At 36.4% G+C, this 72,089-nt stretch overlaps 5 protein-coding genes and 1 non-coding gene across 8 annotated transcripts in view; 2 read left to right on the top strand and 4 right to left on the bottom strand.

Moving 5' to 3' along the window:
- The window catches only part of LOC107818914 (uncharacterized), a 7,307-nt gene extending 6,019 nt beyond the window's left edge, over positions 1-1,288 (bottom strand). Inside the window, exons 1-2 of the mRNA XM_016644993.2 lie at positions 1,046-1,288; positions 65-166 (exon numbers count right to left, since the gene is read on the bottom strand). Coding sequence (XP_016500479.1) covers positions 65-166; positions 1,046-1,117 — 174 coding nt within the window. The 5' untranslated portion in view covers positions 1,118-1,288. The remainder of the gene's footprint in view (positions 1-64; positions 167-1,045) is intronic.
- A 25,640-nt stretch (positions 1,289-26,928) lies between these two features.
- Positions 26,929-31,217, top strand: LOC107760281 (exonuclease DPD1, chloroplastic/mitochondrial). The gene is made up of 4 exons (XM_016578311.2): positions 26,929-27,225; positions 28,547-29,186; positions 30,462-30,667; positions 30,765-31,217. The coding sequence occupies exons 2-4, from the start codon at positions 28,609-28,611 to the stop codon at positions 30,986-30,988; spliced, it is 1,008 nt and encodes a 335-aa protein (XP_016433797.1). The 5' UTR covers positions 26,929-27,225; positions 28,547-28,608; the 3' UTR covers positions 30,989-31,217.
- A 515-nt stretch (positions 31,218-31,732) lies between these two features.
- On the bottom strand, positions 31,733-31,806 carry TRNAT-AGU (transfer RNA threonine (anticodon AGU)). Its single transcript has one exon. It is a non-coding gene; the product is annotated as a tRNA-Thr (tRNA).
- Positions 31,807-33,497: 1,691 nt separating this feature from the next.
- LOC107760280 (syntaxin-43-like) lies at positions 33,498-37,494 on the bottom strand. The gene is given in 8 exon segments (NM_001324673.1): positions 33,498-33,605; positions 33,747-33,827; positions 33,914-33,979; positions 34,066-34,143; positions 34,706-34,783; positions 35,074-35,163; positions 35,860-36,136; positions 37,298-37,494. Coding segments are annotated over 8 exon segments (975 nt in total).
- Positions 37,495-38,474: 980 nt separating this feature from the next.
- LOC107760279 (protein DEHYDRATION-INDUCED 19 homolog 3-like) lies at positions 38,475-47,098 on the top strand. The gene is made up of 5 exons (XM_075238531.1): positions 38,475-38,902; positions 38,988-39,157; positions 39,825-39,904; positions 41,555-41,809; positions 46,703-47,098. The coding sequence occupies exons 1-5, from the start codon at positions 38,827-38,829 to the stop codon at positions 46,806-46,808; spliced, it is 687 nt and encodes a 228-aa protein (XP_075094632.1). The 5' UTR covers positions 38,475-38,826; the 3' UTR covers positions 46,809-47,098.
- An 11,152-nt stretch (positions 47,099-58,250) lies between these two features.
- On the bottom strand, positions 58,251-63,387 carry LOC107760278 (uncharacterized). 3 transcript variants are annotated; one of them, XM_016578306.2, is made up of 4 exons: positions 62,967-63,387; positions 60,401-61,640; positions 59,384-60,253; positions 58,251-58,740 (listed from the first exon to the last, which is right to left on the bottom strand). In XM_016578306.2, exons 2-4 carry the CDS (start codon positions 61,550-61,552, stop codon positions 58,690-58,692), a joined length of 2,073 nt encoding a protein of 690 aa, XP_016433792.1. In that variant the 5' UTR covers positions 61,553-61,640; positions 62,967-63,387; the 3' UTR covers positions 58,251-58,689. The 3 variants fall into 3 exon arrangements, with proteins under 3 accessions (XP_016433792.1, XP_016433791.1, XP_075094631.1); XM_016578305.2 differs by having other exon boundaries at positions 63,010-63,387; XM_075238530.1 differs by lacking the exon at positions 62,967-63,387 and adding an exon at positions 62,161-62,245.
- Between the last annotated feature and the right edge of the window lie 8,702 nt (positions 63,388-72,089).

Raw genomic sequence — 72,089 nt, 5'->3', positions numbered from 1 at the left:
AAGTATGTGATAGCTATATAACAAAGACATAATCCACTATAAAGTTTATGATCAGATAACTCACCTGCTGAGTTTCACCAGTACGATACAACACGTCCATATCAAGACCATGATTTATGAATACTTGATCACTCTCAGGGCTTTCAGCCAATCCAAGTAATTCATCCTTCAATGTTCAATATTGAGTAAGAAAATATTAGCCAATAAAATCAGTAGTACTTAACCTACTTGCAGCCTATTACCCTGAATTTACAACCAATAATTGGGAACATAGTTACCTACTCCAGTAGGAACTTATACTAGAAATGGAAATGAGAGAGCAAAAAGGAGGAAGAAAAATAAAAGATATCAACAACCTGAATATGAGAGCCTCCACTTTAAATCAAATCAGCGGATGGAGCTATGATCAAAATCCTTATCCTTGGTTAAACGATTAACTGTGGTGCTTCACAAACTACTGAAACTAGGTTTCCGACTTAATGATTTTTAAATTTAACTAACCGATTGGCAATATAATGAACATAGGATGATCACAAAGAAAGAAAGAAAAAACTAGCATAGAATCGCTTGAAAATATTTGTTCATTTTCATCTTTTTTCTTTCTTTCTTTGTTGGGTCTAATTCGATTGTAAACTAGTAATTTCAATTAGGACCACCCACATTTTTCTTTCCCCCCATAGCTCTAGCTAGACCAAGATAAATGGTTACTGCCAAAAAACCCTCAACCACAGTGCCAAGTTTAGGGGTGGGAAAGATTGTAGCAGCCCACACAAGATTCTAATTTTTGAAATAACTAATCTTAAAATTGTAAAGCTCCTATCAGCCATTTGATTACTAATGGTAAGGAAAAATAAGTTGTATATAAAATTACTCATTTTAAAACTGCAAAAAACATAACCTCGCAGGAATTTACTACCTTAGCGTCTGTTTAAAACAAGCAAATGGGCATTCGACAAACCTACATATTTAACTAACCGTAACAGCTAGAGGGAACTGAGCTGCTTCTTGATTAGACACAGACAAATAGCAGTAAAAGGGGGTTTACCTGGAAGTTCCAGAAGTGAGAGCCAATAAAGTTGGCATAATTCCCCACTTGAACAGTTACGATTTCTCTCATACTGAACAAGGAACAATACGACGTCTACAACAGTGGAACTGAACTGAGTCAGTGGCAGAAATTGGCGCGCGATATAGGAAATAGAGGGAAAACGCCGCCCCGACCTTGTATTGTATTCCGTCATAAACCCTGTATACTTGACAATTATTGAGCTCGCGACCAACGTGTAATGTTTAATTAAAATCAAACTAACTTTACCTTTAAGGGTTCGTTTACTACGAAAGATAAATAAAAGTAATCATAGGATAAAAATTTACTATCAACTTATTTTTTATTTGGATATTAATTTTGGGATAAGTTATCTCAAAATTAAAATAATACAAGGATAATTTATATCTGCTAGATGGTGGAATAGTAATTCCAGAATAGGTTATCACTTGATAAAGTAATAAAATTGACAATCTCATGATTAATACAACATACCAAACATTCAATAAAAAAATAATACTAGGATAACTAATCACATCATAACTAACAAGTATAATTAATCCAGTATAACTAATCTCAGTATAACTTGTCTTTAAACCAAACGACCCCTAAAGGAAACATTATTCCAGAATTGAAATAAACATATATACTACCCCTACATTTTATCATTTATTTATTTGATATGAATATTGATATTGAACTAATATTGTTACACTTTTGAATAGCATATATTAGAAAGATATTTTTAGAGATGGACATTATAAAAAAGAGACGAGAAATATCTAAATTGAAGGTTTAATTTTGACAATTTACATATATACTGATATTGATTGTGCATAATTCGCACTTATATATGCCTTATTGTTAGATATTCTAATTAATTTCATAGATGAAAAATATTGAACAATTCCGTAGATCTTTTAAGATTTATTTTAGCTGCAATATCGATGGTACTAATAAGTTTTGATTAGTAAATAAGAAAATTAGAACGACACAAAGAAAACTTCATGTAACACTGTAACGACTCGGTCGGTCGTTTTGAATATTATAACCCAATTCTCTCATTTATTGCTCAATTTATGCCTTGCAATTGATTTATGACGTATCGGGTTAGTTGGTTCGGGTCCGGAAGAAATTCAGAATGAAATGAGACACTTAGTCTCATAATTAAAAATTTTAAGTTAGAAAAGTGGACCGGATATGGACCTATGTGTAAATGACCTCAGATTTGAATTTTGATGAGTCCAATAGCTCCGTATGGTAATTTTGGACTTAGAAGCGTGTCCGGAAAAAATTTTGGAGGCACGTAGAGGAATTGGGCTTGAAATGCCGAAAGTTGAATTTTTGGAAAGTTTGACCGGGGTGACTTTTTTATATCAGGGTCGAAATCCGATTCTGAAAATTTTAATAGGTCTGTTATATCATTTATAACTGGTGTGCAAAATTTGAGGTCAATCGGACGTGATTTGATAGGTTTCGACGTTGTTTGTAGAAATGGAAAGTTTCAAAATTCAATAGGCTTGAATTGGGGAGTAATTCATGGTTTTAGCATTGTTTGAGAGGATTTGAGGATTCGACTAAGTTCGTATAATGTTTTAGGACTTGTTGGTACATTTGGTTGAGATCCCGAGGGACTCGAGTGAGTTTCGGATGGTTAACGGATCAAAAAATTGAACTACAACAGCTGCTGCAATTTCCTTCTATTGGAAATTTCTTCTGCCATAAACGAGCCCAGAAAATCGAGCCCAAATAAATCGAGCCCAGAATATCGAGCCCAGAATCGAGCCCAAATAAATCGAGCCCAGAATCAAGGACGATCGAGCCCAAGGTCGAGGGCCACGATCGAAGGCAGGGTCGAGGATCAGGCTCGAAGCCACAATCGAGACCAGGGTCGAGGGCCACGATCGAAAGGCAGGGCCGAAGACCAGGGTCGAGAGCCATGATCGAGGGCCAGGATCGAGGGTTAGAATCGAGGCCCAGGATCGAGGACCTCGATCGAAGGCCAAGATCGAGGCAGTCTGGGCAGAATTATAGAAACAGGGACTTTGTCCCATTCGCCATTTTTGAAAAATTGGAGCTTGAGGATAGGCGATTCTTTTGATATATTTTCAAGAAAAACTTGAGGTAAGTCCCTTGTGATCATTTCTACTCCATAATATTGAATTATCATCGAATAATCCGACTAGATTACATGACTTTGAGGTGTAAATCGGAGATTGGAACTTAGAAATTTGGAAATAAGATTTGTAGATTTGAGGGTCGAGTTGAGATCGGATTTTGGTAAAATTGGTATGGGTAGACTCGTGGTTGAATGGGCTTTTCGGATTTTATAACTTTTGTCGAGTTTCGAGACGTAGGCCCCACGGGCGATGTTTTAGCTAAATTTTGGATTTTTATGAAAAAAATAGTATTTTCTTATGGAATTAATTCCAATAAATTTTATTGACTGAAATGAATTATTTGTGCCACGATTCGAGGCATTCGGAGGCCGATTTGCGAGGCAAAGGCATAGCAGAGTAAAGAGTTTCACGTTTTTAGGTAAGTAATAGTTTTAAATCTAATCATGAGGGTATTAAACCCCGGATTTTGGTATCATGTGATTATTTTGGAGGTGACGCACATGCTAGGTGACGGGCGTATGGGCGTGCACCGAGGGGATTGTGAGTTGGTCCGTCCCGGGAAACTGTAAAACTGAATAACTTGTTGATAGTTATGTGCTCTATATGTGTTGTGAAAACTTGACTATAAGTCATGGTAGAAACCATGTTTAGGCTATATGTTGGTATTGTTGGGACCCACAGAGGTCGTGTACATGTGAATTATCTGCTTAATTTGTTATTTTGTACTCAGTTAGAGCTTACTTGATTATTTTATCTCAGTCTCTATTGTTCATTATTGATGTATCATATCATTGTTGTTTGGGCTGATTTTGTGATTGTGGAGAGCCCGGGAGACTAGAGAGCTTTATGACTGAGTGAGCCGAGGGCTTGATTGTGAGATATTATACCATAGCACGTGAGTTGGCCGTGCAGCACGTGAGTTGGCCGTGCAGATCTTTATATTATACTATGGCACGTGAGTTGGTCGTGCAACACGTGAGTTGGCCGTGCAGATCTTTATATTATACTATAGCACGTGAGTTGGTCGTGCAACACGTGAGTTGTCCGTGCGGATCCTTATATTATACTATAGCACGTGAGTTAGCCATGCATCACGTGATTTGGCCGTGCGGATTCAGATATTTATAATATGGCACGTGAGTTTTCCGTGCAACACGTGAGTTATCCGTGCAGATTATAGCGCTTGGGCTGTAGGAGCCCCTCCGGAGTCTGTACACCTCCAGTGAGCGCGGGTACCCATTGAGAGTGAGTGATGAGGGCTGGGAGCCTAGAGAGTGATGAGGGCTGGGAGCCCAGTGAGTGAATGTTGTCCTAAGAGGTTGTACTTGATTTCCATTTATTGTTGCACTTAGTTGTTATCTATCATTGTTGTGAGATCTCTGAAAGATTGTTGATATACGGATTACATGAACATGAACTGTATAAAAATTGATTTGACATTAAACTACCAGATTTGATAGCATATCTATTCTTTGCGGGAATTACTGGAAATGAACCATAACTGTTTAGCTCGTTACTATCTTCAGTTCCTTATTTATTATTGTTACTTGCTGAGTTGGTTGTACTCATACTACACCCTGCAATTCGTGTACAGATCCAGGTGTTCTCGGACATAGCGGGTGTTGATCCTTTCGCGCGGTTGATTTTCAGAAGATTTTGAGATAGCTGTTGTGTTTCGTAGATCTTGTCTCTCCTTCTCTATCTCTTTGCTTACTGCATTTGGTCTCAGACTATTATAGACTATATTTTTCAGACTTGTATTCATATTAGATGCTCATATACTCAGTAACACTAGGTTTTGGGGAGTATTTGTATTGTATTTAAATATTATATTTTCAACCTTAAAGAGAGGTTTTGGTTTATTGAGATTTTCGGCTTGCCTAGTATCGAGATAGGCGCCATCACGACAAGTTGGGATTTTGGATCGTGACAAGTTGATATCAGAGCCTAGGTTACATAGGTCTCACGAGTCATGAGCAGGTTTAGTAGAGTCTTGCGGATCGGTACAGAGACGTCTGTACTTATCTTCGAGAGACTGCAGAACCCTTAGGAAAATTTCACTCTCTTGTATTCTGTCGTGCGAATTTGTTAATTCTGGAAACTAAATTTTTGCTATTCTATTCTCTTACAGATGGTGAGGACACGTATTACAGGATCGAACGGTCAGCAACCAGTTAGGGCTGCGAGAGGCCGGGGCCGTGGTAGAGGCTGGGGCCGAGGTAGAGATCGAGGTGTAGCTCGTACCACAGTTGGAATAACACATGTAGTAGCAGCAGTTGTTCCAGCTCAGGAGCAGATTCCAGATATAGTTGAGCCGACAGGATCAGCTCAGGCACCAGCTGTGCGCAATGAGATTGCGGGCATTCACGAGACTTTGGCCCAGATATTGACAGCATGCACTAGTCTTGCTCAGGTGGTTTCGGCTCAGGCCGCCCCTGCCACTTCTCAGGCTGGGGGAGGTACTCATACCCCAGTTGCACGTACTCTAGACCAGGTAGTACAGGAACTTCAGATACCGGGGGCACTACCAACCCAGCCGGTTTCAGCTACTCAGGCCCCGGTAGTTCATGTTATGGCAGACGATGAGCAGAGGAGACTTGAGAGATTTGAGAGGCTTCGACCTCCACCATTTAGCGGTACTGAGTCAGAGGATGCTCAGGATTTTCTAGATAGGTGTCAACGGATGCTTCGGACAGCGGGTATTCTGGAGACCAGTGGGGTCTCATTCACTACTTTTCAGTTTTCTAGGTCTGCACTCAGATGGTGGGAGACTTACGAGAGACGTAGGCCTGTTGGCGCAACACCCCTTACTTGGCATCAGTTCTCCGTGGTCTTTTTGGAGAAGTTCGTACCTCAGTCCCGCAGAGAAGATCTGCGCAGACAGTTTGAGCAGCTTTGCCAGGGTGATATGTCCGTGACGCGGTACGAGATGAAATTTTTTGAGTTGGCTCGTCACGCAGTCTGGTTGGTTCTCACTTATAAGGAGAGGATTATGAGGTTCATTGATGGCCTCGCATATCAGCTGCGGTTACTTATGACTAGGGAGAGAGTATCTGGTGCTACTTTTGATGAGGTAGTGGACATTGCTCGGCAGATAGAGATGGTTCGTAGCCAGGAATGTGGAGAGAGAGAGGCTAAGAGGCCTCGTGGTCCAAGTGAATACAGCGGTGTTCCTTCAGGGGGTCAGTTTCACCGTGGTAGGGGTCGTTCTTACAGACCCGCTCAGACGGGTCGTCCAGCTCACGTGGTGCATCAGCTAGCCATGGTTCTTACAGTGCTCACTTAGGCCAGTCTTCATTCAGTGCACTACCAGCGCAGAGTTCTCATCATGCCTCGTCCGCACAGGCTTCTGCAGGTCATTCCTCGGGTTATCAGGAGCAGCAGTTCCGTCAGAGGAGAGGTTGTTTCTGTAACACCCCGAATTTTTTTTTTGAAGAACTTAAGTGTAAAGTCCGGTAAAATTTGCAAAAAAAATATATTTCATGGTGCCGGACTAGGATTACGTATTTGAGGATTTTAGAAATTTTCTTCGGCAAGCTTGCAAGCCGCGACTCGAACCTTTGGGGTTGAACAATGCACGGGAAAGTAAAGAAATATTTTTGGCGGAGCTGTGCATTTCTGCGGTCCATTATACGACCGTAGAATCACTTTGCGGACCACATAATGGCCGCAGAGTGACGCAGTTATTTGGGTCAGTTGGAAGCAATTATGCGGTCGACTATGCGACCGCAGAACAGTTATGTGGACTGCATAGTGACCGCAAACTCAGGCAGATTTTTGGTCATTTTGGACACTAATTATGCGACCGATATGCGGTCCGCATAACCATTATGCGGTCGCATATGCGACCGCAGAACCTGTTCTGAAGCTTCATTTTTGGGTTTTTAAAACCCGACCCTATTTCGTTAAATAGACGCAAAGGGTCATTTTTGAGCAAATATTCTGATGTTTTAGAGAGAAGGGAGAGTGTTTTAGAGAGAAAAAAAACCCTAGGCTAATTATTCATCAAGTCTTGCTGAAATCTTGGAAGATTAACAAGGGAAACCCACAAGTTCTTCATCTAAGAGGTAAGGTTCCATACCTTAGTTTTCAATTTCAAATTTGGGTAGAAGATGGTTGATTAGGAGTATGATTCATGAGTATGAGAGTATTATTTATACATGCATGTACCAATAAGAATTGTGGGAAGATTGTTGAACTTAAATAAGTAAGAATTGGATTGTGGAGTGAAGGAAATCTTGTAGAAGAACCTTGTAGTTAAATTTGCACACCTAGTGTTTGATAAAACGCTCAAATGAGCTGAGACCATGAATATCTTCCTAATTATGATTCAATTTTGTTATGTCTCAAATAGATTGGGATTGCTAGAATTTCCGGAACGTTGTAGTAATTTAAGGAAAGCTCAATTGAGGTATGTTGGCTAAACTTTCTCTCTTGGAATTGGATTCCATAATGTTACCGTGAGTTTCAAAGGATGGGTTGCGTATTAAAATGTTGTGGCTTTGAATCGTATTTCAAATGAAAGCTAGTATGCCAAATTGTGTGAGAAAATTTCAATATTCTTAAGACTCTTAATTGCTCATATGTGTACCTAAAGTCTTGATTGGGAATGTCTTATTGTTGATAACCTATAAAGATGTTTGGAAGTGAAATCAGTGAATTAGGGATATAAAGTGTGGCTAACATACCAGTAGTGAAAGGCATACTTATGGCCAATGGTGCCGATGTAATGAAATAATATGAGAAAGATTATGAAATGAGCTTTGACTCAACTATTCCAAAGTTGACTTCGACAATATAATCGGCTAAAAGTTTATGAACTCAAGTGATGCCCATTTGTGGCTGTTTTAGCTAATGTTATGCTTTGTAAGTAATTTTCAATGTGCTTTGTATTCTTACATATTCGTGAGTGGAAATTGTGTATGATTTTAATTTGTGCTTCGATTGCCAATCATTTTACTCCATTTATTGGAAAGGAATCGATTATGTTTAAAGCCTTCATTACTAATGAACTTAAAGTTGTGATTTCTGGAATATTCTACTTGTTGATAATTATGATGATGATCTATGAAAGGGAAGAAATAAAAGTGTGGAATATAAAATACGGCCATTGCGCCATGAATAAAGAACCATATGTTTGACCAAGAGAGCCAATGAAATAATAATGTTGTAAGTGGTTGAAAGTAGGGATTAGGTGATATGTGATGTGAAAGGTTATGAGATGTACGTATTTGTACTTTTGTTTACAATGTGTTATGAAACCCTATGGACGGTCTTTGAAACGCATAGGTATATTGTGTTATGAAACCCTATGGACTGTCTTTGAAACGTATAGGTATATTGTGTTATGAAACCCTATGGATGATCTTTGAAACGCATAGGTATATTGTATTATGAAACCCTATGGACGGTCTATGAAACGCATAGGTATATTTTGTTATGAAACCCTATGGACGGTCTATAAAACGCATAGGTATATTGTGTTATGAAATCCTGTGGACGGTCTATGAACGCATAGGTACATTGTGTTATGAAATTCTGTGAACGGTCTATGAACGCATAGGTACATTGTATTATGAAATCCTGTGGACGGTCTATGAACTCATAGGTACATTGTGTTATAAAATCCTGTGGATGGTCTATGAAACGTATAGGTGCATTGTGTTATGAAATCCATTGTGGTATGAAATCCTGTGGACGGTCTATGAAATGCATAGGTGCATTGTGTATAAGAGGTATAGATGTACGATATGAATAAACACTGTGGACGGTCTATGAAACGCATAAGTGTATAATATGATATGTGAACACTAAGGACGGTCTAATGAGACACATTATTAATGCAGATAATAGGTGCCCCTTTTGTTGTCCTTGTTTGTACAGGTTGTTTCAATTACATTATATTATGTGTTCCACGTATAGATCATATGGGCATTCTATTTTGAAAGAGGATTTCTAGCTATACATACTAGTGCTATTCGACAGTACTAACGTCCCTTTTGCCGGGGGCGCTGCATCTTTAATGGATGCAGGAGGTTCTACAGTAGGTGGCATTGATCAGTGATAGCAGTACACTCCATTCAGCTGATTTGGTGAGCCCCACTTCATTTCGGGGTCATGTATCTTTTGTTTCTCATGTACTCTTCAGTTGTACTTAGAGGCTCCGCAGACAGGTTGTGGGTGGTATTTGATGTTGGGAATTGGATTAGAACTGTTGGTATTTGGCAACATGTTTTTCATTAAATCTATAAACTCGTACTATTTTGAAAATATTGAATGATGTTTGTTAATGGGAATGAAATGGAAGCTGTTAATGAAATCTCTTCAGTATTTGATTAACGGAGTACATCTCCTCTTTATTCATGAATTAATTTGGGTAGAAGGAATCTAACATGCTTGCTCGGTTGGGTTCACTCGGTTGAGCGCCGGTCGCGCTCCTCGGTTTTGGGGCGTGACAGTTTCGTGTGTGGAGAATTTGGTCATTTCAAGAGTGAGTGTCCTAGGCTGTTGAGTGGGGCTTCACAACAGAGTTCTCGACCGACGGCACCAGCACCAGCAGTTACACCACTTGCCCTGCCATCTCGGGATGGGGGTTAGGCAACTAGGGGTCGCCCAAGAGGGGAGGCCGATCAGGAGGCGGGCAGGCTCGATTCTATGTTTTTCCTGCCAGGCCATATGTTGTTGCCTCAGACGCAATGATCACAAGGATTGTTTCAGTGTGCCACAGGGAGGCTTCTATATTATTTGACCCTAGTTCCACTTATTCATATGTATCATCATATTTTGCTCATTATCTAGATATGCCCCGTGAATCCTTAGTTTCACCTGTTTATGTATCTACACCGGTGGGTGATATTATTATTGTGGATCGTGTGTATAGGTCGTGTGTGGTAACTATTTGGGGAACTGGAGACTAGAGTTGATCTCTTATTACTCGGTATGGTTGATTTCGATGTAATCCTGGGTATGGATTGGTTGTCTCCATGTCATACTATTCTGGACTGTCACACAAAAAGCGTGACATTGACGATGTCGGGGTTGCCAAAGGTTGAATGGAGGGTTTCTCTAGATCTTGTTCCTAGCAGGGTAATTTCTTATTTGAAGGCCCAACGTATGGTTGGAAAGGGATGCTTGTCATATTTGGCCTTTGTGAGAGATGTTGATGCAGATGCTCCTATTATTGATTCAGTACCGGTCGTGCGAGACTTTCCGGATGTATTTCCTGCAGACCTGCCGAGTATTCCACCTGACAGGGATATTGATTTCGGTATTGACTTGGTGCAGGGCACTCAGCCCATTTCTATTCCTCCGTATCGTATGGCACCAACTGAGTTAAAAGAATTGAAAGAGCAACTTCAGGAACTCCTTAAAAGGGGATTTATTAGGCCTAGTGTGTCACCTTGGGGTGCACTGGTTCTGTTTGTGAAAAAGAAAGATGGTACTATGCGGATGTGCATTGATTATAAGCAGTTGAACAAAGTTACAATCAAGAATAAATATCCATTGTCGCGTATTGATGATTTATTTGACTAGCTTCAGGGAGCTAGGGTGTTCTCCAAAATTGATTTGAGGTCTGGGTATCACCAATTAAAAATTAGGGATTCGGATATTCTAAAGATGGCATTCAGGACTCGTTATGGCCACTATGAATTTCTTGTGATGTCTTTTAGGCTAACCAATGCCCCAGCGACATTTATGTATTTGATGAATAGTATATTTCAGCCATATCTTGATTTATTTGTCGTGGTATTCATTGATGATATTCTGGTGTACTCACGTAGCCAAGAGGAGCATGCACAACACTTGGGTATTGTATTACAGAGGCTGAGAGAGGAGAAACTTTATGCCAAATTCCCTACGTGTGAGTTCTGACTTAGTTCGGTGGCATTCTTGGGACATATAGTGTCTAGTGAAGGTATTAAGGTGGATCCGAAGAAAATAGAGGCAGTTCAGAATTGGCCCAGACCATCCTCAGTTACTGAGATTTAGAGTTTTCTCGGCTTGGCCAGTTATTATCATCGTTTCATGAAGGGTTTCTCGTCTATTGCATCGCCTATGATTAAATTGACCCAGAAAGGTGCTCCGTTCAGGTGGTCGGATGAATGTGAAGAGAGCTTTCAGAAGCTCAAGACAGCTTTGACTACAACTCCGATATTGGTGTTGCCTACAGATTTAGAGTCTTATACTGTGTATTGTGACGCGTCACGGATTGGTCTTGGTGCAGTACTTATGCAAGACGGTAGGGTGATTGCCTATGCGTCCAGACAATTAAAGGTACATGAGAAAAATTATCCAGTCCACGACCTTGAATTAGCAGCTATTGTTCATCCTTAAAAATCTGGCGGCATTACTTGTACGGTGTCCAGTGTGAGGTATATACAGATCATCAGAGTCTACAATATTTGTTTAAACAGAAGGATCTTAATTTGCGGCAGCGAATGTGGTTAGAGTTGCTTAAGGATTATGACATTACTATTTTCTATCACCCCGGAAAGGCCAATATGGTGGCCGATGCCTTGAGTCGTAAGGCAGAGAGTTTGGGCAGCTTAGCATACTTACCAGTTGCAGAGAGGCCTTTAGCCTTGGAGGTTCAGGCCTTGGCTAATCAGTTTGTTAGATTGGATGTTTCCGAGCCGAATCGAGTTTTGGCCTGTGTGGTTTCTCGGTCTTCTTTATATGATCGCATCAGAGAGCGCCAACATAATGATCCATATCTACTTGTCCTTAAGGACATAGTTAAGCATGGTGATGCCAAGGAAGTCACTATTGGAGATGACGGTGTATTACGGATGCAGGGCACGCTATGTGTACCTAATGTAGATAGTTTGCGTGAGCTGATTCTCCAGGAAGCTCATAGTTCGCAGTACTCTATTCATCCAGGCGCCGCGAAGATGTATAAGGATTTGAGACAACACTATTGGTTGAGGCGGATGAAGAAAGATATAGTTGGGTTTGTATCTCGGTGTTTAAATTGTCAACAGGTAAAGTACGAGCACCAGAGACCGGGCGGATTGCTACAGAGACTTGAAATTCCTGAGTGGAAGTAAGAGCGTATTACCATGGACTTCGTAATTGGACTCCCACGGACTTTGAGAAAGTTTGATGATGTTTGAGTAATAGTAGATCGGTTGACCAAGTCCGCACATTTTATTCCAGTCGGTACTAATTATTCTTCGGAGCGGTTAGCTGGGATTTATATTCGCGAGTTTGTTCGCCTACACGGTGTGCCGGTGTCCATTATTTCAGATCGGGGTACGCAGTTTACCTCACAGTTTTGGAGGGTAGTGTAGCGAGAATTGGGCACACAAGTTCAGTTGAGTACAACATTTCACCCTCAGACGGACGGACAGTCCGAGCGCACTATTCAGATATTGGAGTATATGCTACGCGCTTGTGTCATTGATTTTGGGGGTTCTTGGGATCAATTTCTGCCACTCGCAGAGTTTGCTTACAATAATAGCTACCAGTCAAGCATTCAGATGGCTCCGTATGAAGCTTTATATGGGAGACGGTTTCGGTCTCCGGTGGGTTGGTTTGAGCCTGGTGAGGTTAGACAATTGGGTACTGGCTTGGTTCAGGATGCTTTAGAAAAGGTCAAAGTAATTCAGGAACGGCTTCGCACGGCACAATCTAGACAGAAGAGTTATGCCGACAGGAAGGTTCGTGATGTTGTTCACATGGTTGGGGAGAAGGTTCTGCTCAAGATTTCACCCATGAAGGGTGTGTTGAGGTTCGGGAAAAAGGGCAAGTTGAGCCCTCGGTATATTGGGCCTTTTGAGATACTTAAGAAAATTGGGGAGGTGGCTTATGAACTTGCTTTGCCACCTAGTCTATCAGGTGTTCATCCAGTGTTCCATGTATCCATGCTCCGAAAGTATGTCGGGGATCCGTCTCACATTCTGGATTTCAGTACAGTACAGCTGGACGGTAATTTGACTTATGATGTGAAGCCGGTGGCTATTTTAGACCGACAGGTTCGAAAGATGAGGTCAAAGAATATAACATCAGTGAAGGTGCAATTGAGAGGCTAGACAGTCGGAGAAGCTACTTGGGAGATGGAGCAGGAAATGCAGAACAAATATCCACACTTATTTGAGACTCCAGGTATTATTCTAAACCCTTTCGAGGACGAACGTTTGTTTAAAAAGGGGAGAATGTAACGACCCGACCGGTCGTTTTGAATATTATAATCCCGTTCCCCCATTTATTGCTCAATTTATGCCTTACAATTGATTTATGACGTATCGGGTTAGTTGGTTCGGGTCCGGAAGGAATTCGGAATGAAATGAGACACTTAGTCTCATAATTGAAAATTTTAAGTTAGAAAAGTGGATCGGATATGGACCTATATGTAAATGACCTCGGATTTAAATTTTGATAATTCCAATAGCTCCGTATGGTAATTTTAGACTTAGGAGCGTGTCCGGAAAAAATTTTGGAGGTCCGTAGAGGAATAAGCTTGAAATGCCGAAAGTTAAATTTTTGGAAAGTTTGACCGGGGGTTGACTTTTTGATATCGGGGTCGAAATCCGATTCTGAAAATTTTAATAGGTTTGTTATATCATTTATGACTGGTGTGCAAAATTTGAGGTCAATCGGACGTGATTTGATAGGTTTCGGCGTTGTTTGTAGAAATGGAAAGTTTCAAAGTTCAATAGGCTTGAATTGGGGCGTAATTCATGGTTTTAGCATTGTTTGAGGTGATTTGAGGATTCGACTAAGTTCGTATGATATTTTAGTACTTGTTGGTATATTTGATTGAGGTCCCGAGGGCATCAAGTGAGTTTCAGATGGTTAACATATCAAAAAATTGAACTACAACAGCTGCTGCAATTTTCTTATGTTGGAAATTTCTTCTGCCAGAATCGAGCCCAGAAAATCGAGCCCAGAATCGAGCCCAAATAAATCGAGCCCAGAATATAGAGACCAGAATCGAGCCCAGAATCGAGCCCAGAATCAAGGACGATAGAGCCCAGGGTCGAGGGCCACGATCGAAAGCAGGGTCGAGGATTAGGCTCGAAGCCACGATCGAGCCCAGGGTCGAGGTCCACGATCGAAGGCAGGGTCGAGGGCCACGATCGAGGGTCAGGATCGAGGCCCAGGATCGAGACCCAGGATCGACGACCTCGATCGAAGGCCAAGATCGAGGCAGTCTGGGCAGAATTATAAAAACAGCGACTTCGTCCCATTCGCCATTTTTGACAAATTGGAGCTTGAGAAGAGGCAATTTTTTTGATATATTTTCAAGAAAATCTTGAGGTAAGTCCCTTGTGATCATTTCTACTCCATAATATTGAATTATCATCGCATAATCCGACTAGATTACATGATTGTGAGGTGTAAATCGGAGATTGGAACTTAGAAATTTGGAAATAAGATTTGTAGATTTGAGGGTCGAGTTGAGATCGGATTTTGGTAAAATTGGTATTGGTAGACTCGTGGTTGAATGGGCTTTCGGATTTTATAACTTTTGTCTAGTTCCGATACGTGGTCCCCCACGGGCAATTTTTGAGCTAAATTTCGGATTTTTATGAAAAATTAGTAGTTTCTTATGGAATTAATTTCAATAAAATTTATTGACTGAAACGAATTATTTGTGCCAAGATTCGAGGCATTCGGAGGCCGATTTGCGAGGCAAAGGCATAGCAGAGTAAAGAGTTTCACGTTTTTAGGTAAGTAACAGTTTTAAATCTGATCCTGAGGGTATTAAACCCCGGATTTTGGTATCATATGATTATTTTGGAGGTGACGTACATGCTAGGTGACGGGCGTGTGGGCGTGCACCGAGGGAATTGTGAGTTGGTCCGTCCCAGGAAACAGTAAAGCTGAATAACTTGTTGATAGTTATGTACTCTATATGTGTTGTAGAAACTTGACTATAAGTCATGCTAGAAACCATGTTTAGGCTATATGTTGGTATTGTTGGGACCCACATAGGTCGTGTACATGTGAATTATCTACTTAAATTGTTGTTTTGTACTCAGTCACAACTTATTTGATTATTTTATCTCAGTCTCTATTGTTCATTATTGATGTACCATATCATTGTTGTTTGAGCTGATTTTATGATTGTGGAGAGCCCAGGAGACTAGAGAGCTTTATGACTGAGTGAGCCGAGGGCTTGATTGTGAGATATTATACCATAGCACGTGAGTTGGCCGTGCAGCACGTGAGTTGGCCGTGCGGATCTTTATAGTATACTATAGCACGTGAGTTGGCCGTGCAGCGCGTGAATTGGCCATACGGATATTTATAGTATACTATAGCACGTGAGTTGGTCGTGCAACACGTGAGTTGTCCGTGCGGATCCTTATATTATACTATAGCACGTGAGTTGGCCGTGCGGATCCATATATTTATAATATGGCATGTGAGTTATCCGTGCATATTATAGCGCTTGGGCTGTAGGAGCTCCTTCGGAGTCTGTACACCCCTAGCGAGCGCGGGTACCCACTGAGAGTGAGTTATGAGGGTTGGGAGCCCAGAGAGTGATGAGGACTGGGAGCCCAGTGAGTGATTGTTGTCCTAAGAGGTTGTACTTGATTTTTATTTCTTGTTGCACTTAGTTGCTATCTGTCATTGTTGTGAGATCTCTGAAAAATTATTGATATACGGATTACATGAACATGAACTGTATAAAAATTGATTTGACATTAAACTGCCAGATTTGATAGCATGTCTATTCTTTGCTGGAATTACTGGAAATAAACCATAACTGTGTAGCTCGTTACTATCTTCAGTTCCTTATTTATTATTGTTACTTGCTGAGTTGGTTGTACCCATACTACACCCTGCACTTCGTGTGCAGATCCATGTATTTTCGGACATAGCGGGTGTTGATCCTTTCGCGCGGTTGATTTTCAGGAGATTTTGAGGTAACTGTCGTGTTCCGTGGACCTTGTCTCTCCTTCTCTATCTCTTTGTTTACTGTATTTGGTCTCAGACTATTATAGACTATATTTTTCAGACTTGTATTCATATTAGATACTCATGTACTTAGTGACACCAGATTTTGGGGAGTGTTTGTATTGTATTTAAATATTATATTTTCTACCTTAAAGAGAAATTTTGGTTTATTGAGATTTTCGGCTTACCTAGTATCGAGATAGGCGCCATCACGATAAGTTGGAATTTTGGGTCGTGACAAACACAAAATTGACAGGGTATATAAAAATAATAATTAGACGTACCAATTGATGTACTTTTAGGGCACTTCAGCAGTGTAGACTGCTAATGTCTGAAATTTGAATTTCAAACTAATATTCGTAAGTTTTTCTTTATACTAAATAAAAAATCTAGTAATAACAAGCGTATTGTTACAAAACGATTAAAACATTTAATGGCTGAACGAACTCAATCTCAAGGGCATTAGTTGACTTTATTGAATTAGTTGAAACTTGAAGCAAAAGGTATTCATTCTTATTTAAATTCACCTAATCCTCTAAGTCCTTATTGTTGATCAAAATTCAAAGGAGACCAGCGCTCATGCTCATTCGTAACAGTGAGACTGCATAGACTAGTCACTAGTGCACAACCAAATAACTTATGGGGTTCCAGCAAAGCTTAATTAATTATATGAGCCTTCTTAAATCTAGATTTGATATTTAAATTGGGAGTCAACACCATATCCTCTAACTTCCTCCTTTTTGCTTTCTTATTCATACAATGGTTAATAAAATAATTAAGAAATTTGCATGGTGTGAAAAACATCGATTTCTTATGATCATCTTCTACTTCATGTCAGGAAAAATATCTACGGTAATAAAATACATGGGTAATAATCTATAATGATCTTAGTAAAGAAACTATAGTATATCAACCAGTATCTTTAGTATTGCATCGATTTTGCAAATAAAGTACTTTAACTTATTTATGATTACATTTCGTCTATAGACAAACCAAAATTTATTTAATAAATAAAGATGTCCTTATTTTATAAGATTGTAGAAAAATACTATTGAAGCATGGTGAAGTCATTGTCGGAAGTATAGTTGTTAAGTACTTAACTTTTTTGGCCAAGCAACAGCCACACATCTTCTATCTATATAGAATAGGAGAAGCAAATCAATATAATGATGCCAAGTGTAACAATAAAAATTTAAAAGTGTCAAATTTTAGGACAAACTTCCAACAAATTTTTTGTTGGAGATTCAAAAATTATTTAAAAAAAATAAAGAAAAACAATGATAACTATCTTCTATATGTTAGTAAACTGTATTTGTAAAATAATTCTGGAGAAGATAAAATAACATATAAATAGAAATGTAAAAGAAACGGAATTTAATCCGAGCTCATTGAATTACAGTATTTTCTTAAGGAATTTAATCCCCTCCTAGTGCCCAAGGTTGTGGATTATTTCCTCCCAGGATAGAACGAATTACACGCTGGTGTAGCGGTACTTCAAACTTCAGTGTTTCAGCGAACACAAAGATCGGTAGCAAATCACACTTATTCTTGCTTTCTTTGTAGTTAAAACAATGCAGAAGAAATGAGGAGAAGTCAGAAATTCGTATTGAAAATCTGAGAGAATGGACTGGTATTTATAGCCAATGTTGAGCTCAAACTGAAGAAGTGCAACTCTTCAAAACTGAAGAGGTGCAACTCTTCAGAAGGGTTGTTTGTGTAAAACGGCCATAACGTAAATGGCTTTTACAAAAAGCGAAGGGCATATACTGTTCTGTTGGATGTAATATTAATATTCCGTTGTATTTTTACAAAAAAATGAATATTTAATAATATTTATGTTAATATTTACTATTAACAAATAAATTTGGTCCAAAATATTAATAAATCAATCGATCATTTGACCGAATCCGAAGCCGAAGCCGAGCCGAGCGAGTGACGACGATGCGAGGCTTGCCTTCTTCTTAACTCTTTAAGAGCTAGAAGAAGAGCAATTGTATATGTATACCCATCAAAACCTTTTCCTCTTCCAATAAGGGACAATGTCCCTTTGTCAAAGAGGGGAACTCAAATATTATCAATTTCCCTCCATTTCCCATTCACCCTCTTTTAAGCTTAAAAAAACCCAACAATCCCCCCACATGAATGGGAAATGGCTATATCACGGAAATATGCATGAAAAACTGTGTGATTCACAAGCAAGGATTAATTGCATCTGGATAAGTAGGTTTCCTTTTGAACTTTCTGTAGTGAACTTATGTCGGATATATTCGGTCAATCGGTAGATTTGATATCTTTGAACCGTCGAACTTTGGTGTATACCCAGACAACCATAAGTCACACAACCAACCCTTAACCGTCTTTGGCTCTCATTGTTGTGTTCGTTTCAGCCATGAATATCGCATGGTTTTATAAGTGCATAGAGAACTGGCCTTACAAAATTCTCCTTAAAGCGGCTAACACTTCACATTTACATAGGTGATTCCTAAACGTGTCATCCCGTAGATACACTATTTGATATACCCCCGTACCAAATTTAGAAATCATTAAAAAGCTTTAATGCTTTATCCTTGGTACTGAACATTGTCTCATCATGAGAATGGACCAAAATTTTAGTTGACAATGTTGAACCGTCATTAATGACTTTGTTTGATCTCCTTGAACCTAGATCTTGGGATTTCCAGTCTTCTAGGTAGAGTTACCGCCACAGTGACTTGTTCTCGGCCATAGTCCCATTTCCCTCGATGATTACTCAACTACCTCTCTAGTTAGGCCTTTTGTAAGTGAATCCGACACATTATCACTTGACTTTACATAGTCAATCGTGATAATTCCTCTAGAGAGTAATTGCCTAACGGTTTTATGTCTTCGTCGTATATGACGAGATTTACCGTTATACATCACGCTCTCAGCCATTCCAGTTGTCGCTTGACTATCGCAATGTATGCATATTGGTGCCAACGGTTTGGGCCAAAATGAAATGTCTTCCAGGAAATTTCGGAGCCATTCAGCTTCTTTACCGGCTTTATCTAAGGCTATGAACTCAGCCTCCATTGTAGAGCGGGCAATACAAGTTTGCTTGGACGACTTCCAAGATACCGCTCATTCACCAATAGTGATTATATATCCACTTGTAGACTTAGAATCAGTTGAACCGGTGATCTAATTTGCATCACAGTATCCCTCAATCACCACATGATATTTATTGTAGTGCAAAACAAAGTCCTGGGTATGTTCTAAGTATCCCAAAACTCGTTTCATTGCCATCTAATGAGATTGACCTGGATTGCTCGGGTATCGACTCAATTTACTTATAGCACAAGCTATATCTGGTCGTGTACAATTCATGATATACATTAAGCATCCCAACATACGAGCATAATCCAATTGTGATATGCTCTGGCCTTTGTTCTTTGCTAATGCAAGATTCACGTCAATTGGAGTCTTTGCAATTTTAAACTCTAAGTGCTTAAATTTTTCAAGTACTGTCTTAATATAATGAGATTGTGACAGTGCCAGACCTTGAGGAGTCTTATGGATCTTAAAATCAGCAACTCCCAAGTCCTTCATATCAAACTTGCTAGTTAGCATACGCTTAGTCGCATTTATGTTGGCAATGTCATTACTCATTATCAGCATATCATTCACATATAAGCAAACAATGACTATGTGATTTGGAACATTTTTAATGTACACACATTTATCACATTCATTTATCTTAAAACTATTTGACAATATTGTTTGGTCAAATTTCGCATGCCATTGTTTGGGTGCTTGTTTTAGTCCGTAAAGGGACTTAACAAGTCTACATACCTTATTTTCTTTACCTGGAACCACAAACCCTTTAGGTTGTTCCATGTAGATTTCTTCCTCCAAATCTCCATTTAAAAAGGCTGTCTTAACGTCCATTTGATGAATTTCAAGACCATAAACTGCAGCTAATGCCACTAACATTCGTATGGACATAATTCTTGTAACTGTAGAGTATGTATCAAAATAATCAAGATATTCTCGTTGTCTATACCTTTTGACTACAAATCTTGCCTTATATTTATCAATAGTACCATCATCTTTCATTTTTCTCTTAAAAATCCATTTAGAACCCAAAGGTTTATTTCCACGAGGAAGATCAACCATTTCCCATGTATGATGTTCAATATGGATTCTATTTCAATATTGACTGCCTCTTTCCAAAACAATAATTTCGAAGAAGACATAACTTCTTTAAATGTTCGAGGCTCATTTTCCAATAAGAAAGTCACAAAATCTGGTCTAAATGAAGTAGACATTCTTTGACATTTACTACGTCTTGGATGATTAAATGTGCTTTCTTTTGTTTCTTCCTGAGGTCGTTTAAATCCTTCACCAATTGACTCACATTTCTTTTTATACGGATATATATATATTTTTAAAGAACTCAGCATTATCTGATTCTATAACCGTATTATTATGAATGTAGGGATTTTCTGATTTATGAATCAGAAATCGATATGCTTTACTATTGGTCGCATATCCTACGAAAACACAATCAACGGTTTTCGGTCCTATTTTTACTCTTTTGGGTTTAGGAACTTGCAATTTTTCCAAACACCCCCACACTTTAAAATAATTCAAGTTGGGCTTCCTTCATTTCCATTTTTTATATGGAATGGATTGTGTTTTGCTATGGGGTACTCGATTTAGTATCCGGTTAGCCGTAAGAACGGCTTCCCCCCACAAGATCTGTGGCAAACCAGAACTTATCAACAATGCATTCATCATCTCCTTTAATGAACGATTCTTTCTTTCCGCAATCCCATTGGATTGGGGCGTGTAAGGGGCCGTTGTTTGATGAATAATTCCATATTCTAAACATATTTCTTCAAAATGAGATTCATATTCACCACCCATATCACTTCTTATCATTTTGATTTTCTTGTTAAGTTGCGTTTTAACTTCATTTTTATATTGCCTGAATGCGTCTATTTCTTCATCTTTACTATTAAGTAAGTAAATATAGCAATATCGAGTACTGTCGTCAATAAAAGTTATGAAATACTTCTTTCCACCACGAGATGGTATTGACTTCATGTCGCAAATATCTGTGTGAATTAAGTCTAAAGGATTTAAATTCCTTTCAACTGACTTATAAGGATGTTTAACATACTTAGATTCCATACATATTTGACATTTTGATTTGTCGCATTCAAACATAGGCAATACTTCCAAATTAATCATTTTTCGCAAGGTTTTATAATTGACATGACCTAAACGTATATGCCATAATTTATTTGACTCAAGTAAGTAAGAAGAAGCTGAAATTTTATTATTATTCTCAACAATCATTACATTCAGCTTGAAAAGGTCCTTAGTGAGGTAACCTTTTCCTACAAACATCTCATTTTTACTTATTACAACCTTATCGGATACAAAAATACACTTAAACCCGTTCTTAACAAGAAGTCCAGCAGAGACTAAGTTCTTTCTAATCTCGGGAACATGAAAGACGTTGTTCAAAGTACCAGCAGTCATTTTCATAAATATCTTCCCACGTCCTTCAATTTTGGCCGCTGCAGAATTTTCTATAGAAAGCGCCTCTTCGGGTCCAACAAGACCATATATAGCAAACGCTTCTCTAATAGCACAAACATGGCGAGTGGCTATAGAATCAATCCACCACTCCTTAGGATTTCCCACCAGATTGCATTCAGAAAGCATATCATACAAGTCATCAACATCTTCGTGCTTTTCAACCATGTTTGCTTGACCCTTCTTCTTGTCTTTCTTTGGAGCACGACAATCTGCAGATCTGTGTCCAGCTTTTCCACAGTTATAGCAATTTCCGTTGAACCGCTTCTTGATTGGGTTGCTTTTCGGTCCATAAGCCTTCTTTCTCTTTATATCCTCAACAATGTTTGCTCCTATTATTGTTGAGTTTCCACGACCTTTCTTTTCAGCAGCTTTGTTGTCCTCTTCGATTCTCAATCGAACAATGAGATCTTCAAGGGACTTCTCCTTGCGTTTGTGTTTCAAGTAGTTTTTGAAGTCCTTCCACAAAGGAGGCAACTTCTCAATCATCGCTGCAACTTGGAATGCTTCATTGATGACAAGACTTTCAATGAAAATTCTGTTAGTAAAAACAATATAATTAATACTTTCAACATTAGTATTAATTTGACTTATACCTTCAGCAAGGAGATCGTGAATAATCACTTGCAATTCCTAAACTTGGGTAATAACAGACTTGCTATCTACCATTTTGTAGTCCAAAAATTTAGCGGCAACGAATTTCTTTAACCCGACATCTTCCGTTTTGTATTTCCTTTCAAGCGCTATCCACAATTGTTTTGACGTCTCCATATTACTATAGACATTATACAGATTCGTCCTCCAGTCCGCTAAGAATGAAATTCTTGCATAGAAAATCAGAATGCTTCCACGACTCAGTCACGAGAAAGCGTTCATTTTCTGGAGTTTCATCGCGCAGAACAGGAACATCTTCCTTAATGAACTTCTGCAGACTTAAAAGAAACAGAATTTAATCCGAGCCCACTGAATTCACAGTGTTTCCTTAAGGAATTTAATCCCCTCCTAGTACCCAAGATTGTGGATTATTTTCTCCTAGGATAGAACGAATTACACACTGGAGTAGCGGTACTTCAAACTCCAGTGTTTCAGCGAACACAAAGATCGGTAGCAAATCACACGTACTCTTGCTTTCTTTGTAGTTAAAACAATGCAGAAGAAATGAGGATAAGTCAGAAATTCGTATTGAAAATCTGAGAGAATGGACTGGTATTTATAGCCAATGTTGAGCTCAAACTGAAGAAGTACAACTCTTCAAAACTGAAGAGGTGCAACTCTTTAGAAGGGTTGTTTGTGTAAAACGGCCATAACGTAAATAGCTTTTACAAAAAGCGAAGGGCATATACTGTTCCGTTAGATTTAATATTAATATTCCGTTGAATTTTTACAAAAAATAGATATTTAATAATATTTCTGTTAATATTTACTATTAACAAATAAATTTGGTCTAAAAAATTAATCAATCAATCCGTATCCGAAGCCGAAGTCGAGCCTAGCCGAGCGAGCGACAGCGACGATGGCGCGAGGCTTGCCTTCTTGTTAACTCTTTAAGAGTTAGAAGAAGAGCAATTGTATATATACCTATCAAAACCTTTTCCCTCTTCCAATATGGGACAATGTCCCTTTGTCAAGGAGGAAAACTCAAATATTTTCAATTTCTCTCCATTTCTCATTCACCCTCTTTTAAGCTACATTTAAGCTTAAAAAATTCCAACACTATATAGAATAGGAGAATCAAATAAATGTGATGATGCCAAGTGTAACAACAAAATTTAACAAGTGTCAAATTTTAGGACAAACCTCCAACAAATTTGGAGATTCAAAAAAATTTTTTTAAAAAGAAAGAAAAATAATGATAAATCTATCTATATATAATACGAGAAGCAAATCAATGCGATGATGCCAAGTGTAACAACAAAAATTTAACAATTGTCAAATTTTAGAACAAACCTCCAACAAATTTGGAGATTCAAAAAATATTTTAAAATGAATTGAAAAAACAATAAAAAATGAAAAAAAGTAACAATGTTACAAACTAAAATTACCTACTCAAAACGGGTGAAGACTGGTTTGGGTTAATTAATTTCTTTGTTTCTTTTTTTAAAATTATTTTCGTTTTCTTTTTTAAAATAAAAAGTTTGTTTATTCATTAAAATTCAGATAATATTATTGAGAACAATTGAATAAAATTTAAAATAAAAATATATTTCAAGAGTAATAAAATATATATCTTCTATTATATTACAAAAAGAAAGCAGCACACAAAATATTAAACAAAGTAATATGCTAACAAAAATTTCTATTAATAATATAGTAATATTAAATATTGGATAATATAATAAAGACAAATACAGAACAAAAAAGTTATTCGATGACTATATAAGTCCCTTTAATTTAATACAGATTTTATTCATTAAAATTCAGACATTATTATTATTTAGAATAATAGAATAAAATTTAAAATAAAAAAATATTTCAAGAGTAATAAAATATATATATTCTATTATATTATAAAAATAAAGTAGTAGATAAAAATATTAAACAAAGTAAGTTGCTAATAAAAATTTCTATTAACAATGTTATACTACTAAATATTGGATAATATAATAAAGAAAAATACATAACAAAAAAGTTATTTGATGCCTATATAAGTCCCTCTAATTTAATAGAGATTTTATTAATTAAAATTCAAATAATATTATTGAGAACAATAGAATAAAATTTAAAATAATTTTTTTAAGAGTAATAAAATATATATCTTCTATTATATTACAAAAAGATAGTAGCAGATAAAAATATTAAACAAAGTAATATGCTAATAATAATAATTTCTATTAATAATGTAATAATACTAAATATCAGATAATAAAAAGGACAGCCCGGTGCATTAAGCTCTCGCTATGCATGGAGTCCGGGGGAGGTCTGGACCACAAAGGTCTATTGTACGTAGCCTCCTGGTCACATGACAACAACTTTACCAATTACGTCAAGGCTCCCCTTCAAAATATTGGATAATATAATAAAGAAAAATACAAAACAAAAAAATTATTTGATGATTATATAAGTCCCTTTACTTTAATAGAGATTTTATTATTGGGCATATCATATTGACAAATAAGATGACAATTGAAATTTATTAAAGTAATACGATCTAATATGTTCAAACAATTCTAATCATAATTTAATTTAATTCATATTTTTATAAATATTGACCGCGCATCGCGCGAATACGACTACTAGGGGTAAAAAAAATTGAACCTATTTCTTGTTCAACTTTGAGAAAGGATAAGGAACTATATGGCATTTAAGCCAAAGATTGAGGAGAGGATGAATGATTTTCCAATTTTCCCACTAATTAAATTAATATACATTAACGGAACATTATTCATTATCAATCTCAAAAAATTAAAATTTCATAAAAGGGAATAGCCTTTTCTTTTCTTTTATTTTCTTTTCTGGTGGGAACTTTTAAAATAAAAAACGTCATAACAAAAGTAACATATGTACGATTAAATCTAAAAAAATCTACCACCAAGTCCGCATAATGAAAATAATTAAGCTTCGTTGACTTATAAAAATACTAGTTTGTGTAAGAAAAGGAATACCAAGTCTTGAAAAAAAAGGATTACCAAGTTGATAAGTCTAATCTGATCATATCCAAAATTTTATCTTTTTTTTCGTCTAAACAAAAATATCTAAAATAGTTAGGAGAATTTCAAACGAGATTTTATCGAAACCATTGCACACTACCCATAATTGTAAAAACGAAATATGTCCGAATTTAATTATGCTCGTAGGCTTTAAATGCATCCAAACGATGGGGATCTGGAAAAGCATATTCTTAAACCAAATCTCTGTTATAATTAGCTATTAAAAAGATTCGTAAATGAGGAGTGGAAGTCAGCCAAAGGCCTCATCATTTTGCCATGTGATTGCTTCAGCTTTTCTCTAACTTCCTTCTAATTTCGTGCGCCATTGGCATAATCGGGACGTCAAGTTTTTGAAAATTTACATTTTGGTTCAGATTTCTTGATTATGTGTTCAAAGAATACTTTTAATAAGTGATCAGCTAATACTGTCTTTTAAATTAATTATATTCTTATTTAGTGTAGGTGTGTATATAATATCTAATTAATTTTCATGTTTGATATGTATATCACGTGACATCAAGATACTCTACAATATCTTCTCATGATTATTGTGTAGTTAATATATAAATAATCTTTCTTAACAGTCAATAAATAAAATTAAAACCCGCTTTGTTGATGGCGTGATAGTCAATTACTATCCTTGTCCATGTTATGTGACTTTCTACATTAGTTAAAAATAATAATATGTATATGATTTTCACGAAATTGACGAATTTAATACGTTTAACTACTCAATTATAAATTTTGAGATGTTATTTTCTACATCAAACTATTTTTTTCATTATTTTATTTTACATTATTATTAAAATAAAACTATAATCAAAGTAATATTGGAGTCCCTTCAGGGACATCCAATAAAAAAAAGCTAGTACTATAAACTTCGTAATTCAAATCATAATGCGATTGGATAGACTATATAGTGGCATTCGTAAGATGCATATACTCCATCAATTATTTTGCGTTATACTTTCGAAGTTCAATTTCCCTTAAATTAAAGATTGATCATTACTTTTTGACATATTTTTAAAATTTTGGAATTGAACTTCTATTATTTTCAGGCAACTAAGAAAATCTTCAAATAAGATTTTAAATTATGATCTTATATATTTCTCTAACATTGCTCTTCCTTTAAGTCGATTACTAAAAACTTAGATGCGCACTACTAATTTTTAGATAAAATTTAAAGAAAAAAATTACAACACAAACGTCATACGTCCTCATCCTCCCAAAAATATCTAATGGCCAAACTTCTCCTGTCCTAGAAGCATTCTTTTGATTTTTTTTTCAAAATTAAAGTATTTGGCCAAGCTTTTGGAAGAAAAAAAAGTTATTTTGAATAGAAGCATAAACAACTTTGGAAATATAAAAAAAATTAGTTTTTATCCAAAATACTTTTTTAAAAAATAAGTATTTTTTAAAAATTTAGTCAAACATTAATTATTATTAAAAAAAAATTTTTAAATTAATTAATCAAATATAAATTATTTCTTAACAAAAATACTTTTGAGAAAGAGCATTTCTCAAAATAAGTTAATTTTTGCGGCTGGACCAAAATAATCTATAGAAATAAATTGGTGGACCCCAAAAAAGAAAACCCAAAAAAGAAGAGTGGGTCCGGAAGCCATGGATCGGAGCTTGAGGATCCGCACTTTATGCCATCAAGGGTGGTGCCCCCTCCTTTCTTCATTTTAACTTCACTCCAAACACACGTTATTTCCTTCTTTTCTTACAGTTTCTTCACGACTTCAACCATCTCCATTTCTCATCCTCTATATCTATATGACTGACAACAATAACTACAAACCAGTATAATTCCAATAGTATGGTATAGGTAGGTTTGTGACTCGATCTCACAATCTATTGGTTGTAAGTGGACGGCTCTCGCAACCGCCGCCAGACCAACACACTCTTACAACATATGCATAGTCAAAAAAATAGCCTTGTAAGTAAATGCTTGTGTTTTGTTCTTCGAATCAGTACTAGGCAGGTCTTTTTCCTATCTTATCCACTATCATGTTTTTCTTTTTTTGGTTTTCAATTTTCTCTCATTTTTTTTTGGAAATGGGTCTATCTTGAATTGCAATTTTCTTGTGAAATGGCGAGTTTTTACCCTTTTTTTTTTTATTCTTCTTCTGTTTGTTAGGTGAATTTTACTTTTTGAGCTTAATTAGAATGTGATGTTGCTCATCGAATATTCTGATTGATGAATTCCTTAGATACATTTTCAGTTTAGCTGTAATGGTTTGTGCTAAAAGGTGTCTCTTGTAAGATTTGAATGCTTTGGGTTGACATCAAATTCACTAAAGCTAAGAACTTTTAACCATTTTCATTTCAGCAGTGATGGTTTTTGGTAAAAAGTCTCTTTTTGAAATTTGAATGCTTCGGATTGACTCAATTTAGGTAATGGTGTTGGAGAGTTAGTTAAATAATTTCTTTTTCTTTCCCTTTTGGATTAAATAAACCTAGATTGATTTTCTGGATAGTTCAATTTGCAGTGTGTTATCTTTCGTGTTGGCTATAGTGCAATAAACACTTTCCAAAATGGTAAATTTTTAGTTCATCAGGTCTTTACCAGGCAACAACTTGCTTTATTGCGTTATACAATTATGAATAGTTTTTCCTTTTCAAAATAGATTCTTTCATATGGAAACACTTAGAAGGTGTAACTCAAGTTTTGCTTTTCAATAGTCTGAAAAAGATATGTTTAAAAGACTCTGTAGTGCTGAGTTATAAGACTAATTTCCTAGTCTTGGAGAATGAAATTTTGGTTTTAATCAGAAACCGTCTATCATTCCAAAATGGTAATTTGGTTTTAGTTAGAATACAATCGTTATCAAGGTTTGCACAGTTAATAGAGCTAGAGAACGCTGTCGTGGCAGTGAATCAAGGTATTTGTCGTGGTTAACATGATGCTGTATGTTAGCATCAAGATGCTAAAACATAGTGCTGTATGCTGTGATATGGTCTCATGCTTTCTGTGGGAATCCCTAAGGTTTAATATTATTTTCTCCAGGAATTTCTTGATTTAGAGAAGACCTTTTTTCCCCCTTTTTATTTAATGGTTTCCCACCGCCTTATAATTGGGAAATTTATGAGATCTACAGTCTGGATATATAAATGGCTGTACTTTTTGCAAACTTCTATAACAGTAGCTGTAGACATTAGACAAGTCAGTGGTCATATATCTTTCAGCTGCTAGTGTTTAGAGAATACATTTCTTTGTATCTCCTCTTTGTATATAATTGATTACTTTTGATCTGCAGGTTAAATATATCTTCTTACTTCATCAGTTTGAGCTCTCCTGTAAAGCGATTATTGGATTTAGATGAGAAGAGCTGCAATGTGCTTCTCGCTGTCACAGTTTCCTCGATGTAGTGTTCATACCTTGACTAACTCATGGTGGCAAAGTTTCCACCATATAAGTAGGATCGGTAGGGGAAGCATTAGCTCCAAGGTTCTTGCCTCTGGTAAACATGGGCTGGATGGTAGATATAATAGTACTGAGAATAGACAGACGCTAACTACAAAAGCCGAAGGGAAAAACAAGGCTGCTTTTAGCAGAAAAACAACTATCAAGCATGAAATATTAGATGAAACAACAACTTCTAAAGTAGACATATATAATTCAGAAGTAACTGAAATAGGATGTACTAAATATGTTGATATTCGACAGACAATTGCTGAAAACAAAGATTTGGCCAAACTCATGACTATTATCATTTTTGATATTGAGACTACTGGGTTTAGTAGAGAACACGAAAGAATTATCGAGATTGCATTGCGGGATCTTCATGGGGGTGAAAACAGCACATTCCAGACATTAGTCAATCCTGGACGTAGTGTTCCGAATTCACATATCCATGGAATTACTACTGGTATGGTCAATCGACCTGATGTCCCCAGGTAATTTATGATAAATATTGCTGGGTTGTTTCACATGCTTCCTCTATCTCATTGTTTCTTGACTTTTCTTCACATAATCCTATATGAGATTTACAACTTGTCTAATTAAGAGTTCTCCTTTGAAAGAATATATTTGTCAATCTGATGTTGGGTATTGTACTGAGTCCTGCTTAATCACGTGTCTGATATCTGAATGCACTATGTATAAATATAACTAAATGACAATAAGATGCTTTCATGGGGTTTTCTCTTGGAAGCATACTTCTTGTCAACACCTGTTCATTACATGTATAATTCGGGTTCACTCTGCTAATGTGTTGTGCTATTGGCTTAATGGGTGGGCTTGTATGTCATAATGCATTATTTAATTTCCAATGCTAAGGAAAAGACCTTTATTTGAGAAGTGAACTATCCGACAGATTAGTGCATACCTTGGTGAATTACTCTCTAGATGAGATTATGTACTTTCATATTTGCCCTGCTCTTAATCATGGATGTATATGCCGATAATTTACTAATTATCAGACAAACTTATAAATAAACTAGACTCAGTGTCGTGAGAATTAAAACAGCCTTTGGCTGAATAAAATTAAAGTAGCATGCTGGAAAATATCAATTTACTTCTATCTAGAATAGGCTACTGTATGACTCCCTTTATGATAGTGGTATTGAAGCAAGGTAATAGCTCACACCATGTTCTGCCATACCGGTATATCACCTCATATGTATTGTTTGAATCTGTGGTGTATATCCTTTCTTCCTTGCCTTGTTATACATCATATTGTGTCTCTTTACTCTGATGAACAATCCTGGCTTAAATCATATCATCGAAATTAAACAATACCTGGTTGTGCAACTTCAATCATGAATAGCTAAGTCGTGGAATTAATTTTCTTTTTACGGAATTCTGGTCGTAAGACCTAGCAAATTCGAAGTCTCAAATAAAAGTTCTGTTCTCTCCTTGGAGATGTACATGCAGAACCATCTTTTGACTGAATTATACAAGAGCCAAGAAAGTCAAGTGGTATAACATGACTCAACTATTCACACACACATTGAATGGCCTGTCTATGGTGTGGAATAGAGACTATATGTTCCTTTTACCCTTGTTTGGGAATAAGTTTCTTCTTATAATGCGCGTATAAAATATCCACCTTTGGCTGGTTAGCAGAGAAGCTTGTGATATTCTTTTATATAAGAACAATATATATCTGTTATATCTTAATCTTGAGGTTAGAGTTATTTTGCTCTCATACTCTGCTTTGCATTTTTCAGGATGGGGGACCTCATTCCCATCTTATTGCGGTATGTAGGAAGCCGCCAGAAACCTGGTGGATATGTGGTGTTGGTGGCGCATAACGCTCGCGGTTTTGATGTTCCTTTTCTAATTAAGGAATTCAGTAGATGTTCTTTAGATATTCCCTCAAATTGGTTGTTCGTTGATACTCTTCCTTTGGCACGTGAAGTCATGAAGTCCGGAGGTCTTTCTACTTGTCTAAATTTGTGTCTTTTTATCAAAAAATCCAATTGCTTTGGAAGTTCTTATCTTGATATTTTTTACTTTCACTTTCCAATTAGGCACAAAGGTTCCTCCAAAAGTCTCTTTGCAAGCTCTTGGTCAACACTATGGGATCCCATTAGTTGGTTCAGCTCATAGAGCCATGGTGGATGTGCACATGTTATCAGCAGTTTTTCAACGGCTGACTTTCGACCTGAAGTTGACAATCCCTTCTCTTATTGAAGGGCATTCCTTTTGGCCATCCGAAGTAGGCAGCTCAAAGAAGAAGAAGAATACTGGCTAAATATTATAACCGTGCTCAGGTAGTCCAAGTAGTCAGCTGTAACAGATTCTTTTTAGGGAAGTTTTTACTGTAAACAAGTGATAGAATTAGCTCATTCTTCCATTAAAAAGGCTGGTCATAATCAACTGTTGTTTATGAGCCTTGGCATTGATCTTTGCCATTCTTGTATTTAACTTCTCTTTCCCTACTCAGGAATTTGAAAAATCATGTTTCATTTGCAGCTGTCAAATGGTTTTCTTTGTCTTTACTAGTATCTGAGATTGGCAATATGTATTTTATATACCAATTTCGGTCCTAATTATTCAGAGGATTCATCATAAGCAGACTAATTTTATGCTGTCTTTCAACTTATACAATCTTCTTTAATCCGAGCTTGGGATTGGTAAGGAACTCAAATAGAGATCGAAATGTACTAAAAACATCTAACTTTTGACTCTCTTCACTCCTTAGTCGTTTCAATTGGATTTCAAAGCCAACGTTGATGATAATTGTGAGATGGAAAGACCACATCGTTGGAGCAACTTTTTCTATGACGGAGAGAGATCTTCACAGTAAATTATGATATCCATAATCGTTGTCCCTTTGTTAGTTCCCAAAAGTGGGGAAAAAAAATACCTACGACTAACAATCTTTGAATGTATTATGTCATCACGTTTGGTCGAATAACAAATTTTATATTTGGTCTGAATAACTGGACAGTCAGTTTTCACCAGAATACAAACAGGGAATAAAACATAGAGAAATTGCTCTCGTTGAGAGTCGAACTCAAGACCTCCCGCTTACTAAACGGGTGCTCTAACCAACTGAGCTACGAGAGCTTCTGATGCTTGTGTTTGGTCTGTAATATATATATTTTGTGTCTCACCGGTACACAGCCTTTTTTTTTTTAGCGTAAATCAATCTGACATCTATGACTCGAGAAGCAAAAAGTGAATCCTTGTCAATTTTCATTTCGTGAATCTTTGGAAGAGCAAAGAATGGAAACCCTAATCACTCTCACTCCTACTAAAGTTTTTGCTTACTCATAAAGGCCTTTGTCTATAGCCTCTATATTAATCTTAGACTATCGACAATTTCTGTAGTTCTTGTAAAAAAATCGTACCATCTCTTTATGTCTTTCTACTTGTTTAAATTTGTCTTTCTTTGAAAAAATGTTACCACTTGGGAAGTTCTAATCTGGATATTTTTACAAATTGCGTTCAGGTTCAAAGAAGCAGCTCAAAGAAGAAGAAAAAGTACTGGCTTAACATAGAAACCATACTTTGATTATCCAAATAGTCAGCTGTAACAGATTCTTTTTAGGAAGTTATTTCTGTATACAAGTGATAGAGTTAGCTGAATTCTTCCATTTGAAAAGCTGGCCAAACGGACGGAAGGTTGCTTATGAGCCTTTGCATTGATCTTTGCACTCTTGTATTAATATTCTCTTTCTTTACTCAAGAATTTTAAAAATCCAGTGTTATTTGCAGCTGTAAAATGGTTTTCTTTGTCTTTCGCACAACTGAATCAACTAAACTTCAATCCAGACTAATTGATTTCGACAGCATGAATTTTATATACCAACTTTGCTCTTCATGTTCAGAGGATTCTTCATAGATAAACTATTTTGCGCTGTTTCTCAACATATGCAGCCTTCTTTAGTATGCGCTTGGAATTGGTTATGCTTTATGGAACTCACGGAGTCACTGAAATGCACTAAAATCACCTCATTTTCACTCTCTTCACTCCTTTGTTGTTTCAATTGGATCCAGAGCCAATGTTGATGATGAATGTGAGGTGAAAAAACGACATTGTCAGAGCAACTTTTTCTAGTATGAAGAGAGATCTTCACAGGAAATTACAATATCCTCTATTGATGTTCTTTATTACTTCCCAGGAGTGGAAAATAAAGGATTTAGACTAAAATCTCTGAACATATCACAGTCAATTATTCAAATGGAAAAGAATACAATCTGTATTACCATCCGTCAGGGCGAATATACAATTTTTATAGTTGGTCTAACTGTAAACGTGGTGCTCTAACCATTTGAGCTATGGGACCTTGTTTTTTTCTTTTACTTTTTTTGGGGGGGGGGGGGTGCTTTCATTAGAACAACTAAAAATGAACATAAAAGATGCTAATTTGCTTTCATTAGAACAACTAAAAATGAACATAAAAGATGCATAACCAATCTGCAGGGGTTCATCTAAAAATGTATGGCCGTAGATACAGAATACGATATATTGCCAGGCATATAATGTCAAGACATCAAAATTTTCCTAGGGTAAAGAATAGTATTATGCTCTCTAACGATAAATGCTCTATACAGGATCCCTGGAGGTCTATTGATTTCTCGAGTATACAAACCTTACCACTAACAAATACAGAAAAATTAAAGGCACTAGCACAAAAATGATATGGGCTAGCTCACCTCATTCTTCCACTTGTCACAAATGTGTCAGCGTGCCTTCATTATGTAGTATTGTGAATACAACATTATGCAAAGTTTGTAGAAAATATTTTCATGAATCAGAATAATATCTCCTTCAAAATTAGGAGGACCAGCATTATGAAGCACATGATTACTAGAGCTGTGGCACACATGACCATTCCACCTTGTTTCTGGGATCGTTCAGCCTGCAATCCAATCAAGCCCAACATAACATTAAATGAAATGACTGCCCTAATCAAGAAAACATTAAATGAAATGACATATCAGACTGTAAAGCTGGACAATCTACGAATTAGAAGGATGCAATGGAGAAACCACGGTGAGACCTTTTGCAGTTGTTTAAGACCTTCCTCAACTGTTGATGCAACATTTTGAACGTTGTAGTCTATCCTATCTACGATAGTACCCTGTATTTGGACATTAGTTAAGTACACCAATAACCCGTGCTGAAGTACAACTTGGTGATTATGAAAAAGGTGTTGTCAGTTCAAACCTGGTCTATCACCAGAACTGACAGATCTTTCATAATTTGGGCAAGTTCATTGACCGATTCAACAACCTACCATATAAGCACATGAAGGCTAAGTTAGAAAACAACGATATGCACATTTCAGGTAACCACTGAGAAGCAGCAACCAATATCACCTGCTGTATTTCTCTCTCTCTTTCGACAGTGAATGCCTCGCTTTTCTTTAGCTTGGCCATCTGATGCTCATTAAATCCCTGGAAAGACATTTAGTACAGTCAAAGTTTTCTCGTGAGAAAAACTCTCCAAGGTATCTCCTAAAACCATTCTTCAAAGGCAGCAACGACTTTTAAGGATGTAAAACCCCAACGACCCTCCAACCACAGCCATACGAAATAACGAGAGTTCCAAAATGAGAGAAGCCAATCAAACAAATATCATAAAAGATTAGGCTCTATTGCCAAAAGTAACTGATGTTAAAACAACAATTAATGTTCTTTCTTTACACCTTAAGCGTTCACCTGAGATAGTACCGGGAACATTCAGTCCCCACAATACTGCTTCAGCTGGTATCGGAATTAATCAACTCATGTCTGATCACTTCCAACATAACACAAATAGTTGCCTAATTCTCATTCATATAGAGCGCATAGTGCATTTTATTGGTGATGCTCTGTTTTACTTTGCTGATCAAGCATTGGTATTAGCACAACGAAGGTATCAGACCATTAGATCCACATCTTCCTGATTACATTTGCAGGAGATGATCCCAAAGAGAAGTAAGAAATCAAATTTATATATATAATACAAGTTGCATACCAAGTCATCCAAATCATCATCATCCCTTCGAGAATGGCTCCCATTTAAGTTCATTTCCAAGTCAACTCCATCTGGACCCTACATGAAAAGGCAACATTTAAAGAAAGTTTGCAAGGATATATTTCAGGAACGCAAAAGGAAAAACCATCCTAGAAACACAGGCAGCATGCTGATCAACCATCCATAAAATAAGAGTATAGGCAGAATCAACAGTTTAGCTAATATACTCTAGATAATGTAGTTGCAGCACATGGGATGTTATAATATAGGATTTTGATCCATAAAATCTCAACTGCAAATAAGACTTTCTCCTGCTAATACCTACTACTAACAGATTGTGGCTCAGGCCAAAAACTACGTGTACACACCTCTTTCTGCTGCTGGAGCCGCTTCAAATAAGTAGATTGTTTTTTGCGAAGCTCCATTGAAAGGCTTTGAAGATCTGTAGCAAGAGAGCGCTGTCATAGGAATATCACATTGTAAGCACAAACACAGTATGCAATTATTTCAATCAGAATATTGAAAATCAAGAAAAAAATGTAGTTTAAACAAACACTCGTTAGTCGTTACTAATGAAACTGAATATCACATTGAAAGACATGCCCTTATCAAGTTCTTAAAAGTAGAACACATCACATTTCTTTGTGAAGTTTCCATGTCACTCCCTCTTCCCGAATCAAGTAAACCAATCCGGCTGTAAGTTTAACAGTAAAATATTGGCATGAATACATAATCCCAGTTCAAAAAAATTGAATATATAATTATGTTGCGTTTGGTAGAAAAACATTTAATATAATAATTTGAACGTAAGAAGTGAGGAAGTTGCTGAAAAGATGTCACATCAAGCTTTAATAATATAAAATAATGGTTCTGCCAGAAAATTGAGGGGGGGGGGACATCCCCTCCCTCTGTCTATGCCATATACCCCATCCCCATTCTCCAATTGTGAAAGTTTGAAGAGGTTAACAAAAAAAAACCATCATCTAACAAGGTGCGAATGGAGAGATGCAACAGGATATGGTAGTCTTTCAGCAGAGCCAAAAGAAGAATTTGTTATTTTACAAACTTCTTCCACAAAGGAAACAAAAAGTTCAGGCTAAAAGTTAAAATCCAAATTAGAAGAAAACAATTGTTTAATGGTTGTGAAGGCACACCTGTACATTTTTCCTAACATTTGAATCCTCAGAAGGACCAGCTGCAGAAAGTCTTTGCAATTTTTTTTCTGATCTTTTGAGAAGACCAGTTATTTCATGGGTAAGAGCCTCAATACGACGCTGATCTTCCTTACCATCTCCAAATGATGGCATTAACGCTTTAGCATGAGCTTTGGCTAGCTCAGCCATCTTTGTTCGAACCCGTTGCACATTACCCGTGATTTCTTCTGACACATCCACCCACGCTGGCGGTAGACCTACTGTAACTGGACCATTACTGCAGCAGGGAAACAGCATGAGATCCAGAGTAGGGGGAACTATTAAGGACATCCATAAAATCTAGGAAGTAAATATTTGCTCAAAAAGATGTAGGAAGTATATAAAGAGAAAAGATATTAAAATTTAAGGAAGCTGCTATAGGAAACGGTTCAAAGGAGATTTAAATGAGAAGAATTTCTTTTCAAAATTTATAATATGACAAATGACAGGGCTTCATCAAAAGTTTATATTTTAAATAATGACTAGGTATCCCTCTTCAAATCTTTGCAGTTGTTCCAGTTGTAATAAGCTCCATACTTCCTCCATGTTTCTCTTTTCACGAAAAAATTCTGCACTATGCTGTAGACATAGATAAACTTTCTTTACTCTTGCAAATCCAACCCCAAGCAGCAAGAGATAGGAAGTTCAAAGTGCCACTTAGAACTATGGATGAGGAATTCTAACGATCCAGGTGCTCCTTCTGTTTCAATACATGATGCCGGGGGTGTTAATGGAGGTCAAAAGAGTGTGGTTAAACCTGATCTACAAAGAGAAAAAAGTTGGACTTGACTTCACAGGATTCTCAAGTATGTGCAACATGTTTTTCTTGAATGTTTCTTTATCTTTTGTTTTTTAGGGGCATGAGTATCCTCCAATCTAAAGATGAATTTTCAGGGGCGACGGTGATAATTTTCCTGTTGCAAATTGCACCACACTAAGCACAAATCGAGTTAATTATCAGAACTTCATCTGAGTAAGCTCCACCAATTATCCTCCTTCACGACTAACTGAATAAGCAAAACTTCATTTGAATGTATTATATAGCATCAGTGCACTCATCAATTCAATAAACTCTTATAGGAACAAGAAATTTGAGACATGATTAAACCATTAAAATTACACAATTTGTAACAAGAAAAGTTAGCAACTTGGACTTAGCAATGACTAGCACTTCAATCACCTATCATCAAATAGTTGAGCTTTTCCTCGGCATATATCATAATAACAGGAATTAAACAAATAAGTTCCCGATGCTATCCGTTTAAAGTTACTTCCAGATTTTGATCTAGCACAAATAGTCCCAAAACTTATAACTTTGATACACGTCACTAACCAAAATAAATTATTTGGGAACAAATTCAGAGGCAATAAGTGAAAATTCAAGGACCTATATGCAAACCTGGAGGTTCCGGGATCTTCTGTACTGAGAGGAGCATACGATCGATTGGAATTAAGCAACGACGTCGTTGCCAATTCGATCACCGGCCCACTACCATGACCCGATGACGTGGACGGCGAAGAACCCGCAGGGACCCGAACACTTCTCAACGCATCTCTATACTTCCTAAACAATATCGTTCTATTTCTCGACGCCATTGACGTTTCTGCACAGAAATCAATAAAAATGCCTACAGATCACTGATTCCTCTTCTACTTAGATCTGAAATTGAAATTTGTTTGTAGACGCGTGTATCATAATCAGTCCGGGTTTGGATCCAACTTGAATTAAATTCCGGATCTCTTGAACGGAGATCGGTGAAATGGAATTTCCGGTAATGATGGAGTCGTGTTAAATTGGGAGCGAGTTCGAAGCTTCCAACTTCCAAGCTAAGTTTTGAGGAAGATGAACCAAAAATGAAAGACGAACCGGGGTGGGGGGTTGGGTGGGGTTGGTGGTGGGGTGGGACACGCACTTTTGATCGGGAGTGTTGATCCAGCCTTTTATTTAAAAAACAAATTTATTTTAAGTTATAAGTGTAAATAAAATAGAAATAGAGAAAGAAACTAAAATATTTATAATAATTTCATTGTAAGTATATGCTTAATTTTATTTTTACAATACTAATTAACATATACATTTGATATGAATCGCTATTGATTTGCTATGAGATATTACCAATGTACGTGACATATTCATACTAATAAATTATAATACCACCCCCTAATGTAATTTTAATAACAAAATTATACTAAATATATATATATTTTTTAGAGATTTTAATCATTTCAGGTATATTTTAATAACGATAAATAAAAATTTATATATTGTTTAGTTATGAATAAAAAATAATTCTGATATATACTATTACTATATCTATAGATGGTCTTCAATTTGCAACTATCAATTGGGCAAATAGGAAAAGAAAAAAACATTAAGATAAGTATTTATTATTAAGATGCTACTTGTTTTCAATTTGTGTTGGTTTGGGCTAAAATAATAAAGAACATTAAGGGCTAAAATAAAAAAGAGCATTAAGAGAAGTATTATATTACGATATTTAGGACCTTAGCGGTATTAATAACTCAAAAGAATTACAGAAGAAAGAACTTTATATAATTGGATGCCAGAGAAATAAATAAATGAGCAACAATAGTGTTTCCAAAAAGACAATAAAAGGTGTGTGGAAGACGAGTCTCATCCTTCTTTTTTTGGTAGAATTTCACATTTTCTCCTGCTAAAAAGGCCTCAGCTACCTCCTCTCCATCATCTGCTTCTTGTTCTGCGTCATCTTCGTCGATTCGTCGTCGTTTTGTGTAACCAATATCGCACTCCGTTTCCCAAATCACACACACCGACACTCCTCACAATTCACAAATCGTCAACCCCACCCTCGCTCCTAACGATTGAATCGAATTGATACTTGAATTTCACTGTTTCAAACAGAATCCAGCTTAATCCTTTAAAATTCAAAGTGAAGTAAAGCAAATATGGATGCTGATTCATGGAGTGCTCGTCTTTCTTCTGCTTCCAGGCGCTACCAATCCGCTTTTCAGTCTCGATCTGGTAAGGGTTTTCCCCCTTAATTTTGTAGGATTATTGCAGTAAAGTTTGGATTTTTGTGCGATTTATGTGGTTAATTTTGGTGTAGGAATGAAATGGGAAAATCTTGACGCGGAAATGTTGATGGGTTTTGAGGAAATTGAGGTGGACGACGATATAAGAGAAGAGTTCCCTTGCTGTTTTTGTTCAGAGTATTTTGATATTGTTGGTTTATGTTGTCATATTGATGATGAGCATCCTGTTGAGGCCAAGAATGGGGTATACCTCTCTTTTTTGATCAGTTATTGTGGAGTTGATCACCCTTTGCTGTTTTCCCTTTGTTGAAATATTGGATATTGTGTCATTTCACGCTTAAACATGTCATGATTAATGTAGAAGTTTAAAATTCTTTCAGTTATTGGAAGATAGAGTGTCGTGTTAATATTTAGGTTTACTAGCTGACATTTTAAGCCATGATGGTATGACTTGATACAGTTGCCTTTGTTTGATGGCATTACTTTTTGATGTGTACTGGTCGCACGTTCTTGAGTGGTTCAGAAGCATGTTTTTGCCTCTGGCAATTGTTCTAGTATTTCTAAATGTCTGTGAAATCATTCTAGAGAAGTTTCTTCCATTGCTCGTGGTCGAGATTACTTTGGACGAAAACACGAATGTTTTGTTGTCCATCCAGAAGTATATTGTGGATTGCTTATATGCTAACTGTTCCTTGAGCTGGTATGTTTTTACCTCTATCATTTTTCCTCTTAGGAGTTCTGGCGCAGGGATGGGCTATAATCAGTCCATCTTAACTTGTAGATATGGTAGTTTCCTGTCTGGAATTTTTTTTTAATTCTAATTTTGCTTATTTGAGTATTATGCCAATAATATCTGTGGCATATGGAAGCTCTTTCTAAAACTAATCCTCACAGTCGGCTTCTTTGTGTAGGTGTGTCCAGTTTGCGCTATGAGGGTGGGCGTTGACATGGTTGCACACATAACCTTACAGCATGGGAATATCTTCAAAATATCCTTTATTCAGTATCTCAATATCGTTTTTGTGGTTCTTTCTTGTAGTTTCCTTTTGCTGCTTCTTTTGTTTGTAAAATCAGAGGTAGCAATGTCTTGTGGGAAAATTGTCACTTAACACAAGAATGTAGGAGATAGATTTTTCAATAACCTTGGGTATGCTAATCACAATTCCTAACTTTTAAAGTTCCACCAGATGTTTTCTTTTTATCAGGAAGTTCCACCAGATGTTTTCTTTTTATCGGGAAGTTCCTCCAGATGTTTAGAGCATTTCATTTAGTTTCGAGGTTTTCTGTCATAAATTGGAGTGAGAAGTCCTCCCCCAGTCAAATAATGTCAAACTCTTCCATTTTCTCATTTTTAGAATGTGTTCAATGGAGCTACTGAATCGAGATGGTTGACTGTTTAGGTAATACTCTGGGGGCTGTCGGCCACTCAACATAAGCTCTTAATTTATATTCTTTTTTACGGTTTCTGTATGTCAGTTTCATTTTGAGAGCCTTTAGGATGAGGTTCTATAGTTTGGTGCTAACCTCTGTTTTCCTCTCCTGGAAGAGTACAAAAGTATGTCCTCATGTTCTGATTCCTTTCTCGGCTTTTTGGTGAAGATGTAGTATGTAACATCTGTCCTTACCTTTTGGGCACTTTAAGTTCTTTTAAACCTTCAGCAAGTTGAAAGCGAGCTACTAAATCCCTCTCACTTTCCATAGGCATCTGCATCTCAACTTATTTATCAAAGCACACCTTCACATGCATCTTTGACCTCAGTTCATATGTTGAACAACGTTGTGTTTCATTCCACGTGAGTTCATTAAAACTTTTTTGAGTAGGCTTCGGAATGTGTCATTTATCATGATCCTGGGACCCAAGGATCATTTTTTTGTTATACATAGAACATCACTCCCCTGCAGATCTTGGAAAGCTGATACTCTTGTTTAGGTTGTGTAGCTTCATAGTTGGGACAAGACTGGAGTTTTTCTTCCTTTTTTGCAGGGGGTTTTGTTGGGGGTGGGGGTGGTGATGGGTAACTGGATTGGGAGACAATAATTAAATATCAAATAAAGAAAAAAGAAAATGTTTCCCCCTTTTTATCGAGATGTATATAATTGAAATCAAACTGCAAACTACATGTCTATCTCCCGCTTATAGATGAATATCGAGTTAAGAAATTTTAGGTGACCTAGGGGTTGTTGGGATCCCAAAAACATGATAAAAGGTAGATCAACATTATGTATGGAGAGTTGGTTTACTTTTAAAAATCCTGATATCATGAGAAACAGAGAAAGGAAGTAAAGTTTGCCACATGGTCTGGTTTAATATTTTCTTATTATGCCTAGTGGTAGCTTGTGGGATCATACAGAAAAGTTGGATAAAAATTGAAATACGAATTATCATGTTCATTTGGAGTTCTATCAGTTGGTTGATATGGAAATTTGGAACAGAGTTGTAGAATTCAGAGGTAAAAATTTGGGGTCAAGGAAGGGTTGAATCACATTGGTAATGATTTCACTTCCATTTTTTGCGGAGGCCATGGTCTCCATTTGCTCCTCCCGTCTTTTGCCCTTATTTGAAAAAGTCCATATCCATGGGGGAGTACGACTATGAGTGACTCCAAATAGCTACTTTGAGTTCCTTGACTTGAGCTTACATGCAGCGCAAGAGGAAATCTCGCAGAGCTGGTTCTCATTCAACACTTTCCTTGTTAAGGAAGGAACTGCGAGAAGGAAATTTGCAATCTCTTTTTGGAGGGTCTTCTTGTTTAGTTTCCTCAACTAGTGCTGCACCAGACCCCTTGCTGTCATCATTCATTTTGCCAATGGCTGATGATTTCAAGAGTGCTCAAACGCATTCTCCTGCTGAAACAATCTCAGCCAAGAAAAGCTCAATAGTAACTACGTCTGAAAGGTATGTATTTTATCCTTGTCTGTGCTCTGGTTACAGTAGCTCCTTATAAACACTTGTATAGAGCTGCTATCAACATGCATAATTAACTGCAAAATACTAAAAGTTCTCCCAAAAGAACATGTTTGCTCAATTAATTATTTGTAATGGGTATTGCTCCTCGGTAAAATAAAGCTCTAAGTGCAAGAGGACCCAAATGTTTGAGTTTCGACTTTGACACCTCACCCTTAGTGGTAGCTTTAGAATAGAAATCAGCTATGGTACTTGTGGAAAGATTGTGTGCGAACTGTGAAAGCGCTAAGGATGTGCAGTGCGAATATTCACGAGTCCCAAGCTTTTTTTCTTCAACCTTTTTTGACTTGGTTCTTTTGATGCAATTAATTCCACAATATTTCTTACGAAGTAGAAGAAAGATCAAGACTCTTAATTTGGTTATACAATTTGGTGTGGTACCGGGTACTAGCTTCTTTATCTTTCCTAAGCGGCCACAACTGGAACGTGCGTTGGTTGCTTATCTGCTTCTGGAAGCCTGAAAATAGAGGTCAACCAAGCCACTTGTAGAAAGATTGTGGGCGACACCCCTAATTGTTGGGGAAAGCACCGTGGGTGCTTGGAGTTTCCCTTTGTTCCAAGCTGTTTGTCATCAAACTTTTTTGACTAGGTACAGATATTGCAACTAGTTTCATGTTTTTGAAAAGAAGAAAGACACGCAATGTAACATTAATTTGTTTAGGCAAAATATATAAATGGCCTGTTAAGTTGTCCAACTGCCTATTAAGTGCGTCAAGAAAACACCCATCCATGATAGTGTCATCGCGTGTTGCACAAACTCCCTAACATAGTTTAAAAATCAATTATTTTATTAGACATGGTAAAATACGTGGCTGAGGGATTTAAAAAGAGACAAAAAGAAACAAAAGAAAAAGTCCTGATTGGGTCTCATTTCCCCCAAATCGTCACCCTCAACCATAAGGTTGTTTCTCCATCTCTTTGAGTTTTCACCTATTTGCTTGATTTTCATGGTAAAATTACACATTCCCGTTACATACTACATAAAAAGATTTTGTTCCCTTCCCCCACCCCGTCTTCTTCAACTGCCAAATGAAATCAAAATGAAGCTTCTCTCTCTTCTTGCTACTTCTCTCTCCTTTTTAATCTCATGTCATTTTCACCATTTTTACATCTCAACTCAAGGCAAACTCTCCATTTTTTCTTCACTGAAAAAACGCATTCATTACTTATGCAATGGCTTTCTTTTTTCGTAGCGTCAACGTTACCTTTATATCTCCCTCGTACAGCCTTAATCGAACGTATAGGATAGGTGGGAGGTGGTGACACACAACGACCAATCCTGAAAGACCACTCTTTCGTCTAAGGATGCCTAACCGCCGCATCGATCATTCGGGGGGAGGCGGGACACTGCGAGGTGGGTAGTTTATCTGGGGCGAATGCCTCCTAAAGAGTAACGGAGGTGTGCGAAGGTAGGCTCAAGCTAAGCTTACCCAATGATGTTGATGGGTTAAGTGAAGAGAAAATGGTACTCATACCAGAGTAGTGATCAATAGCATCGCTATCAATGATACACTGTCCACTACTCGAGGCTAGAAGGGCGGAATCTTTTCTACCTCTTTGCACAAAAAGAGACTGAGATGACGAAGTGGACGTGCCTTGATTTCCTCCAACTCCTTACTTAATGCCGCAATGGAGTCCTCACCCCTGCCTTTTGAAGAGAAAGCCTTCATACTATATTCGACTTGCATGTGTCATCTCCTGTCTCCCTTTTAGTATCACACCACCTCCACATTCCCTTACCATTCTCATAAACAAACACACTGAAAAATTTAAAAACAAAAAGCATGTTCTTGCAGAAAAACCTAGGTTAGAGCTCGTGAGCAGATTTTGGTAAAATAGTATGGTGGAACCTAGTCACAAGTAGGGGAGATAGAGAGAAGAAAGAGGAAGTGCTAATTAGGATTCTCAATTTGGGTATAAAATGAGACCTCAATAAGAAAAAATTAGGAATTACACCTCAATAAGGAAAAATTAGGAATTACACCCATTTATTACCGCTGGAAATGGGTTAAAATTTGAGGCAACGTGCTGTTACATGAGTGTGCAACACGCGATATGCCAAGTCATACATGGGTGTTTAGTTGATGCTCTTAATAGACACTTGAGGTGTTTAGTCGGTCATTGGCTCAGTTAGGGTGTTCATCTGATTGTTGTGGACAACTTAAATGGGCCATTTATGTATTTCGCCATTTGTTTATGTAATGCATGTGCATTAGCTTCTGCTATCTTTTCTAAGCGACCACAATTGGAACTTGTGTTATTTCTCATGAAGTATTTGCTCTACTGCTTTTCTTTAAATTGACCAGAACAGGAACTTGCACTGTTTTTTAATAAAGTAAATATGCTACCACTTTACTGTATAGTCTTCATATTCATGATCCATTTGCTGTGGACATGTTCCTTGATCCTCTTTATCTTTCTTTCCTTTTATAATGCTTCGTGAATATCTCCAGTATCCTTCTGTAATCTGTTCTTTACTTTAGCTTCACAAAATGAGTACATGTATTGGGATATTATGTGCAGAGATACGCCCAACATTTTATCTTTGATGACGTTAAATGGTGCCCATATCTTGAATATGCTGTTAGGTGGAAGTGCCTCTCTTTGTGTTTGCATTTTGTGAAACATTACAGGATTGGTGAGAATATACTGTTGTTTGAGTGTGGCTGGGGAAATGGGCCATTGCAATGAGCTATGCCTGCTAAACATAAAAGGGAGACTTTTATATCTCTGCGAATGTATGTTGGAATTGTTCATTTGTTTTGCTGAGTTTATTTTATGCTCTTCCCTTGCATGAGAAAAAGGTCTTTTGACTAGTGAGAAAAGATAAAGAGTACATTGCTATATGCTTGTACGGTAATGAGATAAAGACAAGTTACACCCCCCCCCCCCCAAAAAAAAAAAAAAAGCATCCAGCCCATTTTCTTCTTTTTTGTTTTTTTAAAGAAAGTTGCGGAGAACACTTATTCCTATACAAAATAAAAGATAGTATTTTGACAAGAGTCACCGCCTTCTTGGATATTCTGACATTTGAACACCCCCCAAAAATAGTTTAGAAAAGAGGTACAGAGAAAACTTAATCCTATACAAAATAAGAGATTCTTTGACAAGAGTCATCACCTCCTTGGGTATTCCCTAGAGTTCAGGTAACAGGAGATCAGAATTGTTTTATGCTTTTTTTCTGATGCAATTCATGAAGAAGTTGATTGGATTTAATCCACCAGAATATTCACATGTAGCTCCCCTGAGAATGAACTCCGACATGTGGAGGATAGGATAGTCAAGTGAAAATATTTTGACGGTAGTCAGCATGAAAGAACAGAGGCGGATAGAGCTTTTTAACAATGGGGTCAATTGAACGTAATATTTTCGACGTAGCATATATATATATATATGTGTGTGTGTGTGTGTGTGTGTGTGTGAAAAATCACTAAAATTTCAACAAATATAAAATTTTGAACTTATAATTTCAAAAGTACAATGAGTTCGGTACTAAGAATATTTCTCCATTCCCTTATCATCTGGATTAATCGGACTATCTCAGCATATGGGAATCCGCTAGGGAATGGATTTAACTCATAGAAGGCGAACTCTAGTTTTATATGCTGACAATAACTAACCAAAGAAATCAGGATTAATCCCACTTTTTGTCCCTTTCCTTTCTTAGGGAGTAAATGGTTGAATCCATTAAGTTTAATCCTGGATCCGCCTCTCCGTCTCTGAAAGAACATGTTCATGTTACCTGCAAAATAGTTTTTCTTAAAAAGGATTTTTCCTCCTATGAATAGAATCTATCAATAGCTTTTCTTAGTTGCTACTGGTCTGGCTTCTTTCCTTCTGCCATATTCTTCAATCAGTGAAAAATAGAGTTTTGGTCTTACCGTCCAGTCCTAGCACTATGATCATTCTGGATGTCCAATTGAAAAGAGAAAGTATGACCATTCCAATCAATCATGTCTCTTTATGTTGTCATTATTAACTCATGAATGAATTTGTTACAGCAGTTGCTCAAGTGTGTGAAATGTAGGCAGCACCAACTAGTTGGGACTAGAGCTTAGTCGTGCTGGTACATTTACATCAGGCTGATTTTTTCAAGGAGTCTTTTAGATTGTTTATTAGAAAGTTGCATGTCGGTAGAAAATAAGAAACTTTAGTCGTTAGAGAACCCAACTTTGTTTCAAAACACAACTTATTTAGGAATGGGATGAAGTCCAAATGGAGTGGCAGGGACATGGAATTCATATAGCCAACCAAATAGTTTGCAATTGAGTCGTTGTTATTGTCTAAATGCTGGAATGATGATGCATCTGGTTTACTGCTTTTGAGCTGCTTCCACTGAAGCAAGCTAAAGTTGGAAAATTTTGAGTGCATAATTTTCTCCTTTAATATGTCATGCTTGATGGATTAGTTCTCAATTGGGTTCTGCTGGACTAGCTCTTATTGGCTTCTATCAACTACTTGGGCTATGACCAGATCATTTTTACACGGAATGGAGGAATCCTTCTTCCTTTCGACATTTATGATGGCACTTCTATGGTCAAATAGACGGGAATTAGAGGTGTTATTCTAGTAGAGTTTACCTTGGCGATATCTTTGTTATCAGTTATTCAGTTCATCCTATATAAAAAATTTAAAAAGAAGCAGAAGAAAAAGTTATCATGTTTGATGCTCTTTTTTGGGCTTTATAATCCGAGAGAAAGAAACAGGAACATGAGATCTCTTTATCATGAGAATATCATCTCAGTTGTGCCTTTGGTTTAGGATCTTATATATCTAGATTTGGTAGCTCGCATCTCTTATGTTGTATTGCAACTTACTTTGCAGAAAAGTTCAACCCCCATTGTCAATCAAAGATCAAGAAGAGAAGGCGAAGAGGAGTGAGTTTGTTCAAGGATTGCTATTGTCCACCATTCTGGATGATAATTTATGAAAGGTTGACAAGGCTGCCGGCCCCCCACGTTCACCAGCTTACTGATAAAGCCGTGTGGTTAGTGGTCTGTCCTAGTGCGCATGGTGGTATTATGTAATCCAACCGTGGAATAAGATGTAGTAATCCATGTAATTTATCTTGTAGAATTTAGTTGATATGCAGCGGAGTCATGTATCTCCTTTTTATTGCAGTTCATGCTACGATAAAGAATATAATAAACGTTTGAGTTAGTGCTGTACTGCAATTTATATTTTTGGAAATCAATGTAATATATACTTGTATTCTAGAAACACTGGGAAGAAAGGTGAAGGTAAGCACGAACACGAATAAAATTGGATATTGAACATCCTAGTAACTGGACGTAGAGGCAAATGGAACTTCCTAGTTATAATTTGGTGCAGCAATAGGTTGGTCATTTTTTTATTTTATTAGCCATTTGATATCATGTAAATTGTAATGGCTCTCTCTTTTGGTTGTAACTTCCCCAGCAGCCTCTTTCGATCAAAGATACACTTTACCTATATTAAGAAAATTGTGATGTGGGATAGCAGAAGATGTTTAGTATAAAGCTTCATATGAGTCATGAAAGATCTTATCCAATATACAACGCTTAACCTTTTGCTTATCCCGGTCTATTCTAGGCAAAAGTAATTCAGAAATGTGACTTCACGGTCAAGGCCTTAATTAACCCCTCCACTGCCTATCTATGCATGTTATCTAGATCGGTGGACATTAATTTCCATCCTCAGCCATAACACATTCAAAGAAGCAAGTTTCTCAGATACAAGACATTCAAACACAACTTGCTTCTTTTTCCTCTCTTTGTTACTCATCTTCTTCTACTCCTCTTGCTGCTGGAAAGGTACTTTCTTTTTACTGTAATTATCAAATCCTAATCTTACTTTTTTCTACGAATATTATCATCAAAGTTATATTAATTAGAAAATATCGTTTTGGGCACCGGTTTTACTTATTGTCGCTTGCATGAAATGTCAAATGAAAAAGAGAACAAAAAGAAAAAGGAGAAAAAAGACACTGGACGGTAATGTTAAATTTTAAGTTTATTTTCATTCCGAGGTAATAGAATAGTAATTAACACTTGCAATCTAGCAGCGTGGAGAGTATTTTCGTTACGATTTTTCACTTTAGCGTTTGAAAAGTCAATATGAGAACCATGGGAGGGTACACCGTTTATTATTACAAAATAGTGAAATAATAAGATGACACCGTTTAGCAGTTTGAGATTATTTTCTTTGCTATATTTCACTTTAACATTTGAAAGAACCAATATGAGAACCAACGGGAGGTCTTTGATTAATGATTACAACCAGGAGTAGCAGTTTCCGTCGTACTAATTTATATGAAGTGGCATATAATTTGAGATGCAAAACACACAACAAGACCACGAAGTACGATGTGAGCCTCAAATATTTTTGTTGCCAATATGATTATAAACCTTTTATTAGACTACTTCAATAAACCAGCTTAATCCCGGCTGGTGTAACCTTTATTTTCCTTTTCTGTGCGCCGATGATGCAGTCTAGTGGTCAATAAATTGGAAGGAGAACCATGAGGTCTCAGGTTCAAATTTCAGCTGAGGCAAAAGAAACTAGGTGATTTCTTCTCATATGTCCAAGCCTTACAACAACAACCCAGTGTAATCCTACAAGTGGGGTCTGGGGAGAGTAGTGAGTACGCAGACCTTACCCCTACCCCGAGGGAGTAGAGATGTTGTTTCCGAAAGACCCTCAGCTCAAGAAGACGAACAGAGACAATAAATCAGTACCATCAACAGAAATCATAGAAATAATAACAGCAATATAAGGACCAGAAAATAGATGAAAAACAATAACAGTAACAAGCAAATAAGGCCTGGTACTATGAAAAAACGGAAGAATAGTGTGGATACAACATTAACCACTAGCAGTCTAAGACAAAACTCTATCAGACTACTCTCCCACCCGGAACGAAGTAGAAAAATGCCCAACTACCTCCTAACCTACAACCCTAATGCGCGGCCTCTGTACCTTTCTATCAAGGACCATGTCCTCGGAAATCTGAAGCCACGCCATGTCCTGTCTACCGTCCTCAACCTCTTCTCGTATCAGCCAAGGCCAACCGCTCAGACCTCCTTACCGGGGCTTCTGGGCTTCTCCTCCGCACGTGCCCGAACCATCTGAGCCTCGTTTCCCGCATCTTGTCATCCATAGGAGTCACGTCCACCTTCTGCCGAATATCTTTATTCCTAATCTTATCCATCCTAGTGTGCCCGCACATCCACCTTGATATGTCCAAGCCTTGCTGGGCAGAATTACCCGGTTGGGAGGCAGCAGTTGAATAATCAATGTGCGCGCAAGCTGGCCCAGACAGTACCGTTATTAAAAAAAAACACTTAAAAAAACCCAATAAAATGAAAACTCTCCCCGTCTTTTAAGACACTTAGTATCAGTGAAGTAGCTGGCTCCTTTTTACGATGTATAAGCTTTAGAATGCAAGGAAACTGCATGGCTGTGTTTACAATGTCTTCATTTTGCTAGTTGGCTTTGCTAATGTGTTTTGTTGAGTCTTGATGGCCTGATTGATCATGAAGAACACCTGCCTCTGACAGTATACTAACTAATTTATATTTTTCCGTTTGGATGAGATCGATGAGGTAAAACTGTGGGGTAATGGAGAATACAGCTCAATCTGCTTACGTGGTTCTTTGTGACCTTTTAATTTTATTTGTGATATTGACTTAATCCTTTACAGTTGTGTTGCTAGCCTAGAACTTTACTTGTTTAAAAGACTTGGTTTGTGGATAAATTTATTCATCCCAATATCCCATGATATCTTTTGTCTTGTCTAAGAAAAGCTAACTTTTTATGCACATTTTAAAAGGCATCTGCTTGTTTTTTTTTTGGAGAAAGAAAGGATCGGAGTACACTGGATGAACAAGGAGAAGAAAACTTGCAGAGAGCACTCGAGGTGCTAGATGCAGCTTTCCATTCGCTTATTTAACTACTACCATTAGTCGTCATTTACCATTACTTCGACTTTTATTTAAGCTCTTTAATTTCTACCACCTCTTGGCAGATTTTAAAAAAGCTTCAAATGAAGACAAGTTGAGCTTGAGAAGTAGAAGCTCTAGTTTTTAAAACCAAGGACTTTGCTTTGTCATAGTTTTTGCATCTAAAACTTTCAAGAGGAAGGTAACTGCATTTTTCATGAGCAGTTGCATCTAAGTAATGACGGTATATGAAACATAAGTGCAACAAATGCGAACTGGAGCCCCCTCGGGAAAATGCTGCCATATCTTATAGTAGTAACTTTCTTAGTCAGAAATGCTTGACAAGAATGATTTGATAAAGCTCTCGGACATCTTTGTTCACAATTGACAATGGACAAGGAGAAAACTACTTTGAACTATTCAATTGCCTTTAACTAGATATCATCACTTGGTTGCTTGTAGGGCTTGGTTGGCGAAAAACCTAACATCAACATCTGGATCCTCACTGAGTTCAACCAAACATGGTCGAATTGTTGTCTCCACAACCTGTACATAAGGATTCGCGGTTAATAGTACCAGATTTAGCACTCCTTTCTCCAAAGGAAAAAATCATGAAATGATAAAAGATATGTCCCTTATCAAGCATTTCAAGTCAATCTTTGCTTTTAACTCCCATGAATATATTAGTTATTAGTACCTTATTACTAAGGCTCAGTAGACAGTCTATCGATTAACTGTGCCTCAATACCAAAATGGTAGGATAGGCTATAAGTCCTCTATTTTCCATTCTGCTCTATTCAAGTCCATTTCTTCATTCAATGATACACCTGAATGCAGATGTAACTCATGCCTCGGAGAGTGCGACCAAATGCATTTATTAATATAAAAATCCATTATAATCTGCCTATTTTTACAGTTTAACTTCAACCTACCACAACTCTTCTCCTACTCTCTCGGGACCTGACACTAGTTATGGAAAGTTCAAATAGGTTAATTGACATGGGTGGAGTCGCGCACTGGACAGTCTAGTTTACATTAATAAAGCAAATGCATGAAATAGAGACACATGTCAGCCTTTAAACAAACTAGAAGTAAATTGATGCTTACAGATTGTTCAACTATTGGAATAAGAGATTGCAACACCTTAGCTACATTGAACTTGATATTCCGTACCCTGGAACATGCAAGTATTAGACCTGTAAGCTTAAAATTACCCAACAAAATGGTAAAGCATAAATAAACTGAAGACTAACCTGTCTTTTGAAGCAGTAATTATAACTGGCAGAAGTTTGGAACAAGTAATTTCTGAGCCCATTACAGGGGCAAGAAGAGAAATTGCATCAAGGATGGTCATCCGGTAAAGATAACAGTTTCCACTTTCCAAGCATAGACTTGCAAAAATATCCAATATTTCAAATTTTCGTACGGTTAAGAGCGGAGTTAACGTCAGTCTCTTGTCAATTTTTAGACCCCATTTTCTTATAATTACTCCCTGCATTGACTCAACACACAATTTAAGAAATGTTATAAGAAAAATCAAATTATGGTGGATGTCTACTCTTCCTCCATGATCTTCTCAAATGCTTAATGACATATTCAATGACATATTTTTATACTTAATGACATATTCAATAACATATTTTTCTTCACTTTTCATGCCTATATAAAGGCCTTGTAATAGATAAGAAAATACACACAATTGAAGAAGAAAATCTCTTCCTTCTTTCTATCTTCATTTCTTGTTCATGTTTTACTAAATTGCTTTTATTTCATAACAACATGTCTTGTTCATGTTTTACTAAGTTGCTTTTATTTTATAACACGTTATCAGCACGATACCCTAATCAATTGAGTTACTTACATCTACAAAATTGTCCTACATCATAAAAGGCATGTTCCTGTCGTGCCTAATATTCATCTTGAAGAGATAAGCTTTTCTTTCTCATTTAGCAATTTCAAAGAATGGTATCAAACATAACTGAAGTAACAATAAGGTTGAGGAGACCAGTACACTGTGATAAGGCATATAATGCTAATGCTAAAATACGTTTTCTAATCCTTTTTAATTAATTCATTTTCTTATTCATTTTTCTCATAGGTTCTTTATTTGTTATGAAAGTTTCCAATGCTAAGTATTTTCTTCTTACAAATCCATTCATATTCTTAAGTGTTTTACTTTATAAAGGAAAATACTTAAATGTAAACTAATTACTACTCCATGTTTTACTTATTTTATTTTGTTGCATTATCAATATCCATTTCAATGAACGAGTTTCTAATATTTGTTGTAAGTTTGGTCTGATCTTTTTCATCTCGTATCCTGGTTATATAGATCTTATTATAAGAATCAAAAGTATATAATGATGCAGCCAAGAGTTACGTACTAAACCAAAGACCAAAAGAAGTACAAGAAATTGGGGAGCTACTACAGCTTTTGCAAAGTCATTTGAGGAACTTTGGTTCCTTAGTTAAAAAAAAAAAAGCAAGAACCTTATGTAAAGTTTTCCTTAACTGAACGTTTTCCTATAAAATATATGCTTGACCATCATGCGTCATTCTGACTTTTGAAAAGGTAATGTGGGGTAAGTTTCTCTCGGGTAATCTTAATAGCACAACTAGCATACGTTATTGATAAATAAATATACGATCCAAATGAAAAAATATTTTGAATTAGCATTGGCCGATCAAAACTTTTAATTCTCGTATATTGAAAAATTGAGTGAGTTTGTATCTCTGCAATCCAATTTTTTATTATTTGTACACGATATTCTTAGTACACTCCATTAAATTAAAAAAAAGGGTTTAGTTTCTTGTGACTTAAAATACATAACTGCTCCTATTTTATAACTGATGTGGGAGGCAACAAGATGGTAGAGTCATTCCAGTATTGATTTTTTCAATAATGTTAAAAATATTGTCAATAATTTTTTCAATTAAAGGTTCTGCTATATCTCTTTGTTTTTCTAGAGAGCATAATACTTAGTTTCCATAAAAGTGCATGGTAACTAGTAGTACTATATTATTCTATTTGATACATTATTTTTCTTTAATGTTCTAGTCATATCACTTTCATCTTGAAGTAAGCTTATTGCAGCAAAGACCACATGTGAATTTTTAATATTATTTTGTATTTTCATATATTTGTTTGACACTAATTACTTAGCTGATTTGAGTAAACGAAAGTCTATTATTGAAAATTATATCCAAATGACATTATGAATAGTTTAACTCAAGAGGTAAACATTGCCTTCACAATAATAATAATAATAATAGTTCTTCAAAATGTGAAGGTAATGTTTACCATCAAATTGGTATGCAAAATAATAAAGCACGCCGCCGATTATGATACATTCATTGAAGAGAATGTGACTTGTGATAAGCATTGAGAATGCAGACCCATTCCTAAAGGTGAATGTTGTAATATGTGATAAAAGTAATGAATAAAGACATGCAATGCATGATTGGATGAATACCACACAACTCACCTCTGAGGGAGGTTTGAGTGAAATAAAGAGAATAAATATTATTGTGTGGTTACATGAATATGTCATCGGTCGCGTACATGTGATACGCCAAAAAATATTTTGTTGTGCCTTATAGAAGGTTATTAAAGGCAAAATTAAAGCAAAAAAAAAATGACTTTGCTTATGATGATTTTGATAATGACAATTTATTATGATATAATTTTCTCCATGAATGAGACATTTACTATATGAATGGTGTAACAAAAGATCTTGTAGTACAAAAAATGTTAAGAGCTCCGGAAAAATTAATTTGTTACTACCCAGATGAATAAAAGTATTCACGACATTGATATTGTAAAGTCTCAAAAGAAACTTTTTGAGTTTCAAATGTATGAGTCAAAGTGGTTGGCATATTGAGACTATAAATGAAAGGAATATTGAATATTTTCATATTTCTATAATCATAACGGATAAATATGAAAGATTACCCGATTTTCTTTTTATTTGTACTACACAAATATAAGCATGATGATGGAATCATATGTCATAAGTAAACTAGAGGTTTACTAAAACAAATATTAGTTGGCATGACCGGTTGACCATCTCGGTTCAATTATAATGCGAAAAATTAATTGAGAATTATATTGACATATATTGAAGAAATATAAGATTCTTCAAGAATTCTCTTGTGCTGCTTATTCTCATGATATATCAGTTAAAGTTGGGATTGAATCCTTTGATTTCTGGAACTAATAAAAAGTGATAAATATATGGGTCCAGTCACCTGCCATGTCGACCGTTTACTATTATATGATTTTAATAGATGCATCTATTCTTTGGTCATACGTGCATTTGTTATCAACTTGCAGCTTGGCTTTTGCAAGATTGATTGCTCAAATTATTAGAGCACAGTTCTAAAATATAAATTATGATTATTTATCTTGATAATACTGGTTTAAATCCAAGTTAGTTTAGCAGAAATTGTATGCCTCCAATTATAACCAAACCATTAGTTATGAGAACAAAATTACCAAAATAAAATTTGGTATGTGATGTATTATTTAATATACAACAGCACTTGTACGCATCTAGCCAAATTAAGATAAGTTCTTCCTATCACAATCGGTTCAGGGTCAGGAACCAAATAATTTCTATCTAGAAATATGAATGTGCTATATGATTTAATTGTTCCAGCACAATATACAAAGATGGATCCCCAAATAAGGCTAGGGATATGTGTCGGTGATCCCAAAAATAGGGGGAGAAAATGGACAACTGAAAAAGTAATGCATGTAATGAATTATTATGAGTACATCTAGATCCTCGTATGAGAAAATGTGAACTTGAAGTTCAAGGGATAATTCATTTGCAAAATATTTCCAGACTTATTTGCTGACCCAAAGTTAAATATCATATTCAGCTGCTAATGCTCCAAATGAAATAAAGTTCATAATGAATAGAGTCTATGGCATGCATGAAGCATAATAGACTAATCGGTTCCAAAGATAAAACTCCTTGAAAAGGGAGATGAGCAAATGTTCAAGATGGTCATAATAAGGAGGCAAGTGCTCTAGAAGAGCACCACGACATAACACTTCATAATAAGATAAAGAAATCTCAATAAGTTATGTCTTTATTGGGTAATAGTAGAACCGATATAAAATGATCGTCGACGATATTATTAGTATAATGTAGCGCTCAATATTATTAATATTGATGAGGATCTTGAGCTCAAATCTATCATGAAATTTGGACAGATAAATAATTGGTCAAATGAAAAATACGCAATAAAAATTGATTTCACCTGAAAAATATGAAGTTGGACGGATAGTCCCAACACCTGAAAGTATAAAGCCAGTGGAGGTATAAATGCGTTCTTGTGCGGAAAAAAAAAGGCAAGTCGATAAACATAAAGGCGACTTGTGTCACAAGAAAATTTATAAATATCCTGGCATTGATTATATAGAGACATGTTCTCCTGTGGTGGATGTCGTCATTTCAGGTTTTAATCTGGCAATACAAGAAAAACGTGATATGCATATAATGGAAATCATTGAAGGATTTAAATTGTTCTGAAGCATATTAAGGTTTCCAAGAAATTTATTAAATAAAGCTTCAAAAATCCTTATACGGATTGAAACAATCAGGGCGCATGTGGTATAGTCGCCTGAGTGAGTGCCTGTTAAAAGAAGGGTACAAGAAGGATTCAATTTGTCCTTGTATCTTTATAAAAAAATCTGGATCTAAATTTGTTATAATCACCGTGTATGTTGATGATTTAAATATCATTGGAACTCCTAGGGAGCTTCCTAAAGCAGTAGAGCTTCCTAAAGCAGTAGACTATTTAAAGAAGGAATTTGAAATGAAAGATCTTGAAAAGACAGAATTTTGTCTTGGTCTCCAAATTAAGTATATGAAAGATAGAATTTTTGTCCATCAATCAGCATACACTAAAATGATTTTAAAGCGATTATATATGGATAAAGCACATCCATTCCGACCTCATGAAAATAATGAAGAGCTTATTGGTCCCGAAGTACCATATCTTAGTGCAATTGGAGCACTAATATATCTTTCTAACATTACAAGGTCTGACATAACTTTTTCAGTTAATATCTTAACAAGTTATAGCTCTGCTCCTACAATGAGACATTGGAATGAAATCAAACATATATTGCGGTATCTAAAAGGAACTACTGATATGAGATTATTTTATGGCAATGATTGTAGTCCCGATCTTGTTGGTTATGCCGATGCTGGATATTTATATGACCCACACAAGGCTCGATCTCAAACAGGCTATGTGTTTACATATGGAGGCACTGTCATATCTTGGCGATCGACTAAGCAATCAATCATGGCTACTTCATCTAATCATGCTGAGATAATTGCTATTCATGAAGCAAGTCGAGAATGTGTATGGTTGAGGTCTATAATACACCTTTTTCGAGACAAATGTGGTTTGAAGTGTGACAAACTACCCACAATTTTGTATGAAGATAATGCAACATGCATAGCCCAATTGAAGGGAGGATTTATAAAGGGGATAGGACAAAGCAAATTTCACCAAAGTTATTTTTCACACATGATCTTAAAAAAAATGGTGATATCAATGTGTAACAGATCCGTTCAAGTGATAATATGGCTAATTTGTTCACCAAATCTCTACCGACGTCAACCTTCAAGAAACTAGTGTACAAGATTGGGATGCGAAGGCTCAAGGGTGTGAATTGATGCTCTCATCAGGGGGAGTTAATACGCGTTGTACTCTTTTTCCCTTACAAGGTTTTGTCCCACTGGGTTTTCCTTACAAGGTTTTTAACGAGGCAACCAAAAAACGGATTTCTAAACATGTGTACTCTTTTTCCTTCACTAGGATTTTTTTTCCCATAGGGTTTTTTCCTAATAAGATTTTAACGAGGCACATTATCTATGGACATCCAAGGGGGAGTGTTATAAGAAAAATCAAATTATGGTGGATGTCTACTCTTCCTCCATGATCTTCTCAAATGCTTAATGACATATTCAATGACATATTTTTATGCTTAATGACATATTCAATGACATATTTTTCTTCACTTTTCATGCCTATATAAAGGTCTTGTAATAGATAAGAAAATACACACAATTGAAGAAGAAAATCTCTTCCTTCTTTCTATCTCCATTTCTTATTCATGTTTTACTAAATTGCTTTTATTTCATAACAACATGTCTTGTTCATGTTTTACTAAGTTGCTTTTATTTTATAACAAGAAAGATTTTTTAAAAAAATTTATAGAGCCCGTTTAGATTAGCTTGAAAAAAATAGCTTTTAAGTGCATGAGTTTGTTTTATAAATAAGTAATTACATGTTTGGATAAAAGTGATAAAACTTTAAAAAAAAATATTAGAAGTGTTTGGTAAACAAGTACCAGTAAGCATTTTTTCTGTTAAAAAAACAAAAATATTGCCTAAAACAAATCAAGAACCTACATCTTCCTCTGCTTATTATATAACATTCTGCCAAACATCAATTTCTACATAAGCGGACCATCACCAAACATAAATCTTGCAAAATGATTGTTACCATTTTTTTTTTAAATGCAAAGCCTTAAACCAAGTTTGGGATAATCTGGATATTCCCATACCTCAAAGAAAAAGCATATAAAGAAGATCGATTTCCACTGAAAACTTGAGTGGAAATACTGAACAAGTGAAGATGAAGGAGAAGAAGAGGAAAGAAGATGAGCAGAGGCTTATAAAATGAAGAAAGTGGGAGTAGTTCGATGTTTTAGGATTTATTTGATAAGGATAGTTTTGGGATTAGTAAAAGTTATAAGGGACAAGTAAGTAATTTTATTGGTCAAAATAAGGTGACTTTTAAGCCAAAAACGGAAAAGTTAGGTCAGCCAACTTGTGGCTTTTGACTTTTTTAAAGCCCTTTTTAACCCTTTCTTAAGCAGTTTTCTTATTTTTCAAACACTTCAAAAATCTAAAAAGATCTAAAAAGGGCTTAAAAGCTGGTCCCATGATATCCATGTGCTTAAATCATTAAGGGTAAACTAACAAATTTTAAAGTTAAATTGTAGAAACTAGAAAGTTTTGAAGAGAAAAAAGCGTGACACATAAATTAGGCATAGGAAGTACAATTTTTTCGTTCCTGTTTTTCTTGTTGTCTTTCCAAGGTGCATCTGTTCAGAACTAGAGTTTTTCTTAGTCAGTTTCTCTTCATCTCCAGGGCAATTAATAATTCTACACGGTATCAAAAGAGAAGGAGAAAAAGAAGAAAAGACATGTTTGATCAAAGCATTAGATGGAAGCACTTGGTTTTAACGTTTTACGATTTCTTTTAATGTAAGTTAACGTAGCGATTGTCTGTGGACAATACTATCCAGGATAACAACCTGATCAAGAAAAGCACTAGCCAGCGTTGCCGTGCCACTATAAGCGAACAATAAACTTTTAAGGATATAAGCCACCAAGAACCAGTTATATTACAGAAAACAGCAATTAGTAAGCATCTTGATCATTGGTAAAATCCCAACATATCCCAACACAATGACAGCTCATTGTCGGATAACAAATTTGCTAATAATTAACAATGAAAAATGGTGGCATATCTTCAACAGCAATCAAGGCATCTTTTGTCAGTAAAACGGGATATACAGGTATAAAAGAGAAAATGCTATCCTAACAAAATGGATTTCTCTGGCATGGTCAATGGATAGAAAGAATGGTGAGCTAACGACGCGAATCAAATTCCAATGCTTCAACAGCATAAGTCTCCTACTCATGATTTCCCCCACCATTATAGTAGCTTAAGTACAAAAAGAAGCAAGAAGATAACTGGTCCTCCACCCCCTATGAGTGATTGCAAGCTGGTCTCCAACATAATTACAGATTAAGGTGTGAACTGCACAAGGAGAACTTCGTCCCACCGCACATGCAGCTAAAATGGTCTTCTTAAAGTGCTAGGCAATGTCCTTGAAGGTACTGTAGACTGTATCAAAGCATGCAATTCATTCAGAATCTAATACATCACAACAATAACTTCAGGGGGAAAAAGAAAAGAAATAATACTAGGAAGGTGTAATTGCTTAAAATTATCAAAGTCATAAACATTCACGGATTTTTTTGATACTCAGTTAGCTAGCTAAAAATATTGATATGATGTATTGGTCCGCGAAAATTGGATTCAAATTCATTAGCAAGTAAAGCAAATTAATGTACCAAAAAAAAACAAGTAAAGCAAATTCAGTGATTCCAAAGGGGCCCCTTGGACCTTAGCCTCTTAAGGGTTGGGTTCTAGTGGCGGGCTCTTGGGTCGTCCGGACCCAAAGCTGGTAAAAGTGGTGGCGGAAAGTGTAAGAAGTCAAGCTAAAATGCACGTTTTACAAAGCAGTGGAAACCTTTCTAGGCTCTGATCAGTTCCTGGACACAAATAAATGTTTAAAAGGCATGAGTCATGTTTCACTGGCATAGAAAGATTGGAGTGTGAACGACCACAAGACTTGATTTATGCTTAACCACATCGCTGTACAGTTTAATCTAATCATTCCACTATACCTGAAGTCTATGGACTAGCTTTTAGTAACTTCTAACCGTTGATTATACGTGTTCCTTTTTCAATTAAAGGAGCTCACCTCTCTAAATGGACAAGGAGATGGGCTAGTATCAGGCCCCACATAAGATATGCTACTGAGGGGATGGAGTTGCTGATGAACCAAAGCCAAGCTGATACTTGCATCGGTACCTTGTAATTCACCCAAAAAACTCTGCGATGATGTAGAGGCTTCATTCAGATTCAGTTGCCCACTCAAATTACTTGACCTTTCAGGTAAAATATTCCGATTATGAGATAAACGAGCATTACTCTCCAGTTGCCTTCCCTGGAAAAATGTACTATGAGGAGCTGCCCTTTGTGCTACAGCAGGTTGAGTTGCTAATTCCCTGCTTCGAGCAATTTGGGAGCCAACGAGACTATTCCCTGATACAGCAACCAAGGTCCCATTAACATTACCAAGTTGTCTCCTCCTGTTATTAAGCAGTTGATTTATTTGCCGTTGTATTCTACGTCGGTCAAAAACCGTCGATGCCCCAACCCCAGAAGCTGGAGAAGCAACTCGACCATCTCGGGGAGATTGAAAACCACCGGATTCTTCAGCCAAAGGGGTATCAGGTACGTACATTTCATTAAGGTCAAATGTCTCCCTCACATTGGCTACAGGGGGTGACCCAATAGAAAAATTGCTGCTTGTTCTATTAATATCAGGGGTAGGATTCATATTCTGTGGGTTTGAAGAAGCAAGTGCAGTTGGCCGACAGCTTTCACAGTACCAGTTACCTTCAGGTACTTCATGTCCAAGACCAACACAATAAGTATGTGCAGGTGAATCACAGAGATCACATAGCAGCATAAGAGCATCATCCCCACCTTGCTGACACTCTGTACATAATACATTTTCGTATGGATCAATGTAACCCCTAAGCTCCTCTTCAGATGGTTGATAGACCTATAAACACAATTATAAACATTTGATTGCAGTTAGAAATTCTGGTATTTTTGTGTTTCAAACCTAACATCTTATTTTCATAATCATCAAACCTAACATCTTAACTAAATGAATATATAGGTTTACCACAGGAAAAAAGGACTATACCTGATCACGCTCAGGGACCTGAAAAGCCACAGTCCTCAATTCAAAGCTAGTGTCTGACCTTGCAGGCTTACTAATCATTACAAACCTTTGCTTGCACAGTGGACAGCGGGATTCCACTTTGGACCACTCCATGATGCAAGCAAAACAAAAGTAATGACTGCAGCAATTCAATGTCCCTCTAACTGTCCTCTTACCTTCTTCCGACAAACATATTCCACAAATCTGCTTTCCTACTTCAGTCTTCAAATCCACTTTCTCTTTATCCTTTCTTCCTGGATATTTTCTTTGTAGACGCGGAGCTTCCTCTTTCGGTAAATTTTTCAAGGAAGCTGAGCCCCTCCAAGCTGTAACAAGGCCCCTGCAAAATCGGCTAGCCTCTCTGACTTGTTCCCTCTCTTCTTCAGAGATGGTAAACTCACGGTGAGATGATCCAGAACTCTCAACAAAATCTGAATCCGAATCTACTCTTAGTCTCTTTCTTTTTCTCCTCTGACCTGCGTTCTTTTTATTCGTTTCTGCCAAAACTGGATCGACGTCTATGAACTTCTCATCATTTTCAGATCTTGCTTTCCTTTTCAATCGGCGTCTGTTCTGCGGTTTCTTTCTCGTGATCCTTTTCAATTCTTTATGATTTCTAGTTCTCTTCTGCTCTTTGGCAGTGCTATTACGCAATTGTGGCTTGCTTGAATACTTCATCCCTTTCAATACTGGAAACTCTTCTTCATCTTCTTCTTCGTCCAAGCCATCTGGAGTGAATTCCTCATCATCCTCATCATCCTCATCCTCTTCATCATGATCTTTGGCAGTGCCCTTACGCAACCGTGACTTGCTCAAATTCTTCATCCCGTTCATTACTGGCAAATCCTCATCTGCATCCAAGCCATCTGGTGTGAATTCCTCATCATCATCATCGTCATCTTCTCTATATGAAACTCTCTTTCTCTTTCTAGGCCTTACAGTGCCTTTTCTGTTTCTCCTTGGTTCTCCTGATCGAACAACCTTTTTAATCGGCTTCGTCTTCAATTCCTCGACCTCCTCATCTTCAAATTCACCTAAGCTCTCATCTGACTCATCTCCGACAAAAGAAGAACATCCATCTTCTGACTCATCAACTGTGTAATCCTCATCTGACTCATCTGAAGCTCTATACATGGATCCAGCCCTTTCTCTACTACAAGCTCATGTTGATTCCTTCCTACTTTAAGGTCTCCCAACGGATGCCCAAATAAAGATTACAAATCTGTCCATTTGCAGTTACAAAATTACCAAAATTAGTATCAGAACTCTCAAAATCTTAACATTCTAATATAGGCTTATCCAAAGTCCAAACAAAATCTTAACATTCTAATATAGGCTTATCCAAATAAGGCATCAAATCAACCAAAAATTAAACAATTGCACACCTTAAAAACTCAATTTTACTCAGAAATATACCAGAAATAGGAAGAATTGATCTAACTAAATACAGAAATGAAACCCCAAAAATCAAAACCTGAACCCTAGATCAAGATATTAGCACTAAGCCCCAATAATTCAGCTAACTAAATAAACATAATTCCCAACAAAAACACAATTAACACCAAATATGGATGAAATTAGTTAATATTAAAATCCAATCCCAATAATACCAATTTCCAAAATTCAGATGGAACAGTAAAAAAATCACAGCAATCAACAGATTACCAAATAAGTGAAACATATCGAGATTGATTGAATTATTCAGAAGAAAAAAGGAAAAAAAGATAGTCTATGGCAAGTACTTGAGAAAGGAAAAGGAGGCAAAATCGACAAAACCCAGAAAAAAAGATTTATAATTAGGTGTATTTTATCCGTATATATAAAGGCAATTTCAATTTTTTTAAATAAAAGAAAAAATCAAGCGGTGGGATTTAAAGTTGAAGAAATGAGAAGAGGGTCACCAAAGAATCTGTATTTACTTTTTTCTTCTTTTTGTTTTTCTACAAATGAATGTGCTTTTTTAAAAACAGTGAAATTATTGCAATTTACAAATGGAAGCATCTATTATTAGGAGGTTTCGTTGTTGCCCCTGGCCCTGGGTACTTTTATAAAATGCAACTTGGCTGTTATGCTATGTCTGAAATTCCATGTTTACCCTTTGTGGTTTTAAAGAGCAGACTCAACTGCAATTTTGACATTGGGCTCACCAAGTTGGATTTCGGGCTTGGACCATACGAGGCTTTGTAATGTTTTGATCACAACTTGATTTCACACACATCCACCAAATAGTCGCTTATCTAATCTCTTAATGTAACAATCGCCGATGTGTATATATATATATATACTGGTTAGAAAAGGTAAATATTGAATCTGGACGGCTATTTGGATAACAATCCCCCACGACTAACTAATGACTAATTCAGTTTTTTTTTAAAAACAATCATCGACAGATAGAAACAAGCAGACAGATCTGGCAGTCAAAACATCCGGATTCCACAAGATTTAGCATGTTCATAGAATTAGCACTCAAATATTCATTCATAGTCAAATAGAGGACAATAGAAAATAAGCAAACGCATCTAACAATAGCAGAACAGTAGTAGACGACCAAATAAAGGTCTAAAATGAGGAATGGATATCAGCTACTCAACAATCGACAACAGCAGCAAATTGCAGATTCATTCTAGATTGCAAACCCAGAAACAAATGGAGAACTCTCTCAAATCAGCCAAAAAAAAATCCAGCCCTTTGAATCACTTCCAATGTAAAATCCATTGAAATCCACTGTTTTTCTTTTTGTTTACAGATTTCTTTCTTAATTTTCGAATTTCGGATCTGTTTTTCAGCTATTTCGTGTGTGTTTGTGAGAATATCAGATGATAGATTTCGTGTGTGTATCCAGATGATAGAATAGGCTTGTGTGATGTAGAGAAAAAGAAAGAGAGGGGCGGCGGCTGACTTGAGAGGATGAAGGTATTAGGGGGGCTAGGGTTTTATTTGTGTAAAAGAGGGAGGGGTCCGCTCTATCTAAGGGAAATTGGGAGATGGGGTGTTTTAGTAAGTGAGGGGAATGGAACGACGTAGTTTTTATGTTAAACTACGTCGTTTGGTGACTTGGGAGAAAGGGTTGTTGGACCGGGTCAGATATTGGGCTGACATGGAGGTTGGGCCGCTGAAACTGGCCCAATTCGGCAGACCCACCCATCTTTCCTTTCTTTGTTTTATTTTCAAAATTGGCCACTTATCTTAACAACTCCTAATTTAAAACTAATTTGCAAATTTAATCCATTTAACTAATTTTCTAACAACAACAACAACAACCCAGTAAAATTCCACTAATGGGGTCTGGGGAGGGTAGTGTGTACACAGACCTTACCCCTACCCCGAAGGAGTAGAGAGGCTATTTTCGAAAGACCCTCGGCTCAAAAAAAATAAAAAGACAAAAGGGCAAAAAGGAAGACAATATTAGTATCACAACAACAATCATAGGATAAATAGGAACACCATGAAATTCAGAAGAAAGATGCAAAGTAAAGGGAGACAATGTTAGTAAATATTAGTATCACCACAACAGTCATAAGAAAAATAGGAACACCATGAAATCTAGAAAAAAGATGTAAAGCAAAAGCGAAGCTAGTAAATAGGACATGCAGTGAAAAGCGAAATAGTAAGCCACAACATTCCCACTAGTTATCTTAGAAAACAAAACCTTACATGGCTAGTCCCACCATGTTACGAAGTAAGGCACGACTCAACTACCTCCTAACCTTCAACCCTAATACTCGACCTCCACATCTTCCTATCAAGTGTCATGTCCTCGAAAATATGGAGCATCGCCATATCCTGCCTGATCACCTCTCCCCAATACTTCTTAGGCCACCCTCTACCTCTTCTCGTGCCCTCCGTAACTAGCTGCTCACACCTCCGTACCGGAGCATCTGGGCTTCTCCTCTGAACATGTCCGAACCATCTAAGCCTCGCTTCCCGCATCTTGTCATCAATGGGAGTCACATGCACCTTCTCCCGAATATCATCATTCCTAATCTTATTTATCCTAGTGTGCCTGCACAACCACCGCAACATCCTTATTTCTGCTACTTTCATCTTCTGGATATATGAGTTCTTAACGGGCCAACACTCAGCCCCATACATCATGGTCGGTCTAACCACCGCTTTATAAAACTTACCTTTGAGTATCAGTGGCACTCTCTTGTTACACAGGACTCCAGATGCTAACCTCCACTTCATCCATCCTACCCCAATACGGTGTGTGACATCCTCGTCGATCTCCCATCCCCTTGGATAACCGAACCAAGGTACTTGAAGCTGCCTCTACTCGGGATGACCTGCGAATCAAGCCTCACATCCATGCCCACTTCCACTGGCTCAGTGCTGAACTTACACTCTAACAATTAACTAATTTATTTAACTAATAATGCATGTAAAGTGCCTAATGTATTTTTGGTATTTTAATAAAATATTTTACAAATGCAATTAAAATCTAAAAATGTAAAGATTAAAATATTTTTGTTATTTCTTGGGATTTAAAATGCTACTAAAAATGCACCAAACACAAATACGCACAAAACAAATCAAGTAAAATATAGAAAAAATTCCTTAAATTCTGTAAAATAATTAAAAGCTATTTTTTGAGATTTTTAGGAGTAATTTTATATATTTGACAAAAATTACGTGCTCACAACTGCCCATCTTTGCTCGAGAACATGAAGAGTTTTCGTGCAAAGATAAATTAAGCAATTTTTGCCCGTTTGACTCTCCATGGGAAGCATTTTGAAAAAGTTTGACCGAACATTGCTTCGGAGGTTTCTTACATATCCTTGGCTATAAAGGAATCAGGTCAGTGTAGTTCTGGAAGTTTTGGTAGCTGGGACTACCGGGGAACTGTGATTTCACTGTTGTTATTGCTTGTTGAACTCCTTATTACACCAAAAATCAAAATAAAAAAGTAACTAAACAAGTCTATTAGCTACGAGTTACAAGATTCTTATCTATAAGTCTTCTGAAACTTGATCTTGAGTCTTGACTGGTTCTTCATGTATACTCTAATCTGAATCTTGATGCTTGCTAGCTGCATGTGCTAGTTCATTCTTCCACGGCTTTTTGTGATCAAAATGGGAAATGCAATGCTCGTGACTTTAGTCATGTCTTGAGCAGTCCACATCATTTCATCCGCTTCTGCATTTTGGATCCACTTTTTTTTCTTTTTTTTTCTTTATTCTGGATTGAGACTTCTTCTTTTGATCATCTCAAACCTTGTGCTTCGAGGTAAAACCTGCTCAGACACCAAAACAAACAAACAAACGAAATTTTTCTGCCCCACTTTTCACTAGGAAAATTTCGTGAGTTATTTGTAATAAAACTCTATGCTACTTAATTATCGAAAGCAATAAAAAGGTCGGGAAAGATGTACCCGGAGAAAACATGATTCGTTGGAAATGGTGTACCCTTATTGTCTAAATGAAGCCTCAACTAAGGATTGTGTACCTTATGTTGGGAAATATCAACTAGAGAGTGGGAGACCATATGTCTAAAAATAAAATCAACTAGAGAGTGGAGACCCTATGTTAGAAAAAGGACTAGGGAGTGAAGACCTTATGTCTAAAATAAAATCAACTAGAGAGTGGAGACCTTATGTTGGAAAAGAGACTAGGAAGTGGAGACCATGTGTCTAAAATAAATCAACTAGGGAGTGGAGACCCTATGTTGGAAAATGAGTCTAGGGAGTGGAGACCCTATGTCTAAAGTAACATCGACTAGGGAGTGGAGACCCTATGTTGGAAATTAGACTAGGGAGTGGAGACCCTATGTCTAAAATATCATCAATTAGGGAGTATAGACCCTATGTTGGAAAGGAGACTAGGGAGTGAAGACCCTATGTCTAAAATATCATCAACTAGGGAGTGGAGACCATATGTTGGAAAGGAGACTAGAGAGTGGAGACTCTATGTCTAAAATAAAATTAACTAGGGAGTTGAGACCCTATGTTGTAAAAGAAGACTAGGGAGTGGAGACCATAGTAGCCATTGCCGCGGCAGAAGAGAAACCTAAAAACGGGCGCCAAACCTGAAAAGTTCTCTGTCAGGCGGGAATCTTGGTAGCCGATTTTCCTGTCTTTTCTGCTTCCGGATTATTTCATGGTGTGATCCAGATGTTTTACTTTATTGCCTTTACTTTCTGATGTAAACCCTTCTATCTTAAAAAAAATCAAACAAATGAAATCAATATTTCATCGTTAATGAATCCCTTTCTCGTTTATCTTGTCATTTTTCTTATTCTCTTTTTAGTTCCGTTAAATATAGATTTTAGTAACATGACATGCTTGCGGACTTCATGCTCAGATCCTAAAACGTTATCAAACCCCGATATAATGAATCAAGAAATAAAATATTTTGAAGACAAGGCTTGTAAGAAAATAAATAGAAAATTGGAACGAAGTTGAGATTCCCTTTCTTCGGATCATTGTTGAAGCCGATATTGAGGATAAAGATTGGGTCAAGAACCGATTGGAATAATTGACACTAATTGATGAAAAATAATTGGTCGCAGTTTACCACGGGCAGTTGTACCAACAAAGAATGTCCCGTGTCTACAGCAAGAAAGTGCGGCACATGAAATTTGAAATAGGACAATTCATTTTGAGACGTATCCTTCCACCTCATGAAGAAGCTAAAAAAAATTGTCTCCAAATTGAAAAGGTCCATACAATATAACGAGAGTACTGCCAAAAGAGAACGTTGTACTTGGGAATCATCGAAGGAAATGTCTCTGAAATAACTGTCAACGCGGATGCAGTCAAAAGGTACTATGTTTGATCTTTTGTGCAACATTAATGTTCTCCGATTGGGATGATTAAGGCTTTCATTCTCGCTACCAAAATACCATTAACCCTTTTTGCCAGCCCTTTGAGCCGGTTACCGTTCTTTGATTACCCTATTTGGAACCTGAAGATATTATTTTTAAAAAAAAAGAAACAAGAAAGAAAAAAGAGAAGAAAAACAAAGAAGACAAAAAAGGAAGATAAGAAGAAAAATAAAAAAAATATTTTAAAAAATAAATAAGAAGAAAAAGAAAACAAAACAAAATCAAAACAGTTCATATTCATTGAACTACGTTCGACTTGATTCCGAAAGGATACGTAGGCAGCCTCTCTCTGGGGTTCAGTCACACCAAAATAAAATCCATTCCCCCAAAAAGTTAAAAGTGGGCAGATGTTACAATGTTTCGGCGATGGTTTCGCCTAAAAGGTTCCAAAGTTGTAATTCAATCCAAATCCTTCCGATCAATCAATGAGAATGTTCAAGAATTGGAGGATACAATCACTTAGATCTGATACAACCAAATGAAAGAAATAAAATGAGAGAATCTTGTTGGTGAAAAACCTCACATGCACCGTAAGACGATGGTAAGTAGAGAAATTAAAAATGAGAGTCTTGTTAGTGAAAACTCGCAAAGGGCATTATAAGGCGATGGTGAGAAGAGAAACGAGATAGGTCAGCTGGTGAAAACCCGCAAAGGGCACTACTGATCGAAAAGAGGATTTTCACAACCATTGGCATCGACACAGCCCTGGACAAGGTTTCTCGATTTCGAGGCAAAAGTTGTGATGAATTACTGAGAGTCAAACTATTTACACAGATCAGGAATCCAATACAAAAGGTATGTCATGTTCATTGAAGTTCGCATGTACTCCAGATAAGTCATTCTTTCCTTTTCCCGAAAGAGATACCTCTTGTCTAAATTCATTGTCCATTCCATTATTTGTTTTTCTTTGAATCCCTTTCGGTCTAACTCTGTTCCAAAACTAAGTCAAAGAAGGGATGACAAGACTCATTTACAGGACTTTTGTTTGATACAAGCTAATATTCAATAGGCACCCAGTTTCGGTAGGGGCATCAAGTCAACCCCGACTGGCCATGGTGGATGATGCTTTGAAATCAAAAACTCTCGAAAGGAGGAAATCAAATTGAAAGTGCCTACAAGGGCAAAATAAAGTTGAAAAGTTTAAATCTCACGCGACCAACCGTCATGTTGTGAGCACCTAATTTTTGAATATATTTGAATTTTTATCACCTTCTACTATGCAAATATTTTCAGAAATTTAATATATATATTTTAACTTTGTTACATTTTTTTATATAGGGTAAAAATTAATAATAATTTAAAATGTCAATTATTAATATTAGTATTATTTTTATTTTTTTCTTTATTTTTAAATAAAATAAATTTAAAAAACCGAAAATAAATAAAAATTAATTATTATTATTTTATTTTAAAAAAAATTACGGATGGGAATTAAAAAAATAGTAAAAGTAGATATATAGAATTAAAAAGTAAAAGTAAAAGTAGGTAGAAATTGTTTAATAAAAAAAATGGAAAATTAAAAAAATAAAAGTAAAAGAATGTAGAAATTTAAAAAAATAAAAAGTAAAATAAAGTTGGAATTAAAAATAAAAGTAAGGGTATCTGATTTTTTTTTAATAAAAGTAAAAGTAAGTGGAAATTTAAAAAAAGAAAAGTAAAATCAGTGGGAAATAAAAAAAGAAAAGTAAAAAAAGTAGGATTTTAAATATATTAAAATTAAAATAAGTGAGAAATTAAAAAATAAAAGTAAAGGATAGTGGGGAATTATTTTTTTTAAAAAATAAGAAAAATGGGAAGTGAAAATTCTTTTTAATTAAAAAAAACTGATAATTACGAAATTTTTTCTATAAATAGAAGATAAATGTGAGAGAAAATAAGAGGGGGAGAAGGAGAAAAAAAAAGAGGGAGGAGGGAATTGAGATAAATTTATTTTTTTTCTTCTAGGAGAAGAGAATTTCTACTTGTGTCATTCTTTCTTCGGCTTTCTTTTGAAAAATCCAGCAATTCATCACCTAAACTCCAGCCCCGAACAAACTTGAAACCAAGCTAAAAAGCTCCACAAAAACGAGCCGAAAACCCAACGAAACAGTCCCCTTTTGTATAGAAAACAACAGCTCCAAAGTTGAGTCGTCGAGTTCGAGCTCCATTTGTCGATTTTGGTTGAGGCTCAATTTACATCCTTGTCCATTGTCCGAGCTTCAAAACAGTCTTGTAAAGGTTCATTTATCTCATTATTGTTTTATTAAAATATTATGCTTGAATATATAATTTGATCTTATTTAGATTCATGAAGATTGAAATATTTTTTTATTGTATTAATTGTTAGGTCTCATTAGCTTTGTTAAATTTTGCTACTTTTTTGATGATTAAACATGAAGATTGATAAAAAGCATGATTTTTGGGCACGTAGTGAATGTTTGAAATTTGGGGATAAAATATATGTCTGTTAGTTGAAATTGAAAAATGAAGTTTGGACTTAAAAAATAACAATGATTGGGCCCGGTGATTGGGATTTGCTTAATGAAACATGTACTACTGTAATTGAGTAATTGATAGGGGAGTAACTTGATGAGCTAGTAACCGGGCATACTCATTAATTGGTTTTAAAGGGCCAATTGTACTACAATCCAATTTAATTTATCTGGTCCAAAATAGTTTCTGTCAGGCCCAATTTAGTAAGAGCAAAACCTGACCCATTTTTCACAATTAATTTTCATAGCTCTTGACCTTACACAGATCTCAAACCCGTAAGGAAAAACAAATCATGAACACATGCTAGTTGCTTTAGGCGCGATTAATAAATTATTGTGACTTTGGGTATGGTTATCGTGGCATGGTCACGATACGTAAACCCCAACTCAAGTGCGCGCTTCACGCGACTTGACTTCAATTTCGAATAATAATAAAAATAAACATGTTTTAAATCGCGGGTGCGTTTCACGTAACGCGATTCGCAATACGTACAAAAACAAATGAGTTTGCGACATTGCGACTTGTTCAAATAAGTTCCATAAATAATTAAAAGCGGTTAAAAGGAATAAAAATGCACATATAGGTTTAAAACATGTATTAAATCAGATAACTAGGCCAATTATTAATAGTTGAGCGACCGTGCTAAAACTACGAAACTCGGGAGTGCCTCACACCTTCTCTCAGGTTAACAGAATTCCTTACCCGGTCTTCTGTGTTCGTAGACCATAAATAAGAGTCAAATTTCCTCGATTTGGGATTCAAAAATAAATCAGTGACTTGGGACACCATAAATTATTCCAAGTGGCGACTCTAAATAAATAAATAATCCCATTTTGAATAATGTCACTTAAATTGAAAAAACTCCCTATCCCCTCGGAAAAAAGGAGGTGTGACAGCTCTGGCGACTCTGCTGAGGATCGAACCCATAATCTCTAGTTCAGGGTTCAGAATTCGAGCTTAGAATAACTGTTGTGCTTGGCTTTCTTGTGATTATCTGATATTACATGTTTGGGCCTAATGTGCTAAATGTCGCTTTTTACCGCTTTGATATTGATTAAACTGTATATAAACTGTTACGAAACCCTCTTCTCTCTGAGTCGTCTGAATCTTCTGGGAAGTGTGCGCTTCGCGTGTGGCTTCTTTTCTGTTAGAGTCATATCCTAATTTTAGAACGAGGTACGGACAAGTTGCAAAGCCGGTTAAGCTTCTGTATTCCCGGTACGCTGCCCCCACTCGGCTCGAGTTGTCCGCTCGGGTAAGCCAGATCTAGAACAATACACCCAGAATTTAAACTTAGAATGACATAACCTCATGCCGGATCCCTAGTAGGTACGCTTGTTTGCATCACGTGCATTTGACTTTGGGGACTCAACATATGGGTTGGGTCCGTCTAGGACAGGTGTACCCAAATCAAAAGACCATCCTGATGCATTGTTACGTGCTACTTGTACAATTATTTGTTTCGGCTTGCATGTTGATCGTCTTCTATAATAGGGAAAGAAAATCAAGAAAAACCAAGAGTGAGGCAAGAGAGAGAAATTTACCTGATTTCTGAAAATTCAGGTATTTGAAAATCCCAAAACTCTGCCAATATTTTGAAAAAAAAAATCATTTCAAAATACGCCAAATAATTTCAAAAAAAAAGGTCATGCTTTTCTGACCGAACTACGCGGGTCTGATTCTCACCGGATGTGAGATACGTAGGCAAACCTCATTCGTTCCGGCCCCAATTTTCAAAAATTCAAAAATATTTTCCTTTAATTCCTTCTTTATAAGTTTTTCTTTGACACATAATATCCAAATTTTTTCCTTCTTTGTAGAAGTTTTTCTTTTGAATTTTTTTTATTAAAAAAGTCAAAATCGAAAAATATTTTTCTTTAATTCATTATTTAGAAGTTTTTCCTTAGAAAATACCAAATAAAAAAAAATTAAAACAAAAAAAATATATTTCTTTATAGAAGTCTTTCATTTGAAAAAAGAAACAAATCAATTCAAAATCCAAAAATATTTTCTACCTATTTTTAGAAGTCTTTCTCCCAAAATATTAAAAAATAAATCCAAAATAATATTTTCTTTCTTTTCAAAAATTCTCAAAAAAAAAAGAAATCGAAATCAAAAAAAAAAATCTTTCTTCCTTATAAGTCTTTCAAAAATTAAAAATAAAAAACTAAAAAAATTCAAAATCCAGAAAAAAAAAAAAGAGTTAGTGTGTTTACTTTATTCCTGATCTTTCCCAAACTACGCAAGATCAGATTCATGAGGCGTTATGATACGTAGGCAATCCCCATCAGATTCGATCATTGATATCAAATAAACTGAGTGAAAAAAAAGAGAAGAAAGAAAAGAGTGACAAAAATAACAAAAAAAAAGAGCAAAA

This window comes from Nicotiana tabacum, chromosome 19, assembly GCF_000715075.1.
Source record: "Nicotiana tabacum cultivar K326 chromosome 19, ASM71507v2, whole genome shotgun sequence".
Taxonomy (NCBI): domain Eukaryota; kingdom Viridiplantae; phylum Streptophyta; class Magnoliopsida; order Solanales; family Solanaceae; genus Nicotiana; species Nicotiana tabacum.
This window is presented reverse-complemented; position numbering and strand designations above follow the sequence as displayed.

Excerpts from the sequence above, each read along its gene's own strand:
- LOC107760281 (XM_016578311.2), top strand. The coding sequence starts at position 28,609 with ATGAGAAGAGCTGCAATGTGCTTCTCGCTGTCACAGTTTCCTCGATGT. Across the intron at positions 29,187-30,461 it reads AATCGACCTGATGTCCCCAG|GATGGGGGACCTCATTCCCA; the intron begins GTAATTTATGAT and ends TGCATTTTTCAG. Across the intron at positions 30,668-30,764 it reads TGAAGTCATGAAGTCCGGAG|GCACAAAGGTTCCTCCAAAA; the intron begins GTCTTTCTACTT and ends CTTTCCAATTAG.
- LOC107760279 (XM_075238531.1), top strand. The coding sequence starts at position 38,827 with ATGGATGCTGATTCATGGAGTGCTCGTCTTTCTTCTGCTTCCAGGCGC. Across the intron at positions 38,903-38,987 it reads CGCTTTTCAGTCTCGATCTG|GAATGAAATGGGAAAATCTT; the intron begins GTAAGGGTTTTC and ends ATTTTGGTGTAG. Across the intron at positions 41,810-46,702 it reads ATAGTAACTACGTCTGAAAG|AAAAGTTCAACCCCCATTGT; the intron begins GTATGTATTTTA and ends CTTACTTTGCAG.
- LOC107760278 (XM_016578306.2), bottom strand. The coding sequence starts at position 61,552 with ATGTATAGAGCTTCAGATGAGTCAGATGAGGATTACACAGTTGATGAG. Across the intron at positions 60,254-60,400 it reads AGGTCCCTGAGCGTGATCAG|GTCTATCAACCATCTGAAGA; the intron begins GTATAGTCCTTT and ends TTGTGTTTATAG. Across the intron at positions 58,741-59,383 it reads CTCCTTGTCCATTTAGAGAG|TCTACAGTACCTTCAAGGAC; the intron begins GTGAGCTCCTTT and ends GCTTTGATACAG.